Consider the following 72,089-nt stretch of genomic DNA (forward strand, 5'->3'; position numbering starts at 1 on the left):
ACCGACTCACTTAAGCACTCACTTCCACCCTATCCCCGTAACCCAATAACCCCTCCTAACCTTTTTGGTCACTAAGGACAATTTATCATGGCCAATCCACCTAACCTGCACGTCTTTGGACTGTGGGAAGAAACCGGAACACCCGGAGGAAACCCACACAGACACGGGAAGAATGTGCAGATTCCGCACAGACAGTGACCCAGCGGGGAATCGAACCTGGGACCCTGGCGCTGTGCTACCGCGCTGCCCTGCCTTAGGCTAATTGTTGACACCGGGGCAGGATTCGTGGACTTCTACGACAGCAAAACTGGCACTGCACCTGGACCAATTCAATGACCGTTGAGGGGCTAACACCGGCACCACATGGAATACAATCCCACACTGCTAGCACTGTGAAACATGCAGCTAAACGCGCTTGCTATGGGACTTTGTTCCAATTTAGTTCAATACGCCCTTGGTTAATTAGGTTTGACTGGAAACTTGAAGAGAATCAGATTGTTGAAAAGCGAGTTAATAATAGGACACTAGAGGGCAGCACGGTGGCGCAGTGGTTACCACTGCTGCCTCACGGTGCCAAGGTTCAATCCCAGCCCCGGTTCACTGTCCATGTGGAGTTTGCACATTCTCCCCGTGTTTGCGTGGGTTTCGCCCCCACCAGCCAAAGATGTGCAGGCTAGGTGGATTGGCCATACTAAATTGCCCCTTAATTGGAAAAAAAAAGACTGGGTACCCTGAAATTCAAAAAAAATAATAGGACATTATGCCAAATCTCTCAAAACCAGAAAATTCTCACAATAGCAATCCTTACATTCTATTCTTTATTGCTTTAATAACAGCTGTCACAATTAAATAGGATCAATTCTGCAGCTGTTGCAATTTAACTTGAAATGCACACATCCCATCTATCTAACCCGACAATCTGTTCCAACATAATCCAGTGAACCCCACAAACCTGTCCCACATGTAATCCGATGAAGCCCACGTCTAATCAATGCACAGTGAATGCATCATCTGTTCACATGCAACCTAGTGAACCCCTTCAACCGTTCCTTCAAGCTGTTGAATATGTAACCCAGTGAACCCCTTCAACCTTTGCTTCAAGCTGTCCAACAGGTAATCTGGTGAACCCCTCAACCTGCAGAGCAACTATTGAACTTCACAGGCCACGTGTAAGCAATTGAACCAAACAATCTCCCGTACGTGCAACACATTAAACTCCACAAGTTGTCAGTATGAGAAAAGATGAGTCTTTGAACATATTATAGCTTTTAGCCATGGATACCTACCAGTCTGTATTATACATTGCTGTGCAGAACCAAATTATATCTGCAGCCCAGTTTAAACTGCACAACGTATGTAGAGCTGCACTGCATCTTTAGCACATGCTGCCCTAGACTCGCAGTACACAATCAAATAATTCTGTAAACATATTGAAGGTGCTGATGTAAGTGGACAGTATCTAAGATATTGGCTTGAATTTTCCGTCCGTTCTCACCGGCGGGATCTTCCGGTCCTGCTGACGGCGAAACCCCGGTGCGGTTTTCCCAGCGGTGGGGGGTTCATAGACTGGAAAACCCCATTGACATCGACAGGATCTTCTGATCCCACTGCCAGCCAATGGCGGGTCGCCACCGCAAAACTCACTGCGGGGGGCACGGAAAATCCTGCCCACTGTGGCAATTAAAGAGTTTTGGGTGAACCTTACCACTGCAAAACCACACAGTTTTAACCAAACCCCAATATCTGCAAAATGCAGGTTGACTAGAAGTAAACAAATTGATCGTCACAGCAATTATATGTCGGAATATTGACCACATCATTTGTGATTAAGCACACAACAGATTTAGACTTGATAAAAATATGTTTCTTACAACAGACAACAAGAATTTCAGAACTGTATAATAAGTGGATTAATCAGTAAACAGATGTCTCAGGGTGACTGTGAAAGCTGGATATTAATTCAGTGCTAGCTGAATGTCAAGGGGAGTTTTGGCAGGGGCACATTAAAATCAGGCAATAAATACGAAGAGACAAACAGAATGAAAGAGAAAGAATGCTGGCCTGAAGCTTCGGAAACACTTTGCACTTGAGAAGGCTTGTGTACAGTTGGATTAGGTTATTGTTAGAGTCAGCCTTGCCTGTGGCATTCAACGACACCGAGAGATTTATTAAAAAAGGGAGGCTGACTGGACGGACCAGCCGCAGACAAGAGATTCCATGACCTGCTTGATTTTCCCAGGGTAGCCGACACAATGAAGTTGTACATCTTTCCCAGTATTCTCCTGCATGAGGAAATCTTCTGTGCTGCAAACTTAGGGGGAGGGGTGGAGATATACAACTCTATTACCCAACAAAGACATTTTCACTTGACGTCTTAGTCTGCATGCAATTTATAGTGCCTAGTTTTATAATGTTGAGCAATCATTACTCAGGAGAAATGAAAGAGTGGCCCAGCACATGATAATTATATTTTGTGCATAGAAAGCAAGAAAAGTATATATTTTGTGTGTGCCAGTGAGATGTATCTTCACAATTGCCCCAGACATAAAATTACAGGGGAAATTGTCTGATGGTGTGCGTCAATAATGCATGAGCACAACTGACTTGATGGGGGATATCAGAAAGGCTTATGAGGACGCTTCGTGTTTTCCTTACCACACCCCACCTTCCTAATTGTCCACTCCAGCAGACCTACTGCTATGTTGGGATGGTACTTTTTCTTAACGCCAGATCTATTTGGGTTTTACAGTGGGCTCAATCTGTGGGGCCTTATTTTAAAGCAACATTATGTTAATGAAGGTAAAGACATTCACATAAAACATAGTTGAACCCTCCCCCATAAGTCTCTGAATGCTGGAATATTTGGAGCTTTCATGACTGAAGTGGATAGAGTTTTGTGAGATAGCAGTAACAAGAGATATGGAGCAAAGATGGGAAAATGAGGGGCGGCACTGTGGCGCAGTGGTTAGCGCTGCTGCATCACAGCGCGGAGGACCCGGGTTCGATCCCGGCCCTGGGTCACTGTCCATGTGGAGTTTGCACATTCTCCCTGTGTCTGTATGGGTATCACCCCCACGACCCAAAGATGTGCAGGGTAGGTGGATTGGCCACGCTAAATTGCCGCTTAATTGAAAAAAAATAATTGGGTACTCTAAATCTAAAAAAAACAATGGAAAAGTGGAATTGAGAAGATCAGTCATAAGTAAAGAGAACAACAGAGGAGCTTGAGGGGCTGAATTGTCTACCCTTGTTCCTGATGCTCCTAAGTTATTCTTCCCAGAAAAACAATGTTTTACTGAAGGTCGGCATAAAACAAGTACATTTTCAAACTCACATCTCACTATTGAACTATTAATTTTTTGTTAGTTTGTGAATGGGTGCAAACACATACTTCAAAAAAAATGTTATGCGCTTTAAAATTATATATAACTCAATCAATTATTTTCCCATTTTTCACTTAATGTTTGTACATTTTTACTTTCCTTCTTCAACTCCTACGATTAAAATTTCTATTTAATCTGTCTGTAGATTATGGTCTGAAATTTTGGCTGGTCGAGCGAGTGTGGCCAGAAGCGAATGTTAAATCCACTCCCGTCTGCGATCGGTTCCTGGCATCAACTTCATGCTGACTTGCCAATGAATTGGCGGCCTGCGTCAAATGCGTGCTGAGACAGACTCAGCACGGTGGTAGGCGGGATGAGGGTGGGTGCCAGGACCTGTAAAGATACTGGCAAGGGGTTTAAATGGAGCTCCCTGAAAGCTGGATGTCTGCACTCAGGAGTCTCAGGTGTGGTATTATCATAACTGTCAGCATTATAAGGGTTAATGTAGTGTCAAGAGTAGCCACTGGAGGGAGCTACAGTTACAACTATATAAGGCAGTGATACTAGACCTTAGGGGAGGAGTGTATGCAGGAGTTAGCGAGTGAAGGTCAGAAGAGCAGATAGTGTAAGTGAGAGCAGATCATAGTTTAAACCAGTAGTGAGATTAGCTGTGATGAGCTAGTTTAGATGTTATTAATCAACTGTGTATTCTTAAGAATCCAAGTTAGTAGTGTTCATAAATTTATAGCTTTGTTTAAATTAAAGCTATTTTGTGGTCTTTGTGAAAACTACGCCAACCATCCTGAAATAAGCAATACAAAGAACACCACATCAGTGAGCTACTTTGAAAGTCAAGTCTTTGGACACACCACTTCAGTTCTGGTGCTGTCGCTGTCTCCAGAATGTCACTGGTACCCCGAGCCCATGCCAGGCGGGATAGAAATGCCCAGAGCCAGTCTGCCCTCTGTTGTTCCACTGAGTGCCTGAAGCTATTGCTGAAAGCAGTTAGCGACCGACACCACATCCTGTTGCTGTGGGACAGCAAGAGGACACCTCACGTGACAAAGAAGACCTGGGCGGAGGTGGCAGACCTGATCAGCGGGCATGGCATCATTCGCAGAACATAGATCCAGTGTAGGAAAAGATTCAATGACTTTCTGAGCTCTGCCAGGGTAAGTCCCGTTGGAACCTTGCATAGATGTCTTTGTGGGTGAAGCACATGTTGATGCTCACAAGTGTGAAATACAGAGTCTAATGTGGCACATAATCCTGTGCCTTGATAGAACCGTGGCTAGCATTTATGTCCAGATGACGTACGACAATGTGAAGGGCAACTGAACCTGTGACTTTGACGGTGGGTGGGGTTCAGGCGTGTAGAGGGGGATAAATGAAAGCACTTTTGTTCTTACAGGAGAAGAGGCATCACAATGTGTGGATAGACAGGCGGTGAGATTTGAAACCTTCTTCTAAGTCAGCCGGAGGAGCAAGCCCTGGAGATGTCCTGTAAATGTAGAGCCAAGTCCAATGGTCATAGAGAGGCAGGGGTCTCAGAAGAGAGTAAAAGTCCAGAGGACAGGGAATAGATTGTGAGAGGATATGAGAGATTTGGGACAGTGGTTGTAAGGCTGACATGTGAAATCCACGTATCCCCATTACTCGCCCTTTGCTCAGCCAGATGTCCATCCTGAGAAGCAGCAGGACTGCATGCACACTGACCTTGTTATGCTGTTCCATAATGACATTTTCTTTTCTTCCCTCAGAGGGAACATCAACACAGCCCTGTAAGGGACCCGAGGCCATCTCTTGACCTCCAAAGAAGAACGACACCCGCGTCACATCCTCTCGCCACACGAAAGACCAAAACAGATTCAGGCATGTTGGTGGGCATATGTGTATTAGAACAAGTGGTAGTGCACAGTGGTGAAGGCACGTCAAACTCACCTGAAGAGCACAAAGAGGTAGAGACCCCCAGTGCGCTGGCAGTCAGAGGATTGCTGTAAACCAAGATGCTGCTGAGCCTGAGCGAGCCTCTGGAATTGACCATCAGATAACAGGTGCTGGATTTCCAGAGTTTTGCGCATCAAGATCTGGAAAATATCACTGAAGGCCTGAGTACCATGGTCTCAGTGTTGGAGGAGATCATGCAGATTATGAGCACTGTGTTGGCCCAGAGTTCAGAATGCACATCCTTCGCCATTGAGAGAGTGGCAGCTCTCATGGAGTGGCAGCTCCAGGAACTCAATCAGGGGTTTCTGAGGGCACATCCTGACCTGCAAGCCCACACACTGGCAGTGGATGAGGCACTCAGTGACTCTGCTAGCTGCCGTCCATTCATGGTGAGTCCAAACCAAACTCACGTTGGCGGACAATCTGCAGCTTGCACCTGGAGGCTCAGTTCTTGATGATGGTTGTAGCTCCTCCGCCCTTCTGCAAGTGACCATGGCATCTAAGGAGACTGCGACACCTGAAGAGTTCCAAGATGGGAACTGCAAACAGAGGACAGCCACCAAGGTCAACAAGGCACAAAGGCCATCAGAGGCAGCAGTCAGCCTCCAGTCCAGCAGCCAGCGAAGGTAGAACACCAGGCATGGCACTCCCAACATAAAATGAAGTCACAATGATCACATAAGGGGGTTTTCATGGGTGATTAGTTTCTCCTTGGCATGTGTGTAATGGTAGATATATATATATATATATCTTTGCTTCAATCATTAAATTGTTAGGTAATGTATAATGCCCATGGTGTATTTCAAGCAATTGTTTGGCAAGAGGGCATGTGTCACAAATAATAAAGGGCAGCAAAGTTTATTTCAGAGGTCGGGATTTGAGTTAGGTGGGACAAGAACACCTCATTAGAACTGATCATTTAGGTGCCGTCTTCCTTGCCATCACCTTGACTCCTTGCTTTGGAGTCCTGACTGAAAGTCTCCTTTATCAAGGCCTCCCTGATCTCCCTGCCTTCCATGGTCATCCTCACATTGGAATCTTGCTCCTCACCCTGGGACTTTTCTGTCTCTGCCTCAGGTTCAGCATCCGAATTGTCCTCTGCGGCCTCTGCAATAGCATCCTCCAACAAGTTCCCTCTTGAGAGTACAAGACTGTGCAGTGCGCAGCAGCAACAATAAGGGAGATATGTTCAGGAGGATAATGCAATGATCCCACTGAGCAGTCAAGGCAGCGGAACCTCCTCTTAAGTAGGCCAATGGTCCTCTCAATTGTGGCCCTTCTGGAGGCGTGGCTGCAGTTGTATCTCTCTTCACTGGAGTCCTTGGGTGCCTCTGTGGCGTCATCAGCTACCTATGCAGTGGATAGCCCTTGTACTCCAGTAACCAACCATCTAAGCATGCCGGAGCAATGAAGAACAATGGCAACTGGGAATGATGGAGGATGGAGGCATCATGGCAGCTTCCTGTATATCTGGCCCAAACCTGCAATTTCTGACTCTTGTGCTCACAGATGATCAGGACAATTAGGGGGTGGTGTCCTTTCTATTTATGAAAGCACCCAGCTCCCCAGCTGATTCTTTAATGGGCACAATCATGCAGCCAATGGCTCCCTGAATTCAAGAATAACCTGCAGCAGCAGTGAAGCTTCCGTCTCATTCTGCCTGGCTGGCCTCATTGGTTCCGAAGTAAATGAAGCCTTTGGAACAGCACGTCTGTGACCAACGTGATGCAGCTGTGGACAGCAGATTGTGAGGCACCACAGATACCTCTCATTGACCCTGGAACAAACCTGAGGCAGAAAATCCAGGGCCACTGTCACCTTCAGAGTCACTGGCATAGGGTGGCTATTTGGGGCCAACCATGTCACAAGTAGAGGTGAAGGTGTCTCCGTGGAGGCGGAGTCTTCTTTGACACTGAACCTCTGACATGTCCAGCTGGCATGATCACTGTTGGTATACTGGGTAGTGGTGCCTCCTCCAGATCCTGATACCTTACAATTCCTGCCGGCCGACCAGCTGCTCTGGCTGTTCTTCTTGGTCCATCGGGCTGATTATGGGATGGTGCTTACAGGCAACTGTCCTTCTCTCTCTTCTGCCCCTCTCCTCTTCTGACGAGGTCCTTCCAACTGAGTACACAATCCCCATTTGCCCACACGTTTGCACAGGCTTCTGCACTGAAGGAGTCCTTCTGCAGAACCCTTCTGAAAATCCTTAAAACACAAAAATATTGCTGAAAATGATCATTTTTTAAAAAAAAATTTAGAGGACCCAATTCTTTTTTTTCCCAATTAAGGGGCAATTTAGTGTGGTCAATTCACCTACATCTTTTTGGGTTATGAGGGTGAGACCCACGCAGACATGGGGAGAATGTGCAAACTCCACACAGAAGTGACCCATGGCCGCGATCGAAACCAGGGGTGAAATTCTCCGGTATCGGCGCAATGTCCGCCGACCGGCACCCAAAACGGCGCAAATCAGTCGGGCATCGCGCCGCTCCAAAGGTGCGGAATCCTCCGCATCTTTGGGGGCCGAGCTCCAACCTTAAGGGGCTAGGCCCGCGCCGGACTAATTTCCGTCCCGCCATCTGGTGGAAAAGGCCTTTGGTGCCCCGCCAGCTGGCGCGGAAATGACATCTCCGGGTGGCACATGCGCGGGAGCGTTAGCAGCCGCTGACTGCATTCCCGCGCATGCGCTGTGGAGGGAGTCTCTTCTGCCTCTGCCATGGTGGAAACCGTGGCGAAGGAGGAAGGAAAAGTATGCCCCCACGGCACAGGCCCGCCTGCGGATCGATGGGCCCCGATCGCGGGCCAGGCCACCGTGGGGGCACCCCCCGGGGCCAGATCGCCCCGCGCCCCCCCCCCCAGGACCCCGGAGCCCGCCCGCGCCGCCTTGTCCCGCCGGTAAGGTAGGTGGTTTAATCTACTCCGGCGGGACAGGCATTCTAACAGCGGGACTTCGGCCCATCCGGGCCGGAGAATCGCGGGGGGGGCCCGCCAACTGGCGCGGCGCGATTCCCGCCCCCGCCGAATATCCGGTGCCGGAGAATTCACGCCAGCCCCCGGCGATTCTCCGACCCGGCAGGGGGTCGGAGAATCTCGCCCCAGGTCCCCAGTGCTGAGAGGCAGCAGTGCTAACCACTGCATCACCATGCTGCCCTGGAAATGATTTTTAACCAACTCCTAACAACTAACAGAAAACTCCCAATTCCTAAGATTGGCAACAATTTGTGGGCCTTTTATTTCGCCCTGAACGTTAAATGAATGAAAAGCGTGAAGGCCACCTGGCCAATTGGCCCATGCGCCGAGTGGAAAAGTGCACGACCCATTCAAAATTGCTGTGAATTGCTCTTTAAAGGGACTTAATTGGCCCCTTAACTGTCAGCAATCGTGGGTCAGACTTCCATGTGTGCCTGTCGACCAAAATATTGTAAGGTAGCGCGATGATGTTGGCTAGCCCTCCCTACATCATCACACCCCATTTTGGACCGTTCGTGTATACCACACACCCACTTGGGCAGTGCAAAATTCTGGACTATATTTAAACTAATTCAAATCGCAATTAAAACATACGCTAGGATGGGAATTTTTCTGACATGTCCTATAAATCTCAGAGAGCCAGATGATGAGGAGGAATGCCAAAGGAATGTCTGCCAGGTGATCAGTCTTTCTTTAAAAGTTTCTCTGAAACCCAATATACAGAAGTAATCGGTTTGGCAGAATCCATGAGCAAACAAGCAAATTTGCATTGCAGCCCTTCTGTACTCAATTTCTTGCAAACACCCGCGGTAAAATTCTCCGTTTCCTGAGACTAGGTGTTGACGCTGGGGCAGGATTCGTGGATTTCCATGACAGCAAAACTGGCGCCACACCTGGACCGATTCAGCGACCGTTAATGGGCTAGCACCGGCGCCACGTGGAACACAAGCAATTCCAATGAAAAATGATGCAGGTTTAGCCAGGTCTGTGATTGACACTCAGGAGGCTGACAAGCTGCAGCCGTATATACACATTACAATCCCCACACACACTCATCCCAGCCAACAAGATGGCACTGGGTGCGCTGGAGCGCACCCATACAGCTGATGGGTCAGCTGGCACCAAGGGAGATGGCCTGGGGGCACGCCTATACCACCCGTGGCCCTAAGTTCACAGTGGGCTGTTACCGGTGTGTGCAGCTGCATGGCTGCCTGGTTGGCTGCGGTAATGGTGTTCCATTCCGGCCACCCCGTCCATGCACGGTAGCATTGTGGATAGCATAATTGCTTCACAGCTCCAGTCTGTGCGGAGTCTGCACATTCTCCCCGTGTGTGCATGGGTTTCCTCCGGGTGATCCGGTTTCCTCCCACAGTCCAAAGATGTGCGGGTTAGGTGGATTGGCCATGATAAATTGCCCATAGTGTCCAAAATTGCCCTTAGTGTTGGGTGGGGTTACTGGGTTATGGGGATAGGGTGGAGGTGTGGACCTTGAGTAGGGTGCTCTTTCCAAGAGCCGGTGCAGGCTCAATGGGCCGAATGGCCTCCTTCTGCACTGTAAATTCTATGAAATTACAAAATAACAATTGACCTCACAGCCCACCTCCTGGCCACCCCCCGCTACTCCCCCCAGCCCTGGCAGAAGCCCCGCGGCCAGCGACAGAACTGTCAACAAACTATGGTGATGTTGGACATTTTCTGTTGCCCCCTCTCTCTCCCTCAGCAGCCACACCGCAGGTTTCACGATTTTTAAAAGCACAGGTGAACCGCGCCGTTGGGAATTCGGGCCATTGGAGGCGGAGAATCGCGGAGGCTCCGGAGAATACCGGGTCAGGCCCCCTAATGATATGCCGACGGCGTTTACTGTACGCTCAGTCTGGAACGCAATGGCAGCGCTGTTGAGGTGACGGAGAATTGTGATTTGCCGAGAATTCGGCGTATCTTGCGATTTTTGGAACCTACTCTCCCCTAATCGCATTTCTCGATTTTGCGTAAGCCAATGGAGAATCCTGCCCTAAGTGTTGACGTTGAGACAGAATTCTTGGACTTCAACGACCCCCCCCCCCCAGCCCTGGCAGAAGCCCCCCTGGCCAGCAGCACAACTGTCAGCACACGATAGTGAATTTGAACGGGGGGGGGGGGGGGGGGGGGGGGGGGGTGGGGGGGGGGGGGGGCAGAGTGGCGCAGTGGTTCGATCCTGGCCCGTGTGGAGTTTGCACATTCTCTCAGTGGGTCTCACCCCACAACCCAAAGATGTGCATGGTAGGTGGATTGGCCAGGCTAAATTGCCCCTTATTTGGAAAAAAAATAATTGGGTAGTCTAAATTTATTTTAAAAATAGTGATGTTGGACACTTTTCGTACTCCCTCTCTCTCCCTCAGCAGCCATGGTGCCTGTTTCTTGATTTTTTAAACTACAAGTGAAACCTGCCGTCGGTAATTCTCTCGGCAGAAGGGGAACATCTCGGAAGCCCCGGAGAATATCGAGTAATGCCCACTAAATTTGCGGAAGGCGTTCACTGCAGAGCAGAATGATTTAATGCCGCTATCGAAGCACCAGAGCTTGGCATTTTGGCGGACGCCTAGCACCAGCTACGATTCTGACCAATCGCCTTACCCGATTTCACCACCGGCCGACAGAGAATTCCTCCCCATCACTGGGGAGCTGAACTCAGAGATTGGGCCGCCATTTTGAAAAGATGTCCGGGTTAGATTCCCGGCTTTGGTCACTGCCTGTGCGGAGTCGGCACGTTCTCCCCGTGTTTGCGTGGGTTTTGTAGCCACCTAAAATGGCTGATTCCCTATTAATTTGGCCAAAACCCGATTTAAAATGGCTAACCGAAAAGGCTGATGGGAAAAGCAGCCAACAGGACACAAATGGACAGCTGCAGACAGAATAGTGTATTCAGCTCTGGGGAAGTCGGCCCAGATCGATACTCAAGACTATTAGCAGCACATCAACCCAGACATCTGCAGTTTAATCGGCTATCCCCGGGAACAATTGCAACATATTAGCAATTGAATGCCGGACCAGACCTATCGGTGCCTGCAGTGGCCGAAACAAAGACAGGTGAACGACCACCCCCCGATCGAGGAATCGCCCCATTATTGGAGCATATCGAACCCAGTGATTGGGAACAAGTCCAATCACTTGGGACTTAGGGTCAAGGGCCGCCCCGAGAGGCGGGAAGCCCCTGGGCCCTATAAAGTGAGGGGCCAAGTTCAGATCTCTCTCTCTCTCCCTTCTTCTCCTGCTCGAGACCTTCGCAAGAACATCGACCAGAAACAGTAAGTTTGACTCCAGCGATCGCTACCCGATAGAGATTCCTAGCCATCGACCCGTATCAGCCTTTTTGAATCCCGCGGGCCAGATCCGATTTGATAAGCCATTCATTTCCCTGACCTGGTGGGCCCTTCCTAAAGTTAAGTATTGGCCAGTAGTGATAGGTTTCTATATAGATAGTAGGATTATTGTGTAAGCATTAATTGTTGTATATAATAAATGACCGTTGATTTCAATCTTACTAAGCGGTGTGCTGACCTATTAATCATAACTCGAGCTTGAACCACGTGGCGGTATCAGAAAGATACCTGGCGACTCGTGAGCAAAGGTGACATAATCAGAGGTAATAAAACTAAGGCTAAAAAGAGCAACAGTTTCCTCCGGGTGCTCCGGTTTCCACCCAGAATTCCTGAAAGAGGTGCTCGTTAGGTGAATTGGACATCCTGAATTCTCCTTCAGTGTACCTGAACAGGCGCCGGAGTGTGGCGACTCGGGGATTTTCACAGTAACTTCATTGCAGCATTAATGAAGTCTACATGTGACACTCATAAAGATTATTATGATTATTATTATCTCTAAGTGAGCTTGTGCTCCTCCACAACCCCCACACACAACGGCATTCCCCACACCCTTCCAAGTGAGAACCCCGCTATGGGGTCCTAGGGGGCCCCCTTTTCAGTCCCCCCCCCCTACGGCCCCTTACTAGCTCCCCCTTCCAGGACCTCCACCTGTCAACCTCCCAGAGGTCAATTCTTACTGTCCTGCGCCCCCCACCCTCCAATCCCACTTCCACCCTCCTTTCATGGGCATGGCCTCCCTTTGGTCCTGACCCTTGGCAGTGCCACTCTGGCATTCTTGCACTGTCACCCTAGAATGCTTCTGCCAGCTTGGCAGTGCCACCCGGGCCACTTGGCAATGCCAGGGTACCAAGGGGCCAGCCATGCGGTGCCAAGGTACTCGCATTCAAGAGGGAGGGCCACGGTTCACCCTACCCTATCCTTGGCCACCCAGGCGCCTCCGATGGCCTGGGAGATTCCGTGGGTGCCGTTCCCAAAGGTCTACGGTTTTGAACCAGTACTGAACGGCACCCGGCTGGGGGCTTCTTTACAAGGCTGTTAGGTGCTGGGAGGCCAGTAGGTCCCAGTAAGTAGACCTTATAGGGTTTAAGGCCTACTTACGCGAGTGCGGTTTTGTCATGCCCATTATGGGCAGGTTCCTGATCTCGACACCTCGTGGGACTTGGGTAGGCCCCATGAGGCATAGTGGCTGCCAGGAAGCCCATGGGAGGCTTCACCCGGCATCCATCGGCCGTGTTGCGCTATCGCTCGAGTACGACGTGGGCAGTAGATCTTGCTCGGGGTCTAGGATTTGGGCCAAGTGACTTTGAAGGAATGGCAATATTTGTCAGGTCAGCTAGTCTACAGTAATTTGCCAGGGCTAATCACTTTATCACTTTTACAATGCAAAACTCCCAGTAGCAGCAGCTGCGTGCTCGATATTTCTGAATGTTAGCTGGGCTCCACAGAATATTCTTGTGGTGCTGGGTCCCTTCTACATAATGTGCTCATTTGGATTTGAGCAATGGAACTAAGTTTTTGGATAGAAAGACAGCCCAATGTATAAGTTGTATCTGAATAACAGCACAAAGCTTAAATGGAAGTTGGGCACCCCAGAATTCTAGCTCATGGAATATTTTGATTAGAATGGGTCCTGGAGGACCACAAATACTCTTTTGATCTGCGGTTCAGAAAATCCTGAATCACACTAAAATAAAATTTATCAAAGGACATGCCTCTATGAGGATACAAATAAAGCATGTCACATTCTCCCTTTCCGCGGCTATGTCCAGAGGATACATCTGGTCTTACGACCAAATAGTCGGCGCCGCCCCTTCATCGATGCTCCGCCGGTGTGGGGCTAGCCCCGGCTTTACCTGCCCATACGAATGCAGAATGGCCGGGTCCGTGGCCGCGCATGCGTATGGCGGCGGCATGTGGTGGCCACGCTGTACAACATGACGTCGGCCGCGCGCAGACCAGGCCTGCCAATAACTGCCCCCCCCTGTAACCCGCCTCGCCACCCTGGGCACCCCCCTCCCCCCACTAGTCCCCCGAGCCCCTGTTGAATCCCCCCCCCCTACCAGCGGAACGGTACCCCCCCTTCCCCGCCCCCCACACATCACCCCCCCCCCCCGGCTATGGCGGCGCTGGACACAGTCTACAGCCACCACGCAAGGTCCACGAAGGTTGAGAGGACACGTGCCCCATGCCGTCGGGAAGTCAGCCCATCGGGTGGAACATCGGGGGAGGGCCTCAGGTGAGGGCCTCAGCCGTTTTTGAGGGGGCGGAGCATCCGAAAAACGGCACCTCCCCCGATTCCGGCGTAAAAATCGTGAAAAGCGATTTCGGTGTCGCCGATCGGAGAATCCAGTCCAGGATTTCTGAAGCTAGATTGCTTCATCAGGTCTGGAGATATCCCATTTCACAATCCTGAGCAGGTATCCAAAATGGGAGTAAATTACTGGAATAATGTTTCCCAATTATGATCTCAGAATATAATAGTTTGTTCGACTTTGAGAAGGAAAATGAAAATCAGCTTGAGGCTGGAGCAGTGTTGCATAATGGAAGACAAACGTGGTAATGCTGAATAAAAGGATTCAACTAAAACTCCAGAATACCTTAGCGCAAAAACAATTTCCCAAATCACTGGATCACCCATTTTTATTTAGCGTGGCCAATCCACCTACCCTGCACATCGTTGGGTTGTGGGTGAGAACCCCACGCAAACACGGGGAGAATGTGTAAACTCCACACGGACAGTGACCTAGAGCTGGGAACGAACCTGGGACCTCGGTGCCATGAGGCAGCAGTATTAACCACGGCGCCACCCTGCTGTCCCATAACTGGATCACCCATATCCAACATTACACTTCTCTTGTCTTCAGTTCCTACATACGTCTACCCAGTCACCTGGTACAAATCTCACCCAGGACAAATAATCTCACCGGGCAAAGTGACAATGCAATTCAATCATTTAGGACCTAACCTGGTTGATGTTTTGTAAATCAATGTTTTTTCTCCTGATGCTTATCCTTTTTTGTACAGAGAAGATATCCTAAGAAAGAAACTTTCTAGATGCTACCCCAATGGGGGAAGGAAGTGGCTGGGTATAGGGTGCCATTGTCTAACTCTGTCACAGGAGGATATGAGAGATTGCAAGTTTTTGTTTTCTTATTTTAGAGAGATTGGGATTGCCTTCATTTAGTGAAGTGAGAAGGTGTTTCTGGTAATTTAGGCACGAATCTCTCTCGCAACAAGCAAACTTACAACACCAGGTTAAAGTCCAACAGGTTTCTTTGGAATCACTAGCTTTCGGAGCGCAGCTCCTTCATCTAGTGACTCACCTGATGATGGGGCTACCCTCCGAAAGCTAGAGAAATAAATAAATAAATAAAAATGGGTGATCCAGTGATTTGGGACAATGTTTTTGCGCTAAGGTATTCTGGGGCGAAATTCTCCGGTATCGGCGCGATGTCCGCCGACTGGCGCCCAAAGCGGCGCAAATCAGTCGGGCATCGCGCCGCCCCAAAGGTGCGGAATGCTCCGCATCTTTGGGGGCCGAGCCCCAAACTTAAGGGGCTAGGCCGGTAGCGGATGAATTTCCGTCCCGCGAACTGGCGGAAAAGGCCTTTGGTGCCCTGCCAGCTGGCACGGAAATGACATCTCCGGGCAGCGCATGCGCGGGAGCGTTAGCGGCCGCTGACGGCATTCCCGCGCATGTGCAGTGGGGGGAGTCTCTTCCGCCTCCGCCATGGTGGAGACCGTGGCGAAGGCTGAAGGGAAAGAGTGCCCCCACGGCACAGGCCCGCCCGTGGATCGGTGGGCCCCGATCGCGGGCCAGGCCACCGTGGGGGCCCCCCCGGGGCCAGATCGCCCCGCGCCCCCCCCAGGACCCCGGAGCCCGCCCGCGCCGCCTTGTCCCACCGGTAAGGTAGGGGGTTTAATCTACGCCGGCGGGACAGGCATTTTAGCAGCGGGACTTCGGCCCATCCGGGCCGGAGAATCGCGGGGGGGGCCCGCCAACCGGCACGGCGTGATTCCCGCTGCTGGGGGTCGGAGAATCTCACCCCTGGAATTTTAGTTGAATCCTTTTCTTCAGCATTACCACGTTTGTCTTCCATTATGCAACACTGCTCCAGCCTCAAGCTGATTTCATTTTCCTTCTCAAAGTCGAACAAACTATTATATTCTGAGATCATAATTGGGAAACATTATTCCAGTAATTTACTCCCATTTTGGATACCTGCTCAGGATTGTGAAATGGGATATCTCCAGACCTGATGAAGCAATCTAGCTTCAGAAATCCTGGACTGGATTCTCCGATCGGCGACACCGAAATCGCTTTTCACGATTTTTACGCCGGAATCGGGGGCGGTGCCGTTTTTCGGATGCTCCGCCCCCTCAAAAATGGCTGAGGCCCTCACCTGAAGCCCTCCCCCGATGTTCCACCCAATGGGCTGACTTCCTGACGGCATGGGGCGCGTGTCCTCTCAACCTTCGTGGACCTTCCAAAGAAACCTGTTGGACTTTAACCTGGGGTTGTAAGACTTCTTACTGTGCCCACCCCAGTCCAACGCCGCATCATGACAACAAGTAATGGTCACTTACTGTTGCTCCTTTAAAGAAGATGGTTTGCTTTCTTCCTCTTGCATCTCCATATGAGACCTTTTTACACAGCCAAAGCGTGCAACAGTCATCATCAAATCACAATCTGGGAGATGCTGATAGTGTACTGAAGAACCTGCCTGATGCAGACAGGTCAACCTACTGCAGTACTCCAATTATAATGTCTGTGGTTGACAGGTGTATTGGGGCTTATGTCATTAACCATGGTGGTTGTGGGTAAGCCTTGCACCCAGAAACCCGCCTGGAATAATTCTATCTGGCTGAAAGAATTCCAGGGATTCTTCATTCGTGCTAAAGAATGGAATCATAGCAACTGCGAGATGACTTAGCATTATGAGTAAAGAGTCAGCCTCAGACATATATATGATGAATGGATATGTTTATTTAGGTAATTTAAGGGATTTAGTGATGATGCCTGGATGCTCATGATTCCCAACAATAACGCTTGGATGTTAATTACATTGCACTGACCTGTTGCTCTGCTGCCAAGGAGACATCTGAAATTAATTAATTGTGCAGGCATCATGTATAATGCATCAGTTGCATGATGAATATGGGTATGCTCAGCAAATGGGCTTGTATTCCTGAGGTCCTCTGTTGCACCTTGAAAAGAGACAGTGGTGTAAAATGCTAGGGTTGACTTTTGCACAGATTGTAAATGCGATCTGAAAGGCAGAATTTAGTGGCAGGTCTGGTTGCAGCAGATGCTGCAGCTCTCCTAGTACTTATATAGGCAGACCTACCGATTCAGATCCTGCAAGGATTGTTGGAGTTCCATTTTGTTTATTTTCAGTATGTAGGCATTGCTATTAAAGTCAACATTGTCCCTTGTCATCCTGAAGCCGCCTTCTTTATCCTTTGCAGACCATGTAGTGAATTTGATACAACAGAATGGCGTGCTAGGTCACCGCAGAGTCAACCAAATGGTTGAACTGGAATAACATACCAACCAGACCTTGTAAGAACAGCAGGTTTCCTTCCCTAAACATATGATAGGAGCAGGAGCAGGCCATTCAATGGTGGCACGGCCGCACAGTGTTTAGCACTACTGTCTCATGGCGCCGAGGACCCGGGTTCAATGCCGGCACAGGTCACAGTCCGTGTGGAGTTTGCACATTCTCCCCGTGTCTGCGTGTTTCTCACACCCACAACTTAAAGATGTGCAGGGTAGGTATATTGGCCACGCTAAATTGCCCCTTAATTGGAAATTCTTTTTTTAAAGGACTAGGCCATTAAACCCTTGCTCTGCCATTTGATAAGAAAAAAGGACATTAGTCAAACAGATGGGGGTTTACAACAATTCAATAGTTTCATTGTCACCATTATTGAGACTAACTCTTTTTTTTCCAGATGTATTAATTACATTCAAACTCCAGCAGCTGCCAGCTTTGAACGCATGTTCAAATTATCCCAGGCCTCTGGGTTACTAGACCAATAACATGACTACTATGCCACCATTCCCCTGTCTCTGCTGGAGGTCCTACTGGATGAATGGGATAGATATTACGGAAGCTTTCTTTCCGCCCATTTTTGCTATTCTGTAAAATTTCACTGTAAGAAGAGAGAATGAGTTGGGTGTGAAAAATGCCCATCCACCTTCTGATGCACAGAAAGAATTGAGGAGATACTGAGGAACGATATAACCTGACGTTTCCAGCAGACTTGCACCTATTGGATGGAGGTGCACCTGTTTGCATGACTCAGCAAGGGGAGTCATCTGCTGGATGTTCATTATTTGATTGTCTAAATAGTCCAATTGGAAATTTATTCCAGTTGCAGCAACCTCAAAGCCCTTTAACCCAGTTTAAACCCAGTTCTTTAGAGCAAGAGGGATATTTAGAGATGATGTTTTTTATTATACTTCAGCCATTATTTCTCCATGCCACAAGTACCCACAGTCAGACTTTATGAAGGATATGGTAATGTGATGGTTATGTTACTAGACTTGTTGGGGCAGCATGGTGGCGCAGTGGGTTAGCCCTGTTGCCTCACGGCGCCGAGGTCCCAGGTTCGATCCCGGCTCTGGGTCACTGTTCGTGTGGAGTTTGCATATTCTCCCTGTGTTTGCGTGGGTTTCGCCCCCACAACCCAAAGATCATAGAATCATAGAATCATAGAATTTACAGTGCAGAAGGAGGCCATTCGGCCCATCGAGTCTGCACCGGCTCTTGGAAAGAGCACCCTACCCAAGGTCAACACCGCCACCCTATCCCCATAACCCAGTCACCCCACCCAACACTAAGGGCAATTTTGGACACTAAGGGCAATTTATCATGGCCAATCCACCTAACCTGCACATCTTTGGACTGTGGGAGGAAACCGGAGCACCCGGAGGAAACCCACGCACACACGGGGAGGATGTGCAGACTCCGCACAGACAGTGACCCAAGCTGGAATCGAACCTGGGACCCTGGAGCTGTGAAGCAATTGTGCTATCCACAAGGCTACCATACAGGATAGGTGGATTGAACGTGCTAAAATTGCCCTTAATTGGAAAAAAATGAATTGGGTACACTAAATTTATTTAAAAAAAATAAAAACATGTTACTAGACTTGTAATCCAGAGACTGGGGGTGGGGCCGGGGGGGGTTGGGGGTGCGGGGATGAAGGAGATTTTCCCTGCCCCCAAAGCATGTTTCTTGGTGGCGGGAGGCAGCGTGCCAGTGGCGGGATCTTCTGGTCCCGTTGCTGTCAATGGATTTCCCATTGAATCCACTCCATGCTTCCAGGAAACCCATGGCGGGGATGCGCTGTTGGTGGGACCAACAAATCCCACTGGTGAGACAGGACGAAATATCCCTCCTCCCTTGGTCTAATAATGTAGAGAACAGACGTTTAAGCCATGCCCTGTCAGTTAAAATGGCCATGAATCTATTTAATTGTCTCAAGAACTGAACAGGTTCACCAATGGCCTAAACCCTCGTAAATGTGTAAGCAAGCCATTCACTGTCCACATATACTGCAGCAGCTCATCAAAGCAGCTCACCATATAGCATTGGGCAACAAATGGTGACGCTCTCATCCCATAAACAAATTAGAAATTGTCCTGACGTGGGATTCAGAGGCTTTGGCCGCAATTTAATGGCCATGCTGAGCCAGAAAAGCAGCTCGCCAAAGTGCAGAGTGGCCGATAGAGACGGGTTACCCTCCCCTGGGATCTACCTGGCTTGCAATGCCTCGCGAGATCTCACGCGATCTCGCAAGGCGTTGCAATGTGAATCCCTTCTGTTGTGGGCGGGATCATTCCTCAGCAAATCTGCATATTAAAGCGAGACACCTAGTCTCACCTTAATGTGCAAATTCCCGAGTTACCGGAGTTGTGGGATCCATCTCCTTTGCCTTGGAGACCTCAGGCAAGCCTTGTTCAATATTGGTCTCCAGAAATGGGGACCAGCCAGAAGGGCACTCATGGGAGTCTCCATTGGGATCAGAGGCCCCCAGGTACATGCCTTTTGGGCAGGGTGTTACCCTGGCACTGCTGGTGCCATCTGGGCACCATGGCACTGGCACCCTGGCAGTGCCAATGTGCATCAGTGGCACTGGCAAGGAGCCAGGATAGCCTTTTAGTGTGGGTTTGATTGGGCCAGGGTGCCCTGTGTGGGTGTTGAAGGGGTGGGAGCTGGAGACCCTTCCATTGTGTGTTGGGGCGAGGGTGGGGTTGGGTGTCACTTCAGGGACCTTGGATATTGAGATGCCATTTAAAAATGATGTCCCGAGCTCTCACTACATTGAGGAACTCTGGCAAGCGGGGCTCCTCAGTTTACAAAATAGGGCTGTGTGCGTCCTTGGCCATGCATTCCCGTTGAGGCCCCTTATCAAACGCAAGTCGTGTTTAATAGCCTTGTGTTTCGTGACACAGCAACTGCAAGGAAACACGTGGCTAAACATGCTCGCTATGGGGCTTTCTTCCCATTTAGTTAAATCGCGCTCGGTCCATCTCGTGTATTCATCACAGCTAGGCATTGGTTTAACTGAACATGTACCTTCTCTGGGCAGCCACTATCAGCTTCTGTATTTTCAGCCAGAAATCAGTGACAATCCTGGGTACTCCAAGTAAACAAGGGGCGGGATTCTCCAACCCCACGCCTGGTCGGAGAATCGCCGAGGGCTGGCGTGAATCCCGCCCCCGCCGTGTCCCGAAGTCTCCGCCACCAGAAATTCAGCGGGGACGGGAATCGTGCCGCGCCAGCCCACCCCCGCCGATTCTCCGGTCCGCGATGGGCCGAAGTCCTGCTGCTGGAATGCCTGTCCCGCCAGCATGGATTAAACCACCTTTTGAACGGCAGGACAAGGCGGCGTGGGCAGGTTCCGGGGTCCTGGGGGGGGCGCGGGGTGATCTGGCCCCGGGGGGTGCCCCCACGGTGGCCTGGCCAGTGATCAGGGCCCACCGATCCGCGGGCAGGCCTGTGCCGTGGGGGCACTCTTGTTCTTCCGCCTTCGCCATGGTCTTCACTGTGGCAGAGGCGGAAGAGACCCCCTCCCCTGCGCATGCGCAGGGATGATGTCAGCAGTCGTCGATGCTCCCGCGCATGCGCCGACCGCGTCGCCCGGCGTAGACCTTTCGGCCCCAGCTGGTGTGGCGCCAAAGGCCTTTCCCGCCAGCCGGTGGAGCGCAAACCACTCCGGCGCGGGCCTAGCCCCTCAAGGTGAGGGCTTGGCCCCTAAAGGTGCGGCCCGATGCCGGAGTGGTTCCTGCCACTCCATCCCGCCGGGACCCCCCGCCCCGCCGGGTAGGGGAGAATCCCACCCCCAGGTTTCTGCCAATTTTCCACTAAATTTACAGCAGCTGAATTGGAAAGATCCACAAGGAAATTCCTGGCAGTATTGCAGTTTAAGAGTTTTAATGTGTAATGTCCTATTTCAGGACTGTATCTCCATTATCAAGCGAAGAAGTGAGAGAGAGTGAAATTCAGAAAGACAGAGAAACAAGAAAATGAGATATGCAAAATATGTATTAACTACCCAAAATCCGGGGCTAGGTTGCTCAACTATCTTATTGTTACTCATTTAATGCACAGAGTTTGTGTGTGAGAAGAAACGAGCATACCACAACTTTTTGGTGTTCGGATCTGCATTCTAACTTGTTCTGAAGTGAAGAGCGTACTGCTTAAGCTAATCAACATAATCTTTTCTTGACTCAGTTGAATGGCAAGTTTACTCAGTCATGGCTCAGCAGACTGAGAATGGGGGAACACTGTCTCACATGTAGGATAAACAACAAATCAAAGTGAGAATGCTGAGACCTCTGACTGCTCAGGAGATTCTGCTCCTCTCATTCTTCACCTCCCTTGCAAAGGAATGCTCATTAATTCCCCACTGAAAACCTGTGAGGTCTCAACTGGCAGCATCTCAAGAACATTCCAGGCTTAAAGAGCACAAAGCTGTGGTGTGCTGCAGAAAGGAATGTGTTAATACCCAGCATCGACCAGGTCTGTCAGCGAGGTGATGGATAAACAGCTCAATCCATTAAATGAGACACTGTACTTGACAGGTAAATACAGCCTCCACATATCAGGCCTGAGCTGAATAGTTATATCGTAAATGTTGTCATCAGGTGAGGAGGGCTTGAATGACTCTCTCTTTTCCCTTTCCTCGTTTGACCGTAACAGGATTTTAAAAAAAGATAGATTTGCCAATTCCGTAAATGTTTAACTGTTTATGTGCATTGCCCATATAAAACATGATCTGGCAGGTTTTCTTTAGCTTTTGGAAAGAAAAGAGTATAGCTTTTATTGTACTTAACCTGGTCTAAAGAAAAATAATAAAAGCACTCCGACTTTCACACACATATTAAGCAATCTGAACTCTCTGTGCAGCGCAGCTCCATGTTAAGAGGATAAAGTATGGGCAGCACGGTGGCGCAGTGGTTAGAACTGCTGCCTCACGGCGCCGAGGTCCCAGGTTCGATCCCGGCTCTGGGTCACTGTCCGTGTGGAGTTTGCACATTCCCCCCGTGTTTGCGTGGGTTTCGCCGCCACAACCCAAAGATATGCAAGCTAGGTGGATTGGCCACGCTAAATTGCCCCTTAATTGGAAAAAAATGAATTGGATACTCTAAATATATTTAAAAAGAGGATAAAGTAAACTGTGGCACAAAGGAAATCCCACACTCCAGTTAGTTAAACATCCCAGAAACATGGACAATATAGACCAAGGAAAGCAATACCTAACCAGTCAGGACAGTGACCATTCCCACACTGTGGAGCAAAGTGCTCCCATAGGCAAGAGGAATGTCCTGAATTTTCAGTCAAATGCTTTCAATGAAACAGAATTGGACACTTTGGCAAACCGTGTAAGGCCAAAACATCTAAATGAACAGAAGATCCAAAGATGAGTCATGAGGTTGACACTACAAACTAAGAAGAAACACGGCCGTACCTCTTGGGTTAGGTTAAAGATCCTGGATTTTTGTATTAGAATGTGAACAGTTTGGTTAACAGCCATCTCACAAACTTTAAATTGGACATGGGCATCAGTGTTATAGTCCTATCAGACAAAGTAATGTGGCTGAGGGAACTCTGGCTTCGAATAACTGACGAACCACTTTATGGGCCCGGAAGAATCCTACTTCTGGTTATCGGTATGATTCTGGAGCATTAAGGAATGGGAACAAAAAACTCTTTGAGCTGATGTACATCATCTGTAACTCTTGTAGCTCTGAATCTCCTCAAAATGGCGGATGACTGCCGCAAATTATGTACAAGTTCCCCAGAGCCCAAAGGAGAAAGGGTATCCTGACTGGGACTTCAGCTTTGAATTAATTGTCTTCTCCCTTTCCAGAGCAGTTTTGTCCATTTCCATTACAGGTCAGAACAACCAACCACTCTAATGGTTACCACGATGCTTCAAGTTGAAGATAGACAAGAGAGAAACCAACAACCAAAAGAGACTCAACCTCCGGACCTGACAACTGTTGATGAGGTCAACACTGTGGTCACAGAACAAATGCCGTAGCTCCCAGCTAGCATGACAGTGTCACAGGCGATGCTGAAACCAAACAGCAGCCACCCATTGCTGACAACACACCAAGCAGCCAAATGCAAAGGTGAGCTTAGAATAAATCACATCCCCATAACAGGAAAAGCCATCTTCTGTCACAGAGGACATTGCAATACCCACATGAGGAAACAAGAGGAGAAAAATGACATGGAGAATAACAAAATGTTTGTCCACCCCACAAAAAACGGAATGGGGAAGCACCCAACCATTACCTTGACTGTCAAATCCACAAAGAGGTCAATGCTAATGAATGGAAAAATAGAATGAAAAGATACCCAGACACCAGAACAACCTCCAAATCAACAGAGTTTGCAATGACAGAACCGATCATTCCTCCAACAGTCATGCAAATGAGATATGGAAAGGTTATATGTTTCCAGACTACCTGAACTTATGAACTCAGAGATTTGAAGGGGGGAGATGGGGTAGTAATAATGATGTGAATAATGAGATGACTAGAATAATTTGAAATACAACTTGGTGGGAGACATAGTATAAGTATAAGATCTGGCACATATAGCTTAACGTAGCACTAAGTACAGTACTGTCCACACAGTGATGTAACAGAACACATGACTAACATCTCGTGATCAGTCTAACCTTGGACAGAGTTGTGTTCAACAGCAAGCATGGAGGCAGCTTCCAGCTTGAACCTTCTACTGTATATGTGTACATACTTCTTAGAGTAATAACTACATACAGTTAACCTACTTAAGGTTTTGAGGACTTCATTAAAGCCTACCAAACGGCATCCAACACCCTACAACAGTTAGAACTTAGAACATAGAACAATACAGCGCAGTACAGGCCCTTCGGCCCACGATGTTGCACCGAAACAAAAGCCATCTAACCTACACTATGCCATTGTCATCCATATGTTTATCCAATAAACTTTTAAATGCCCTCAATGTTGGCGAGTTCACTACTGTAGCAGGTAGGGCATTCCACGGCCTCACTACTCTTTGCGTAAAGAACCTACCTCTGACCTCTGTCCTATATCTATTACCCCTCAGTTTAAAGTTATGTCCCCTCGTGCCAGCCATACCCATCCGCGGGAGAAGGCTCTCACTGTCCACCCTATCCAACCCCCTGATCATTTTGTATGCCTCTATTAAGTCTCCTCTTAACCTTCTTCTCTCCAACGAAAACAACCTCAAGTCCATCAGCCTTTCCTCATAAGATTTTCCCTCCATACCAGGCAACATCCTGGTAAATCTCCTCTGCACCCGCTCCAAAGCCTCCACGTCCTTCCTATAATGCGGTGACCAGAACTGTACGCAATACTCCAAATGTGGCCGTACCAGAGTTCTGTACAGCTGCAACATGACCTCCTGACTCCGGAACTCAATCCCTCTACCAATAAAGGCCAACACTCCATAGGCCTTCTTCACAACCCTATCAACCTGGGTGGCAACTTTCAGGGATCTATGTACATGGACACCTAGATCCCTCTGCTCATCCACACTTTCAAGAACTTTACCATTAGCCAAATATTCTGCATTCCTGTTATTCCTTCCAAAGTGAATCACCTCACACTTCTCTACATTAAACTCCATTTGCCACCTCTCAGCCCAGCTCTGCAGCTTATCTATATCCCTCTGTAACCTGCTACATCCTTCCACACTATCGACAACACCACCGACTTTAGTATCGTCTGCAAATTTACTCACCCACCCTTCTGCGCCTTCCTCTAGGTCATTGATAAAAATGACAAACAGCAACGGCCCCAGAACAGATCCTTGTGGTACTCCACTTGTGACTGTACTCCATTCTGAACATTTCCCATCAACCACCACCCTCTGTCTTCTTTCAGCTAGCCAATTTCTGATCCACATCTCTAAATCACCCTCAATCCCCAGCCTCCGTATTTTTTGCAATAGCCTACCGTGGGCAACCTTATCAAACGCTTTGCTGAAATCCATATACACCACATCAACTGCTCTACCCTCGTCTACCTGTTCAGTCACCTTCTCAAAGAACTCAATAAGGTTTGTGAGGCATGACCTACCCTTCACAAAGCCATGCTGACTATCCCTGATCATATTATTCCTATCTAGATGATTATAAATCTTGTCTCTTATAATCCCCTCCAAGACTTTACCCACTACAGACGTGAGGCTCACCGGTCTATAGTTGCCGGGGTTGTCTCTGCTCCCCTTTTTGAACAAAGGGACCACATTTGCTGTCCTCCAGTCCTCTGGCCCTATTCCTGTAGCCAATGATGACATAAAAATCAAAGCCAAAGGTCCAGCAATCTCTTCCCTGGCCTCCCATAGAATCCTAGGATAAATCCCATCAGGTCCCGGGGACTTATCTATTTTCAGCCTGTCCAGAATTGCCAACACCTCTTCCCTACGTACCTCAATGCCATCTATTCTATTAGCCTGGGGCTCAGCATTCTCCTCCACAACATTATCATTTCCTGAGTGAATACTGACGAAAAATATTCATTTAGTATCTCGCCTATCTCTTCAGACTCCACACACAATTTCCCATCCCTGTCCTTGACTGGTCCTACTCTTTCCCTAGTCATTCGCTTATTCCTGACATACCTATAGAAAGCTTTTGGGTTTTCCTTGATCCTTCCTGCCAAATACTTCTCATGTCCCCTCCTTGCTCGTCTTAGCTCTCTCTTTAGATCCTTCCTCGCTACCTTGTAACTATCCATCGCCCCAACCGAAACTTCACACTTCATCTTCACATAGGCCTCCTTCTTCCTCTTAACAAGAGATTCCACTTCCTTGGTAAACCACGGTTCCCTCGCTCGACGCCTTCCTCCCTGTCTGACCGGTACATACTTATCAAGAACACGCAGTAGCTGATCCTTGAACAAGCCCCACTTATCCAGTGTGCCCAACACTTGCAGCCTACTTCTCCACCTTATCCCCCCCAAGTCACGTCTAATGGCATCATAATTGCCCTTCCCCCAGCTATAACTCTTGCCCTGCGGTGTATACTTATCCCTTTCCATCATTAACGTAAACGTCACCGAATTGTGGTCACTGTCCCCAAAGTGCTCTCCTACCTCCAAATCCAACACCTGGCCTGGTTCATTACCCAAAACCAAATCCAACGTGGCCTCGCCTCTTGTTGGCCTGTCAACATATTGTTTCAGGAAACCCTCCTGCACACACTGTACAAAAAACGACCCATCTATTGTACTCGAACTATATCTTTTCCAGTCAATATTTGGAAAGTTAAAGTCTCCCATAATAACTACCCTGTTACTTTCGCTCATATCCAGAATCATCTTCGCCATCCTTTCCTCTACATCCCTAGAACTATTAGGAGGCCTATAAAAAACTCCCAACAGGGTGACCTCTCCTTTCCTGTTTCTAACTTCAGCCAATACTACCTCGGAAGAAGAGTCCCCATCTAGCATCCTCTCCGCCACCGTAATACTGCTCTTGACTAGCAGCGCCGCACCTTGTTGACCCTGCTGCTTCCACTTGGTGATCGTGCTGCTTTCGGCATTGAGGCAATTGATAGTTTTAGATGGACAATTTATCTGTTCTTCTGGAAACTGCAGCACCGGGTTAAATGTGATCTCAAATATCTGTCTGCAGCACCTGTGCAGTCACAATTTGCAGACAAGGTTCAAAACTTGCCAATTGTATAAGGAGAGAGAGTAAGAGGGGTAAAGAACCTCTTTATGGTCTTATTCCTTCAGCATCTCAGTTGCTTGCCCTGTTCTGCAGAGAACACAGGTGCTTAAAACATATAACAGGTTGGTTTGTCACATGATGTTCTCTCTGCAACTGCCCAATGACCCAAATATAGTGATGGCTAGTGTATTCCAGTTATTTTGATTTGATAATGGCTGTGAATCCCTCTCTCAGTCAAGGTACAATGATCCACTTGATTATGTCTAATGGTTTGCCTCGATCCAGTTGAGTCCCCAGACAATTGTACAGATGTTTTGCTAATGGGATTGGGGGGATGGCCCTCATTTATCTTTCAATGCAATTGCAACATTTCAAACATGTTGGGCGGGATTCTCCGACCCCCCCGCCGGGTGGGAAAATCGCCGGGTGTCAGCATGAATCCTATCCTCGCCATCCTCCGAATTCTCCCGCCCCCCAAAAAAAATTGCCCCGGTGTGAATCGCGCCACCCACCTCGGAGAATGGCGGGGTCCGGCGCGACTCAATGGGCCCCGGGGCTGACCGAATTCTCCGGCCCGTGATGGGCTGAAGTCCCACCTGTTCTTTGCCAGTCCCGCCGGTGTATATTAGAGTAGGTCCCTTACCGGCGGGACCTGGCGACGCAGGCGGGCTCCGGGGTTCCTGGGGGGTCGCGGAGGGATCTGGCCCCGGGAGGAGCCCCCACAGTGGCCTGGCCCGCGGACGGGGCCCACCGATCCTCGGGCGGGCCTGTGCTGTGGGGGCACTCTATTGTTCCGCACCGGAGACCGTGGTTCTCCACAATCCCTCTGCGCATGCGCGGGGAAGACGCCAGCACGTGCTGGTGCTCCCACGCATGCACTGACTCGCGCCGGCCGGCGGAGGCCCTTCGGCGCCAGTTGGCATGGTGCCAAGCCCCTTTCCCACCAGCCGGCGGGGCGCCAACCACACTGGGGCGGGCCTAGCCCCTGAAGGTGCGGAGGATTCCGCACCTTTGGGACGGCCCGACGCCGGAGTGTTCACGCCACTCCGTCCCGCCGGGGCCCCCCCGTCCCGCCGGGTAGGGGAGAATCACGCCCGCTGTCTCCATTTCACTTGTGTTGGAATGGTGACGGTTGTGATGCAAATGTGCAGCCATCTTTGAGTATGATCCCAAGTCACTGGAATGTTGCTTTCATCTTTAAAAAATCCGTCCAAATTTCCAGCCAGTAAATTCAAAAATAATTTTTTGATATAAAGCATGTTTTAACAACTTAATTCATCCCACTCCTATATTATGCAAACATAAACCTCTCATCCTGCAATCGAGTTCTAAGAGTTTATATTTGTCTTGGATGTAATGTATTATGCAAAAAAACTGGCAGTTTATTCCCATTGACTGAAAAATGGATATTTTCACTCCCTCTTGTCAATTCACAATTACCCATTTTGCTCTAATGCTTAGAACAAATATACTTCTCATTGTGTTTAAAACCTGAAATGTTCTCTGGCGGCAGTCTTCTGTTTCATAAGACAATGGTTTGCGCATGGTGGTTAACTCTGTGCTAAGCATTGCCTGGTGTGAGGAGCCACACTCTGGCATGGATGTCTCTTTCACATTGGCTGCAGAGGAAGACATTGTACAAAGGTGGTGCACAATTCATTGATTTTCTCTCCTTGGCTGTTCACGTCTTTCCATTTCCATATTGTTTTGTTGCATGCAATAGTATTCCCCAGCTCACAATCCCTGCCTGCTGCGCATTCTCTTTTCCATTATTGACATAAACATTCTACTCTGAATGGTCAACCAGACAGGCGTCGGGAACTATGGCCACACTATGGCTGTTGGGGGCTTGCGCAGTTTCTCTTGGTCTTGGTTACAACTGCCCTTTTCATTTGATACATTTCCTTGAAAGTAGATAACATTTGACTTGAATTCCAATTATAACCAGATGATTATGGATAATAGCAAGACAAACTGGGTCGGCTCCAATGCAAAGCGTGAGCCGGATAAACATTGCACACACCACATGCCCCTGCTGCCTGAATAATCTCCCTACCCCTTGAATCATGTAAATGAAATCTCAACTGCCAGGCTTTAAGCAACTTTTTTCTTCTGCTTTATTGGGTATTCTAAGTGAAAATTGGTTCTCCCCACCTGAACAGCACATGGTTCACTAAATTACGAAGTTATACTATATAAATGCAACTCAACTACATGACCATTTCATCTCTGAAGTTTACTGAGCAGACATTTATCTTATTGTGAAATGTACAAAGCTAGGGCAGCACGGTAGCCTTGTGGATAGCACAATTGCTTCACAGCTCCAGGGTCCCAGGTTCGATTCCGGCTTGGGTCACTGTCTGTGCGGAGTCTGTACGTTCTCCCCGTGTGTGCGTGGGTTTCCTCCGAGTGCTCCGGTTTCCTCCCACAGTCCAAAGATGTGCAGGTTAGGTGGATTGGCCATGATAAATTGCCCTTAGTGTCCAAAATTGCCCTTAGTGTTGGGTGGGGTTACTGGGTTATGGGGATAGGGTGGAGGTGTTGACCTTGGGTAGGGTGCTCTTTCCAAGAGCCGGTGCAGACTCGATGGGCCGAATGGCCTCCTTCTGCACTGTAAATTCTATGCCTATGTTATAAAGTCGGTGAACAAGTTGGAACGGTGGTGTGGCAGCAGTTCTTACTCAGTCTGGATAGCTTAGTTGGTAAATAATGAGACTCTTAATCCCAGGAGGGTTGGCTTATGATAAAGCTTTCCTTAACAATTATTTTATGCAAAATACATTTTTTATCGATTTTTTTTAAAGGATTATAAATTAAAAGTCTGAGGCAAATTTGAGATCTCTCTTGCCGGTACCAGCCAGCATCCTCTTTGCTCAAATCCAAGGTTGATGTGGATTTGTTCCAAGATTTGTTTGTTATTGATTTTTAAATAACTTTCTTCCTTCAATATTTATGTTTAAATGCATTTTCATTGCACTCTTATTCTTCCTACTTTTTATTGTGTCTTTAAAGAGTTTGGAAATCAATTCCTTTATCGAGCTTGGCAGGATGCCGCTGACTATGATATCATTGGCTACATCTGCACATGGGCAGGAAGTGCTCCACAGTATTTTAGAATCAATAGATGCAACCTTGATGTTCCTGCTTTGGCTCTATTTTGAACTGCTAAATGTTAAGATATGTTACAGCAATAAATAACCACCTAATTTTCAACTCTATATGAAATTGTAGCCACAGTAAGTTTCTGGACTCTGGGCTGTACAATTTTCCATTGCTTCCCATTAACCTCTTTGCTGGGCAGGTATTCATTAAGCATTGAATAGGAACATTGGCCCTGAGTCTCCTGATCAGAGACTAACTGCTCCAGCCAGTGGGAAGACTGGCCAATCAATGGCACTTAGAATTTTTTTTACCCTCAATCACAGTTTTTTTAAGTGCTTAGAACAAAGAGACAACCTCTTGAAAAAAACTGCTATTGAAAAACAACTGCTCCCGAGTTAACGGATCCCTGCAGATCTATATAAATAAACAATCTTAATTCTCTCTTTGAAACTGCCTGGATCTGACAATCAGAAAGCTTGTCAAAGGCAATCGTCTGTGAAATTGAATGTAAACAATGCAGTTCAATGCTTTCAGGCTTCTAGGAATACAAACGGGCTTCAGTACTTTGAAAGGCAATGAAAGTGACTGAAAAAACTACTTCAAAGATTTCTGCCACATTACTTTCATCTGCCACATTACCTTTTTCTGCCATTTTACCTTCATCAGTCACAGATATTTGAATTTGTCTTGCTGACAGATTCTTTAAAGATTTAGGGGTGCAGATTGTAACAGTTTCACTTTATTATCACATCTGTATTTTTGTGATACTGACAGACTGTTAAAAAGGTTTAAAGGTTATAGGTTGAAGAGCAGCGAAACAAATCACATCCCAGGAAAGATCCCTATCTGAGTCCGTCCAGCCCAGCACACACACCTGACCTCACCTCCCATGAAGGACCCTCTTTGGCACCCTGTTGGCATTTGTAGTGAGGGTTTTCACTCCCTTTCCACACCTCAGACTGCAAACTACTAGGTACCCGTTTCCCAAGTTTTGCACCAAGTCACACAAGTGGGTCTATCGGCTGGGGAGGCTGGAGCATCCCAGGAGGCTGGTGAATTGGGTGTCCTGCCTGTAAATTATATTCAAAACAGCTCAAATGGGCTATTTGCTATTCTGCCCAACAGGCTGGGCCCGTGTCCTCGTACCACTATCAATGGCAAATGGACAAACTGCTGCCCATAGGTAACCGGAGTCACCATCGTGCCTCCGATAGAATATCGGTTCTCCCATGTATGTTGCCATACGCACTCATTATCCCTCAGATCCAGGTGTTGGATTCCTGTCTGGAATGTCTGGTGTTTCTGCCATCCTATGACCGAGACAGCAGCCCCAGTCTCAATTTCCATTTCAGATGGCAGCATGGTGGCGCAGTGGATAACACTGCTGCCTCACAGCGGCCGAGGTCCCAGGTTCGATCCCGGCTCTGGGTCACTTCCGTGTGGAGTTTGCAAATTCTCCCCCTGTTTGCAAGGGCTTTGCCCCCACAACCCAAGAATGTGCAGGGTAGGTGGATTGGCCACGTTAAATTGCCCATTTATTGGATAGATTTAATTGGGTACTCAAAATTTTGAAAAAAATAATAACATTTCCATTTCAGACGGGTGGCCATTAACCTGGAAGGTGATTTTGATGGGGGCTATTCTTGGTGTGGCGATGCAGTTTAGCTGCATGTACTCATCTCATCAGGCTATGCCAGGAGTAAAGCCTTGTCTCTAGGTGGACACGTCCTCGGACCAGGGTGGCACGCTTGTTGGCGGTTGGCTTGTTGCTTTCCTGGTCCTCACGGGTCCACCAACCAGAGATGCAGTGCCGTTGTGAGTCCTCATCCTGGGAGTTCAGGGGAGACGTATCGCCGGGCTGTAAAGGCCCTTGTCCAAAGGGTCTGGCCCCGATGTTGCTCGGGCGGTAGCTGGGTCCGACAGCTTAGGGGCATTGTTTGCCGGAATGGGAGCTGTTGAACCTTATTCACCTCCATCTCTAGAGAGCCCTGCAGCTCCTGGACTCCCTTCTCTGCGTTTTCAAGCAAGAGAGATATCTCTATGGCTCTTTTCAGATCCAAAGATGGTTCAGCCAGAAACTTATGATGGGTCGCCATATTGTTGATTCCACACAAAAATCGATCCCTCAGCATCTCCGGAAGAGGTGGCCCATAATCACAGCGCTCAGCCAGCTTGCATGGGCGTGCCAAACATTCTGTGACTGACACCCCAGGGTTCTTCTAGCTGTATTGAACCTGTATCTTTGGATAATTACTGATGGTTTGGAGTCATAATGGTCCACCACGGGTACCACCAGCTCGTCAAAGGTTTTGGAATCTGGGGCTACAGCGTAGGTCAGGCTTTTGATGATGCTAATGATAGGGGGCCCATAGGTGGTCAGGAATATCATCTTCTGGTGGTCATCCCCTATAATGGTTTTTGTCCTAAATCAGTAACCCATTCATTCAGCGTACTGGGCCCAGTCTTCTATGTTTGTATCAAAAGCATGTAGTTGTCTGAAGAACGGTATTTTGAAACGTATTGTGACCTTGATCCTCGGTAGGACAACGCCGTGGTCTGGCGTCCAGAATCGCCGTCTGTTTTTCCATTTTTCTTCGTTGCCAGATTACAATCACAAGAACCCTAAGAAGGATTCAAAGAGAAAGGTTTATTCAACAAGCCAAAGCAAAGCCGCAAAGCGGCCAGGAGTACATAGTCCCAGCCAGGTCCACCTGAAGATGCCGCTTCCCTTTTCGGCTGGCTTTTATTGGTGGGTTTAACGAGTCCTGCTGTTAGACCTCCACCCCTCAGTGTGAGAGCTTGTATTCCACGATCCCCACAGGGAGATCAATCAGGTCATCCCCATGGGTTATCATAGAATCATGGAATTTACAGTGCAGAAGGAGGCCATTCGGCCCATCGAGTCTGCACCGGCCCTTGGAAAGAGATTATTACAGGAAGAAAATTGAAATCACAAAGTGTGGGGCGCTGTTTGATGGAAAGGCTGAGAAGATTAAAAATGGAACAGTAAAACAGCAGACGGTGCCCGAAGGAGGAGAAGGTGCCAGCTGAGATGGGAAAGAGGCCAAATTTGATGAGGACGCCAATGTCATTGAGGAGACTTGGGTGGGTCAGATGGTGGAACGCATAATGAGGTATGGAGGTTTTTAAAACAAAGTAGTTGGAACTCACAGCAGGTTCAAAAGGATCAAAAAGATGGAAAGACAAACCAATGTGACAGTTCGCCAGAACTAGCTTTTAATGATTCCCCACCTGAAGCTCTTTGGAATTAAAAATTATTTACTTAAAATAGTTTAATTAGCATGCTTGCAGTTGAATAATCTTCCCCTTGAACTCTGGCTACCTTGGGGCTGAGCACAGGGACCAGTGTGACATTGAACAAGCTTTGTCCTGTCAATGTAACAAGCATTTCCAATTGGGATAATAGCAGCTCCATGAAGGTTTCTGATTAACATGGTGAATCTGGGCTTAAATTTCTCCTATCAGCTGATAATCAATGCCAACCCTAAGGTCCTGTTAAAGGAGGCCCAATGAACGGCCATAAAGTCATAAAGTTGCATTGATGTCTGTTAGATGACTATTACTTTTATGTACCCTGAAAGGACCGCAGATATTTAAATATTACTTTTGGCTTGAAAGGCAGGATTGTGTCAGTTGCCTCTAAAATGATGGATAATTAAAGCATCAACATTTTCTGCTGAGACATGTAGATAATAATTCTGTTGCTTTCAGCATCCCTATTACCTCTTCAACAATTTTTAAATTCCTCACTGTTGAAAATGGTGTTTTTATCCATTTCAGATATTTTCGTTTGCAATAAAAATGTTGAAACTTTGGATATGCGAAGATTGCAATGTTGTACATATCTGCAGATTAAGTCGTTAAAAGTCCATGTGCCGTTGCGATTGCCTGGATGATAATTTGGTCAATGGATTGCTTGCGTGTAATACAGCCCACCAGAATTTAGTTCCATTAAAATCAATACAATGAGAATTAGGCAGGTTCTATAAAAGGCAGAAGACCCACTTAGCCAGATTATTGCCCAGGCAGTGAAGTCAAAACATTTATCACATTGTCAGGATGTCTATATTCAGGGTTATTCTTTTGATATGTCAGCTCTTTTGTAGCCTGTGCAGCAGTTGGTCAACTCATGTGAGCTTCTCAACTTGGCATGTCTGTAAGAGAGTACAAGCTTTGGAGCACATACATTGCACAAAGTTTATACAATCACTGCACAAAACTGTCACCAACAATAATCTGAAAGGGGTATCAAAGAGAGAAGTTAACTACACTGTAGTGAATATTCCTGTTTAAACTTCCAATTATTGTACGTAACCTCCTTTTTAACCATTTAATTGCAGAGAATATTCCTGATTATCAGTGCAAGAAAGTGTGAAGGATCACAATCCCTTAGTGTCTGTTACCTCCTTTCACTGAGTGTGAAGAGCTGCTGCTATTTATTGTTTGCACACTTCTTTGTTTTTGAAATGCCTCATTTGCTGACATTCCTACTCATGGTGAGAGAGAATTGCCAGTCCAAATCTTTGTTCGACTCTGGCCACAAAACAAGATGTAATGGTATCTCTTTGAGTTTGGTTTTAAATAGTCATCAGGAATTTTGCAGCTCGGTAACATGAAGAGTTTTTTTTTTAATTTAAAGTTCTCGACAACTTTCTGCTCCCCAGGTGGTATTGGCTCCTCATTGGAATATGCTTCCGTGGGTACCAGACTTCCAAATGGCAATATTCATGTGTGAACCTCAATAGCTATTGTGAAATGGCTATTCCGCCAGGAGGAAGATCACAGCTAAGTCTATCAGTTAATGTCATTCGTGCAGTTCTGTCAGGAAGCACCCAAAACAAGGATCTTGCTTTATTTAGCCCTGAACCCTCGGGTCCTGAGACCAATTGTAGCACATTCCTGCACAGACTGGGTATTAACTGGGAGACCTCCCTCGATTTTCATTTTATACAAGCTGTATAGTTTGATATTGTTTACTTTTCATCACTCCTTTCCCGCTGAATATTTGCAATCTGTTGCAACTCTTTAAACTTCCATGTGGGCCTGTATCACGTATCATGTCGAAGGTACCAGGCCATCAGCAGCAGGCTGTGATTCAAGTTTAGTCCGACAATAACAGCAACTAGGTCCCAACCTAACACAAACCTCAGAAGCCAAGGAAAATGTGTTTGAATGGTTTTGAAACATTGGTTGTTTTCATCATGACAATTCTCACTTTAATCACACTAATTCAGAGATTAGGAAGCTGTATGAATGGTGATAGCTACAAGCTTGGTGCTTGCAACTGTGTCTGAGAGATCTCAGGTTAGAGGGCCCTGTGTGAGCTGGTGTGTATGTACGAGATTTAAATTTCCAGCTGCACTTCTAGAAAGGGTCTCCTTTCACGCAGGATCAGTTGTGCCATATTTCTGTAGATGGAATGTAGTAACTAACAATAATCCCTGCTCTACTCAGTAGAGAATTGGATATATAATTGAAAAGGAAAAGTTGTCAGGGCTGGTGGGAAAGAGGAGGGGAGTGGATAGATCATTCAAAAATCCAGCACAGAGTGCAGCACGATGGTGCAGTGGATAGCACTGCTGCCTCACGGAGCCGAGGTCCCAAGTTCGATCCCAACTCTGAGTCACTGTCCATGTGGAGTTTGCACATTCTCCCCGTGTTTGCATGGGTTTTGCCCGCACAACCCATAGATGTACAGGATAGGTGAATTGGCCATGCTAAATTGCCCCTTAATTGGAAAAATAAATTGGATACTCTAAATTATTAATTTTTAAAATCCAGCACAGTCACAATAGCCCGAGTTGATTTTAACCCACAAAATGGGGCGGTTTGGGTTGGGTTAAAATTTTCAAAATCTCAAAACCAGCTCCAATTTGCCACTCACCAATTTCCAATTGTAAAGAAAGCAGAACAGGTGGTGGGCATCCAACCTTTTTAAAAAATACCTTTTTTTCCAATTAAGGACTATTTAGCGTGGCCATTCCACCTATCCTGCACATCTTTTTGGCTTGTGGGGGTGAGACTCACGCAGACACGGGGAGAATGTGCAAACTTCACACGGACAGTGGCCTGGGGCCGGGATCGATCGCGGGTACTTGGCGCCGTCAGGCAAGCGGGTATCCAACCTGTTTCCAAGGGATGGTTTGACAATTAAAATATTTTAATGAGGTTTGCAGCTAGTTATTTAATTTACTTTGCCAGTTTAACTGTGGTTTTCCAGTTTTCCCAGAACTCAGGAGACCCAGCAGCTGAAAGGAGTTGGGGATAAGCTTCAGGGAGAAGGTAAATGCATTTACAGAGTTGCTCATGGGCCAAAAGGAGCAGAAGTGCTTCCCTCTTCCCTAGGCACCCCACCAAGCTCCCTTAACTCCCATCATATCCATCCCAGAATCAAACTTCTCTCCCCACCATCCTGGGTGCGTTGGAAATGGTGCCTGTCTGCTCCAGTGGCCTGCTCTGGAGGCGGCCCTGTCCAACAGGGAAACCTGCCTGACAATGAGGCTGACAAATCTATGATGGAGAAAAGACATCTGCTGTAGACTTAAAACTCCACAGCATGCAGGGAAATCCAGATGTCTGCAACACAACCCCCTCCCCCCCTCATCCCCACCTGACTAAGTAACCCACACCTGTTAATCTTCAAGCTTGTGAATAAAATTCATGTGTACACTATAGCATTGTTCATTGTTTTACAAAGTGTACTGTTCGTTTTCTTTGTTCTCGGGATGTGGGCATGGCTGAAAAATACATTAATTGTCTATCCTTATAGTTGCCCTGAAAATGCAATGTTGCAGATATTCCTGAAACAACTTGCATTAATAATGTTCTCATGATGGAGGGAAGTATGGAATGGCAGGATTTCAACCCACTGACACTGAAGAAGTAATGGTAGCTTCCAAATCAGGTCGATGAATGACTTGGAGGGAAACTTAAAATATTTTAATAAGGTTGGCAGCTAGTTATTTAATTTGCTTTGCCAGTTTAACTGTGGTTTTCCAGTTTCCCCATAACTCAGGAAACCCAGCAGCAGTTGGGGATAAGCTTCCGGGAGAAGGTAAATGCATTTACAGAGTTACTCCTGGGCCAAAAGGAGTGTTCCCATGATCTTGTTACTCATGTCCTATTCAGCATAGAGGTCGCAGGATTGGGAGTGCTGTCAAAATAAGTTTAGCAAGTTGCCACAATGCATTTTGTAGTTACAGTGCACCAGTGGTGAAGGGATGTATTTCTGTGTTCAATGACAGGGATAGCAATCATGTGTTATAACCTGCCTGCTTACCATTGGCTGGGGTCTAATGTCAATCCCACAATCCTGTGGGAGTATGAGCTTCCCCAATGAGGGGGGCAGAGAAACCATTAGTAAACTCCATGTATAAATGATGTGGAGATGCCGGCGTTGGACTGGGGTGAGCACAGTACGAAGTCTTACAACACCAGGTTAAAGTCCAACAGGTTTGTTTCAATGTCACTAGCTTTCAGAGCGCTGCTCCTTCCTCGGGTGAATGAAGAGGTATGTTCCAGAAACACATATATAGACAAATTCAAAGATGCCAAACATCCGTATTGGCATTGTTTGGCATCTTTGAATTTGTCTATATATGTGTTTCTGGAACATACCTCTTCATTCACCTGAGGAAGGAGCAGCGCTCTGAAAGCTAGTGACATCGAAACAAACCTGTTGGACTTTAACCTGGTGTTGTAAGACTTTGTTCCATGTATAAATAAAGCTGGCCAGTTTGGAACCAACTGCTGCTGCTGTTATATATATATATGTTATTGTAAATAAATGTTATTACTTTGTATCCTTGAAACTCGTGCTGGATTCTTCGTGGCCCTCACAAAACTGGCGACGAGGGTTAAAGTGAATAGCTGTCTACACTGCTGAAGCCACCTCCCTGGATTTTCGTTGGATACAGGTTGGAAGTTGTTTTCTATTATACCATGCCTCTATACGGACGTTTGGATGTTTTTGATGCTGCGCTGGAAAGCTGGAACCAGTACGCACAACGGATGCGTTACTATTTCCGGGCAAACAATATCACCGAAAACGAGCGCCAGGTGGTCATATTGCTCACCGCCTGCGGCCCGCATACGTTTGGGGTGATTAGGAGTCTTACGTGCCCAGCTGCGCCGGACACCAAAACGTTTGATGAACTTGTGAAGAGAGTGGGGCAACATTTTAACCCAACCCCGTCCACGATAGTCCAGCGTTACCAGTTTAATACCGCTGAGAGGACCCCTGGAGAATCCCTTGCCGACTTTCTATCCAGGCTACGCAGGATTGCGGAGTACTGTGACTATGGTGAGACCTTGTCAGAAATGTTACGCGACCGTTTGGTTTGCGGTATTAACAATGCGGCCACCCAGAGAAAGTTGTTAGCTGAGCCAACATTGACTTTTCAACAGGCCATTCAAATAGTTTTGTCCCGAGAGAGTGCAGAACGAGGAGTGCAGGAGCTACAGGGAATGGAAGTGCATGCCTTGGGGCGCAGCTCCTTCCGTCCGGAAATGTCCCCCTGCACTCCTACGGTACCTTGGGCGAGGCGACGTCCGGACTGATGCCAGTGGCCGTCGGACATTCCTCCCCGAAGGGAGCCTTCTCCAGAACCAATGGATCAGGAGCCATGTCCGTGTCAGACTTGTAGACGCCGACCCCGTCGCAGACGCCGGTCCTGGGGGCGCCAGAGGCGCCGTCGTTCCGACCGAAACTGGGACCAGCCCAGGGGCCGTAACTGGGACCAGCCCAGGGGCCGTACCTTCCATGTGGATGAACCTGCGGTGACTACTCCTGAGGACGTGGAGACGGAGGACGACTGCCTGCAGCTGCATTGTGTGGCAGCTCCCCGTGTGGCCCCTATTAAGGTGACAGTACGGGTCAATGGTCACCCGCTTGAGATGGAGTTGGACACTGGCACAGCGGTCTCCGTGATCGCCCAGAGGACATTCGACCGCATCAAGCAGGGTATACAGACCGGTATTACATTAACCGACTCACAGGCCAGGTTGGCCACCTACACAGGGGAACCACTGGACATTGCAGGAACTACGATGACCCCTGTTGTTTATGGACGCCAGGAGGGGCGTTTCCCACTTATCGTGGTGCGCGGCCATGGGCCCACCCTGTTGGGTCGAAACTGGTTGCGCCATTTGCGGTTGCAATGGCAGCACATCCTCCAAACAGTTTCTGGAGGGTTGACTGAGGTGCTAGGACGATACCCAGATGTATTCCAGCCTGGTTTGGGGAAAATAAAAGGGGCCGTAGCCCGTATCCAAGTCGAACCAGGAGCCACGCCGCGTATTTCCGGGCGCGCCCGGTGCCTTACGCCTTGATCGAGAAGGTAGAAGGGGAGCTCACTCGTTTGGAGAGTTTGGGTATTATCAGGCCTGTCCGTTTTGCTGACTGGGCAGCACCAATTGTACCTGTAATGAAGCCAGATGCCACAGTTCGCTTGTGTGGCGACTATACACTTACAGTGAATACGGCTTCCCGACTCGACCGATATTCAATGCCTCGCATAGAGGATTTCTACGCGAAGCTTGCAGGCGGACTCTCGTTCGCAAAATTAGATATGAGTCACGCCTACCTACAGTTGGAGCTGGACCTTGCCTCCCGACCGTATGTAACGATTAATACACACCGGGGCCTGTATGAATATACACGGTTGCCCTTTGGAGTATCCTCTGCCTGCGCTATTTTTCAACGTGTTATGGAGGGCATTTTGAGAGGTTTACCACGTGTCGCTGTCTACTTAGATGACGTTTTGATTACAGGGACGTCGGAGCGGGACATTTGGAAAATCTGGAGGTTGTCCTTAGACGCTTTTCGGAGGCTGGAGTCCGTTTACGTCGCACAAAGTGCGTATTTCAGGCAAAGGAAGTAGTCTACCTAGGTTATCGGGTGGACCGCGAAGGTTTGCACCCCGCCGCAGAGAAGGTGCGTGCGATTCAACAGGCTCCCGCCCTGACTGACACTTTGCATCTTCGTTCTTTTCTCGGTCTCGTAAACTATTACGGGAAGTTCCTCCCCAACCTGGCAACTGCGCTGGCCCCGTTGCACCTTTTGCGAAAGAAAAATCACACCTGGGTTTGGGGTCAGCCACAAGAAACCGCTTTCCGGCGGGTAAAGCAACAATTGTCGTCGTCAGGGTTACTCACCCACTATGATCCTGGAAAGCCTTTGCTCGTCACATGTGAGGCATCCCCGAATGGTATTGGAGCCGTCCTGTCCCACAAGATGGAGAACGGGGCTGAGCGACTGATAGCTTTCGCGCCCCTACATCACTGGAAATGGCCAGGGCGGCCTTGGGCACTTCTTGCATGCAGATTTCGCAGGCCCTTTTCAAGGATCCATGTTCCTTCTATAATGAACGTCCAGTCTAAATGGCTAGAGGTGCATAATATGCAGGGGACAACGTCCTGCACCACAATAGAAACGATGCGCTTGTCTTTTAGTACGCATGGCCTCCCCGAGGTGCTGGTCACGGATAACGGCACTCCATTCACGAGTGAGGAGTTTGCGAGGTTCATAAAGATGAACGGCATACGCCATATCCGCACTGCCCCTTACCACCCGGCTTCAAATGGGTTGGCAGAGCGCGCAGTGCAGACATTCAAAAGAGGCCTAAAGAAGCAGTCTTCCGGATCAATGGACACGAGACTGGCTCGCTTTTTGTTTACGTATAGGACCACCCCCCATGCGATGACTGGGGTAGCTCCCGCAGAACTCCTAATGGGCCGGAGACTTCGCACCCACCTTAGTATGGTTTTCCCAGACATTGGCGCAAAAGTACGCCACACACAAGAACGGCAGGGACAGGGATTTTCTCGGCATCGGCCGATTCGGCAGTTTGCGCCCGGTGACCCAGTGTTCGTTCGGAACTTTACTGGTGGTGCCCAGTGGGTTCCTGGCATAATCTTTCGCCAAACGGGCCCTATATCTTACCAGGTGCAAGCCCAGGGTCGTCTCCAGCACAAACATGTAGACCACATCCGGTCCAGAAGACTATCCCCTCCAAAGATTCCCCGCCCCCGGAGCTCATTTCTACAGCCGCAGAGACCAGAGACAATGGAAGGTAGTCCTCACAATCTTCCTCTGGTGCCTCACTCAAAGCCTGCGCAGGTCATTACAGAACCGAATGGAGATAGAGACGCTGACATGACGGAGGCAGCAGACTCTGACTCCAAGATGGAGACACAGGACGCATCAGAGGGGGAATCCTCGGGTCCACGGACCGTGGATGTACAACCATTACGCCGTTCATCACGGAAGCGCCGGTCTCCGTCTCGTTACACGCCGCCTGATCCAGCACCGCGTGCAAATGGTGTCCGGCCTGTGGCAAAACGAGTCCGACGCCCTCCTTTGCCAGTGTCTTCGGTGGATTCCTTGGACTTTGGGGGGGAGGGATGTTATAACCTGCCTGCTTACCATTGGCTGGGGACTAACGACAATCCCACAATCCTGTGGGAGTATGAGCTTCCCCAATGAGGGGGGGCGGAGAAACGATTAGTAAACTCCATGTATAAATAAAGCTGGCCATTTTGGAACCAGCAGGCAGCAAGGGAAGTTGCTGCTGCTGTTATATATATATATATGTTACTGTAAATAAATGTTATTACTTTGTATCCTTAAAACTCGTGCTGGATTCTTCATGGCCCTCACAAAATCATGCAAGCTGCTTTATCCTGATGCTGTCATGCTTCTTGAGTGTTGTTACAGCTGCACCCACCCATGTAAGGGATGAATATTCCATCACACTCCTGACTTGAGCATGTTCCTTTTAAGCCTGAATGTTCATTTAATTTACCACATGTGCACAATCATGCAAAATAAAATTAAAGTGGTTGCGCTCTTAAACAATTGTCCACATTCTTGAAAACATGACGGGGAACATTGATAAAGAGGCTCTGTGAAGTTAGGTTGGGCAACTCATCTTGCCCGAGTACTGCCTTGTTCTGATAGTCAAGGTATTGAACATGGAGTTTCTGGTCATTATTTGTGTTGGATCTTTTCTTGCTGGAGGTGATTATTGCCAACCACTTAGGTGGTATGATATTTCCTGGATATTGAAATACCGCTTATATTAGATGTAACAATCCCAGGAATTGCACTGTATGATAATATTGTCCAAATGTTTAACATGTCCATTTGGCATAATCATGAAAGGTTTAGAATGAAATTCTCTTTGCTTTTGCCAGTCCCTATTATATTCTCACCTTGATCAGTTTCCATATACATCAATATCCTAAGCATAATCCTCTTACACGTGCTCTATTATAAACGTCAATATATCAGCCAAATGTGTCATAAATACATCACACGTTCATTGTCAAATTCACATAAGTAATTTTGGTTCAATACATGACATCCGATGAGCACATAAATAATCAAATAACTATTGATAAATCTCGCCTATGACCAAGGTTTGTCGGTCAGTTTAGTGACTAGTTTCTGTTAATTGATGACGGAGGTGGTTTGTATTTTGGTTAACAATGTTTCTTGATTTTTTTTTGACAAATGAAACTAACTGAGGGAAAAAAAACTTGTCCCAGTACTGTTATCGGACTCATTGACCTACTGCATTGTAAGTGAAGATTAAAGATTACTTCATGTGCTGGTCACATGGAAAGGTCACACAGGAGGTCACATGGGGAGGTCACTCAGAATGATACTGGTATAATCTGGCCTGGAAGCACAATGGAATAAGTAATCCTGCCAGAAATTGTAGGAATGTGTAGCTAAGGCATTTAATTGAAAGAAAAACTTCAATTTATAACAAGACCCCAAATCAGAGAGAAAGAGCCAGCTCAAAATATTCTCAAAACACATTAAATAATGGCCAATATTCACATAATTGTCTTTTTTTCCCCGATAATGAGATTCTCATCTTTATGCTCCTTCCTTGACACTTCAATTGAAAAGAGATGCCACCTTCAACGGTTCCACACCTCAAGCCCTCCAACGCTTCTCCAACTCTGATTTCTTGTGTCCTCCACTTCCTTCACTCCACTTTTAGTGATCTTGACTTCTCCACCTCTCTACACCCCTTTTTAAAAATCAGAAAAGACTTTTGCACCTTTCTGAACTTCAGCATGTACCAAAGTGCTTGCCAGCAGGTTAGGTATTGTTTGAAGTGCAGTTACTGCTCCAAAGCAGGAAACGCAGCAAGTAATTTGGACACAGCCAACCCCAACAAACAACAATGTGATAAAGGCCACATAACCCACTTTCACGTGTTTGTTCAGCGATAAATATTGGCCAAGGCACCAATGAAAACCCACTCTTCTTCAAATAGTGCCATGGGACCTTTAACATTCATCGAAGAGGAGAGATGGGACATTGGTAAAATGCCTCATTTGAAAGACAGTACCTCTAGCACTGCAGCAATTTCTTTTCCAAATGGGCTGATCCAATGACCACCCTGCGCCTAAAAAGCAGCTCACCGTGGAGCAGTGTTACCCATAAATGCCTGGAGACCCCGCTCCCAGGATCTATTCGGCTCGCAATGCCTCGCGCTTTAAAAATTATGGCCGCGACCCACTTTCAGAATGCGGGCGTGCTGTGCATGTGTGCCCGCTCATCAGTGCGCATGCCGGAGCCCAGCGAGAAACACCGCCTCCTCCTGTCGTCAGTGCGCTGACCCAGGGGAAGATTTTTATTTAATTCAATGCAGTTTTCCTGCCTGAAGCAATGCAGAGAACAGGTCACGCGCCCCGAACACTAACATCACGTGTTCTGGGCGCAATTACGATTCCTCCATTTTGTCAGCAGCAAACAAGCAGCAGGACTGTAAAATTTAAAACGGATCGTTTTGTAATAAGAAAGATAGGGCTAGAGACACAAACAGGCCAGGATCGCACAACTAAACCTCCTGGGGAGTGTAGCTCAGGAGAATCCACAGTAGGACAAAGCAGTGGTGGTGTGAGCGGTTCAGGAGAGTCCACAACAGGGCAAAGCAATGCTGGTTGGTGTGAGCTCCAGGACCTCTGATGAGCAACCCATACGGAAATGTAACATTGAACAACAAAGCAAGTGAGATTGTGAGGACCAAGCAGGCTCACCTGTCGCATTAAAGCTAAGTGAATATAGTGGGTCACAAAAGTTGGCCGGCGTAGGTCGCGACGGTCGGTCGGCATGCATCCCGAAGGTTGGCCGGTTGATAAAAATGGATCCCCGGAATAAAGTTTGGAAAACACTGATCTAATGTGCAGATTGCCAAGGTACCTGAGGCTTTGGGATTCATCCGCTTGGCCTTGGACGAGCGCCATTCAGCATTGGTCCCCACAAACCCCTGACTGTCACCATGTTATTAAAGTCCAGACGGAATGGCACTTGTGGGGGTCTCCCAAGGGATTGGAGGCCCCCAGGTGCCTGCCATTTCAGCAGGGTGGTAGCCTGGCATTGCTGGTGCTGGTGGGGTTGCTTCGGGGGCCTTGGAGATTGAGGGGCCATTTAGAATTGGTGTCCTGATCTCTCGCTAGACTGGGGCGATCCAGCGAGCAGAGCTCCCCAGTGTACAAAACAGGGCTATGTGCGGCCTTGGCTGCATATTCCCCGCTGAGGCCCCCTTACACAACGTGCATCGTGTTGCTTTGCCATGTGTTTTTTGGAACTGCGAGGGCCTAAGTGCGCTCGCTATTGGACTTTGTCCCCAATTAGTTGAATCATGCCCAATGTTCCTTTCTCAGAGTTACAAAACCAGTGGGCAGGGCAAGCCCTTAATCCATCTCCTTGCTTGCTATAAAAAGCAATACAAATTCGCATTGAACCTAATTCATGGTCGTTCTCAGAATCAGAGTAAGTTTTGCTTGATATCTTTAACATGTTCCATAAAACCTAGCTGTCTTCCATGTTTTATGGCTACCTGACTTATTGACTCTTTGACTCAATGCCAATATTTGTTTGATTGTGCTCCTATGAAGCAACTTGGGGCATTTTACTATGATAAAAGTGTTATATTAGTACAAGTTGTTGTTGAAAGCAGAGTATTGGGAGGTGAACTCCATGGCAAAACGAAACTGTGCTCCCACATGTAGTGCTTTACAGATTAAAAGTCATGTCCTACTGCAATGATAGTGGTTTGTATTAGGACACTTTGTGTTTTATCAATTGCAGATTGATGTTGAAGTGTGTCGATATTGAGTCACTGTGAACTTCTTGGTTGAAAGCAAGAACAGACCTGTTATGAAGGAACATAGCACTATTTAAAAATGGGAATTATTAATTGTTTACGTCCAGACCCAGCTCTCTGCTGAGGGCTTGGATCCATATAATACTCCCCAGAATAAGAAGCAAAGAAGCATAAAGCATCAAGCATTGATGCTGCTATGGTTACAGTACCAAATAAGGTATATATTGCCCCTTTTTCATCAATAACATAATAAAGGAAAAAGGTATATTATCCCTTTATTAATACAGAATATAAGGTATTTTTATCCTTTACCCCAGAAAGTTATTAATCTGAGTATAGTATAGAAATAAGCAGGCATATTACCGGTTCGATTCCCGGCTTGGACCACTGTGCGGAGTCTACACATTTTCCCCCTGTCAGTGTGGATTTCCTCCGGGTGCTCCGGTTTCTTCCCACAAATCCTGAAAGACGTGCTTGTTAGGTGAATTGGACATTCTGAATTCTCCGTTTGTGTACCCAAACAGGTGGCAAAGTGTAGCAACGAGCGGATTTTCACAGTAACCTCATTGCAGTGTTAATGTCAGCCTACTTGTGACATTCATAAAGATTATTATTAACCTGGAAATGGTATATGTTGTTTCAAAACTGATAAGGGGAGAAAATAAATAATTGAATTGTTCAACACACATGGCATCAATTAACATAACTGTAGTATCCTGCACGGGCACACGGGACAGGGTTGATTATAGTGCCTGTATGGCACGAGGAGTATGCACTTCCCCGTTAAATACGGGGCAGAGACTGTTGTATATAAGGTTGGTCTAAAAGTGGGAAGCCTGCCTCATGCATTCCTTCATTAGCCCAGAGCAATGTGGAATCCTATTAATGCCCCAGCCAAGCTTTGCGATCTCAGAGCAAACCTCGACCAAACCAGGGACTAAACTAATCTTTGTGCACACTGGAAAATGTATTTAACAATTCAGCAATTAAACAAAAACACTGCACTTATTAGTCTTAGTGTATTTTCAAAGTGCTAGATGTCGCCAATTTGGGTAATTTTCTGAATAATGTTTGCCAGCAGGTAACTTTGCATGCCAACAGTACATATTGGGAAATTAAGGACAGAACACCCCATCATCAACGCTAACTCAGAAAACTATCCCCATAGTTTTTGTGGAAGCATAGGTTCGCTGTTTATGTGGTAGGGTAATATGGTTTTGTCTTGTTTCTTAACTGCAATTGACAATCTTTTGATAATATCTCACCTTCTGTGACTGGTGTTCGGTTGTGAAGGGCATTACTCGGCTCTCCAGTGCATCTCTGGCTAATGGACTGTGTCCCACACAATGGTGTTATTGACTGTAACATCTCAATGAGTGAGAGCAGTGAAGCCCATTTGAGGGACAGACTAAAGGTTGATGTCTTTGTTGCAGAGGTGTATAGGAACGTTCTTGAGTTGTCGGATCTCTCGCAGACAGTGCGCACAGATATTAGTTGCGGATTATTGCACCTCAATCAGTGTATACATTACTTGCTCGATTCGCCTCATTTGCATCTGAATGGCCTTTTGTGCTGGAAGAATGTGGATTAAAGCTGTCTGCGGCAGAGGCTGGTAAAAGGAAGGAAATATATTTATTGAATTAATCACTGCTGTCCTCAATGGAAAAAAAAAATCACAAACAATACATTCAATGAAGACAGATGGAGCACTGGAGTCTGAGAATCACACAACCTCTAATATGGAGAGGCCAAGCACCAGTCATCCTGAGGTTTTTTTTGTCCATTTCTCTGCTGGTTTTATTCCTTTCTGTCCTTTGCAGGGCCATTGCCTCATTGCTGAGAAGCATATCTACTGGTGCCACACTCATCCTCTGGTAACTTGGCCAGGTGAGATGTATTTGTTTTTGAAGCTTGACAACAAAGCTGTGTAGGCTATTCAATTGCAGACAGGCTTTACAGCTGTACATGATCCTGTCCTTCCCCAACTAGCTGGCAAATGCTAATTACCGAGAACGATAGCTGTACGTTATGGTTGAGACTCATTATTTAAGGGCATGGACGTCTTGAACCACTCCACACCTATCCCACATCCTCCACACTACAAAATGTTGACACTTGCTGCATTTTACAATTTTATTTTGAAGTGGTCTCTCATGTCCATGTATATATTTTCTGAAGTGTCTACTACTTCATGGTATCCAAAAATAAAACACCCCACCGCACATGTTCCACCTGATAACCAAGGAAATTTATTCATGAGGATCGTGAGAATATTTATGTTATATGACTTTTTAGATTTTTTTTTCCAAGATGGCGCCGGAGCGAGGTGACTCTCTGCGAGCTCTCCCCAACAGATGCACTTTTTACTTAACTTATACTCGTTCTAATCTTTTAAAAATTCATTCTAAAACTAACATTATTACTAACCTCTCTCTTTTATCTTCTCTTGCAGGCTTGAACATCCTCCGAGGCCCTTGGAGACCTTTTGCATCCGATGCCAGTGCTTATGTAGTTACACAGTATATGTTATGTTTCCCTATTATGTATTTTCTTTTCTTCCCTTTTCTTCCCATGTACTTAATGATCTGTTGAGCTGCTCGCAGAAAAATACTTTTCACTGTACCTCGGTACACGTGACAATAAACAGATCCAATCCAATCCAATCCAATGGGTGGGATTCTCCATCCAAGCCGGCGGAATCGCGATTGGGCAGAGAATCGGGCGCCAACCAAAAATCGAGGTTGGCACCAGGCGCTCAACAGAACGCCATGCTCTGGTGCTTTGATGGCGGCGTGGATGCGTTCCATGCCCCGCACCAGTATGAGCATGCAAATTGTACAGTAACCATTAGCATATCATCAACGGGCCCGACCGGTAGTCTACGGCCACCCGTGATGCTCCGCCTCCACCAGGTGGAAGTGACGCCAACGCATTCTCTTGCGGTATTTAGGAGCCGCAGAGCGTACGCTGGCAGGGATGGGTGGCAGGGCAGGAGCCCCCCCCCCCGGTGACAGGCACCGGCGGGGCTAGGGACGCGGTGCGGAGGGAAGAGTGTCGGGGGAATGGCTGGGGGAGGGGCTAGAACCGGGAATGGGAGGGGGACATGTTGGGGCACGGGTTGCAGTGCCGGCCAGGGCCACCATGTAGCCTGTTGGACATGGTGTGGCATCGGAGTACTCACCATGCTAACATGACTGCCCTTTTACCTCATGCAGAAAATGGATTTTCGTTTATAGCTGGGTATGGTTGACATCTACCTCGCCACTGCAGGCGTGGTGGATGCACTGATACTGCATGGGCAGGAACTGCTCAGGGAACACCCTGCAGACCAGGAACTTGCTCCAGAGGAGCAGGAGCCAACCGGCGATAATGGAGAGCTGACCGGTGAGCAGACAGAGGAGGTGAGAAGGAGGCGTAACTTCAGGCCTCGTGTATACTGGCATCACCTGTCATACAAGGACCTACAGGACCACCGAATGGGCCACCAACGGCTAAGCAGAGAGACCATGCAACATCTGTGCCGGATCATGGCGCATCTGGAACCGTGGGGGAGGTATGTTGCAGGCTCCCCGGGGCCATCAAGGTGACAGTCTCCCTGAACTTTTATGCCTTGGGAACCTGTCTGCAATCTCCCAGAGCATTGTGCACAGGAGCATCCACGCCATAACAGATACCCTGTATGCCCCGGCGGCAAAATACATTACCTTCGACGTGAACCGAGTCCACCAGGTTGCCCAGGCAGCGGGACTCACAGTGATCCCTGCGATGCCCCAGATTCAGGGGGTGATCAATGGGACACATGTCTCCCTATGAGCACCGGCACATGAGGGGGCACCCTTCAGCAATCAGAAAGGATTCCACTCCCTAAATGTGCAATTGGTGTGTGACGACCAGTGCACATCGTGCACGTCTGCGTCCAGTACCCAGGCAGCGTGCACAACGCCTATGTCCTGGCACACTCGTCGGTGCCTGACATCTTCGAGACGCTCCCCTGGGTGAGAGGTTTGCTGCTGGGTTACAGGATGTCCACTGCACTCATGGCTCAAGCCCCAGACCGAAGCGGAGAACCGCTATAACGAATCCCATGCACCCACCAGGGGCATCATCAATCTGTGCACGGCTTCCTGAAGGCATGGTTCAGGTGCCTGGACCGCTCTGGTGGGACCCCCCAGTATAGCCCTGGGAGGGTCCCCCACATCATGGTGACCTGCAGCGTCCTTCACAACATCGCGCAGCAGAGCGGCAACATGCTGGAGGAGGAGGGGGTGGAATGCCATGCCTCATCTGACCCCCCCTCCCCTGTAGGCCATCCTCTCCATCCCAGTACCCCCATCCCCCTCTGAGCCCCCCACCAACTGCACCACATAGTGGTGTCCCTATGGTTGGCAGCATCAGCGAGTCTGGTCCATGAGGTGGAGGATGATGACGACCTACTCAGTGATGAGCTCTGGTGCTCCGCAACATCCGACAACATCTCATTCCTGCCCTGGTTTCATATTCCACTGTTTCCCCCCAGGTGATCCCTGCAAAAGTGCTGGCCATTCCACCATCACAAGGGCCCACAAAGCTTCTGGGGGGATGGGATGGGGCTGGGGTCTGGCAGACGTCTGGTGAGCGGTGATTGGTCACACACCGGGTAGGCCCTACCTCACGGTGCCCCTGCTTCTCCAGCCCGGGTCCCTGCTGCCTCCCAAGGTGGTCACTGGGAGTACCAACATCTGCCCTGGGGCCCCTGGCCCATGCGTCCTCCAATATCCACACCGCACACCACCAGCCTGCCGCCACCCACCCCCCCCTGCCCCCAACACACACACACCACACACCCACACCCAACCAGCACACTCTCTGCACCCTGCCCAGTCCATCTCGCACACCTTGGGGACAAAGGGCAGAGGCAGGTTGGAACATTGGTGAACATGTTTTGTATTGGTGACAGTGCTATGTACAACAACTGTGCCCTAGCCCCTAACGCTATCCTATGTGGCATCTAACTTTCCAGCCTTACATGTCCTAACGTGGAGGCAGCCTGATGCGTAGCCCACGCTGATCTGGGTCCCCTTTGACAGCAGTTCTCTGGAGCAATGGGGCCCATCTCCTGGTTTGCCCGCTGCCAATCCGATGTGCCAGGGACAGGTGGGGGAATTCAGAGGTGCTGCGGTGTTCCGGCACCTCCCCTGCAAGTCTCCGGAACAGGCTCCATCACCTCCTCCTCCCTCAGGGTGCCCAACGGCCCAAGGCTGATGTGTTGGGTAAGCTGGGTCTATGTGGACTGTGTTTGATGCAGTGTGGGAGAGACAGGCTTCCAACACTTGAAAAGATGCAACATGATTTTATTGAACAACTAACTATAATAGATGCTTAACTGTGGGTTGACACTATGCTGACTTGACTGGAGACCTGAGGCTAACCTGACCAGACTAACTGACTACCACATGGTGCTTGTTCTAGCTACTGCTCACGAGCTCTGACTGTCTCAGAGGTTGGATCCTGAGAGAGCGGGAAAACTGGTGCCCTCTGGCTTTATAGAGGCCGTGTCCTATCTGGTCATCCTGTGTGTCAATCACTCCTGTGCCTGTCTGCACTCCATCATATACCTTGATGTATATTATGGCAAAGGCTACTCCTTGGGGTGGGGGAGCAGCCAGTGCGAGCTCCGGGGCTCCACCATCACCTGGTGTGGTCAGTCCTGTACGCCCGCTCTCGTCCCGACCAGGGTCTCCGTGCTCACGGCCGTGGAGCACAGGGACTGTGCCCTGTTGCTCTGGGACTGTGCTACATCATTCAAGGACCATGCCAGTCCCCTCTGGCTCAAGTCAGCCAGTGCCAGGCCAATGCTCCCGACACTCATAGCCATAGTTGTGATTGGGCCACGATCTGGAGCGCCACAGCAATGTCCATGTGGCCCTGGTAAATGGCTGCCTGTGACATGGCTGCCATGTTCTGTGCGTCAGCACCACCCATACAGAGGGCACCGAGCCTGGGACATCCTGACCCAAGGTCGAACTCTTTGCACCCAAGAACTCCACCGGGGACCCCAACCGTGTTGGTCTGGGTGGCACACATGGTCAGCACCGCCTCCTGCTTCTGCAGGGGGTTGGACTCCTCCAACTGCACCTCGAGGCACTGGATCATTGCTGACATCCCCTCATGTAGTTGCTGACTCTGCGCCTGCATCTGCAACATCGATGGGACAGCCCTTTCCAGAAGCTAGACCTGTCTGGACAGCAGCTAGTCCCTGGGGTTGGGCTGCCCTCCGACTATCTGCCCCATTAGGAGTTCCTACCTCCACCTGATGTACCGCTGCATGTGTGTGCTGCGCACTAGATAATGCCCCCAGAACCTCTTCATTGAAGTGCTCAACCGAGGTGAGTCTCTCTGGGATGGTGGAGGGTGCCAGTGAGAGCAGCGACGGGAAGTCGGTGTCGTTCGCGGACATGTGCTCCGAGGTGCTGCAGGGTTGCGGCGGGGGGCGTTGGACCCCGATGGTCCCGTCTTGTCATCAGGTGAGTCGCAGGGCTGCGGCGGGGGAGCGATGGATTCAGGACGGTTTTGCCTCATTTAATGCTGATCCTGCAAGACACAATACAAGACGCGTGGTGAGATCGAGGGTAGGCATGGTGTGTGATGGAGGAAAGGGGGTGGTGAATGGTGGCTTACGTGCCAAAGGGACATCGCAACACATTGTGGATCACTTGGTGTCCCATGCCAAACTCTGCCTTTGTGACTGCCCACTCTCCCACCCCAACGACCAGGTCCAACACCTTCTGCTTGGTGGCAGTGAGAGGCCACAGGTCCAATGGGCCCCCTCCAGTCTTTTCTCTCTCATGGCGGTTGTGGGCTGATTTCTCCTCGGGGGACAGATAATGCACAGTGTGAGACACTCGGAAACGGGCAGCGCAGGGGTCCGCAGCCGGTGGTCTGTGCGTGCGGGGCACCTAGCCATGGCGTGCGGTATAGGTGTTAGGGTGGGGTGCGAGGGGGCTGCCGGCAGGTAGGGGTACATTCGCCCTCTGGGGAGGGGAGGGGGGCGAGGAGTGTGAGGTGTGGATGCGTGGTACAGGGGTTGTGTCAGAGGAACGGAGGTGGTGACTCATCATGTCTGGCTTGGGGGTCTGCCCATCCTAACCCAACGCTGCCTACTGATCTGTCTGGTGGGGGCCGCGTGGGGGTTGGGGGGATGGACACCAACATCCAGTAGCATAGAATATACTACATTCTCAAACGAAAGGCAGCCTTGAAAAAAAACAGGAACTCGCATCTACATCACCTCAATAAAACTTTGATAAATTGTAAAATACCACAATCTAACAATGCATAATCTTAAGGATGACGCTAAATAACTTGTCAATTAAATTCAGGAAACTGAGTGGAGCGACAACTTTCTACACCTTTCAGTATCCTGTTTGCATGAAGGATGTTGACTAAAATGAAAGCTGTTGACGAAAGCAAAGGATGTTGTCCAGTGCGAGTGCTCAACAAGCTTCCTGCTGGTTCAATTCTTTATGGTATAAATATCAGAACTGGAGTAAGATTTCTAAAGGTGTTGGCCATAACAGTAGAGCGGCTACAGAGTTGTGATGATAACTCTCCCTTTAATTGGGACAGAGCTATCTTGCTGAACTCGGTAGCTTTCTGTGCAGGGATTTAAGGTAAATACCACTTTAAGTATCGATGGATATCTTAAATATCTCTTTGTAATATTAAAAAGATTAGAATTCTCCAATAGAAAGAAGATTATACTCACTTTTCCTAAAACTACCAATGTTGCAATTACAATCAAAAGTGTGTTTGGATTTTAATAAACAGTTTAGAAAATATATGGGACGGGATTTACCGGCCATTCACGGCGACAGGAAAATCTGCCCCCACGGTGGGGATGAGGTGGGGAGCCACCTAAGCGTAACGTTAGGGCCCCGAAGGCCAGAAAGGTAGACACCTGTTAAATTGGCACGGGTGCAGGGCTTAGTACAGCGTTAGGGGCTAGGATTCAAACCTGTACATATTTTTTCACATTGAACACCTGTGTGCAATGTTACAAACTACCTCGGTGTTCTGTCAGAAGGATGTTAGGGATGGGGTTGTCTGGACTGGCCGCAGAGGGAGCGCAGGGAATGGTGGGACGTAGGTGTGGGTGGGCTTTGGGGGTAGGCTTGGCCCAGGGATCGCAGTTTAACCAGCGCTCATTGTTCTGGTGTCCCATCCCACTCCCCGCCCCCTTCACCACCCGTCACCCCACCCCCACCCCACCCCACCGTCCCCACTTCTGTAATTGATGTGACCATCAATTCACACGAGACAGAGAGTTGAAGTGAACAGTGGCTTTAATCAACTAGAACAGTGCTTGCCTGTGACTGCTCTGCACTGAGAGCCGCCTACAGGGCAGCTGCTCTACATACCTCCCCTCAAGGGAGTGGAGCCCACAAGGGCACCAACATGATACAAGCGGTGTAATGCAGTACAATGGTCCATAGGTGGAGCCCACAAGGGCACAACATAGTACAATGCGATGCAGTGGTGAATGGTTACCATAATACGTTCACCACATTCCCCCCCTGTTAAAAAATTGAAGTCCGGCGGAGGTGAAGGGCTCACAAGTTGAGTCTGTCTGGCGCCCTGATTGTACGCTGCGATCGCCTGAGCTCTGGTTTCGTAGCAGGCACGGGTGTCGAACTCGTCGGTGCGGGCATGGATTGGATTGGATTGGATTGGATTGGATTGGATTTGTTTATTGTCACGTGTACCGAGGTACAGTGAAAAGTATTTTTCTGCGAGCAGCTCAACAGATCATTTAGTACATGAGAAGAAAAGGGAATAGAAGAAAATACATAATAGGGCAACACAACATATACAATGTAACTACATAAGCACTGGCATCGGATGAAGCATACAGGGTGTAGTGTCAATGAAATCAGTCCATAAGAGGGTCATTTGGGTGTGGACTCCGGGAGCATGTCTTCTGGAGCTTTGTCCCTGTAGGCCGGCGATGGGGGAAGGGGGTATAGGAGGTGGTGTGGAGTCCATGTAGGGGCGGGGGCGCTGTTCGGTGTAGGTTGGGGCGGGGGGGGGGAGGTGGTGGTCGCAGGGGATCCTGCGGGTGCCAGGACCCGGAGGGAGACCGTATCTTGTTAGCCGTCAGGGTGCGCCACGTATGCATACTGGGGATTGGTGTGAAGGAGCTGGACCTTCTCGACCAGGGGGTCTGACTTATGGCTCCTCACATGTTTCCGGAGGAGTACGGTCCCGGTGCCTTCAGCCAGGCGGGAAGCGAGACCCCAGAGGTGGATTTCCTTGGGAAAACAAATAGACGGTCATGAGGGGTCTCGTTCGTGACCGTGCAAAGAAGTGACCTAATTGAGTGGAGCGCATCGGGGAGGACCTCCTGCCAATGGGAAACTGGGAGATTCCTACACCACAGGCCAGGAGGACGGCCTTCCATACCGTCGCGTTCTCCCTCTCCACCTGCCCGTTTCCCCGGGGGTTGTAACTGGTAGTCCTGCTCGAGGCGATGCCCTTCCCGAGCAAGTACTGACATAGTTCGCCGCTCATAAACGAGGAGCCCGGTCACTGTGGACGTAAGTGGGGAAACCGAACAAGGTGAAGATACTATGCAGGGCCTTAATGACAGTGGCCGCGGTCATGTCGGGTCAAGGGATTGCAAAGGGGAAGCGGGAGTACTCGTCAACGACGTTGAGGAAATATGCGTCACGGTTGGTAGAGGGGAGGGGCCCTTTGAAGTCGATGCTGAGGCGCTCGAAGGGCCGGGATGCCTTCACCAGGTGGGCCATATCTGGTCGATAGAAGTGCGGCTTACACTCCGCGCAGATTTGGCAGTCCCTGGTCATGGCCCTGACCTCCTCGGTGGAGTAGGGCAGGTTGCGGGCCTTGATGTAGTGGGTAAGCTTTGTCCCTGGATGGCAGAGGTCATTGTGGATGGCCCGGAGTTGGTCACCTTGCGCGCTGGCGCATGTGCGCGGGACAGGGCATCTGGGGCTCGTTGAGCTTCCCAGGATGATACACAATATCGTAATTATAGGTGGAGGGTTCGATCCTCCACCTCAAAATTTTAGCGTTCTTGATCTTGCCCCGCTGCGTATTGTTGAACATGAAGGCTACCGATCGTTGGTCGGTGACGAGGGTGAACCTCCTACCAGCGATGTAGTGCCTCCAGTGCCGTACAGCTTCCACGATGGCTTGAACTTCTTTTTTGACTGACGAGTGTCGAATCTCGGAGGCGTTGAGGGTACGGGAGAAAAATGCTACAGGCCTGCCTGCCTGGTTAAGGGTAGCGGCGAGGGTGACCCCTGACGCGTCGCTCTCCAGGTGGAAGGGGATGGACTAGTCCACCGCGTGCATCGCGGCTTTGGCAATATCTGCCTTGATGCGGCTGAAGGCCTGGCAGGCCTCAGCCACCAGCGGGAAGATGGTAGCTTTGATCAGTGGACGGGCTTTGTCCGCATAGCTGGGAACCCACTGGGCATAATAGGAAAAGAACCCGAGGCATCTTTTCAGGGCTTTGGGTCAGTGGGGAAGGGGGAGTTGCAGGAGGGGGCACATGCAGTCGGGGTCGGGGCCTAGGAATCCATTTTCCACAACATAGCCGAGAATGGCTAGTCTGGTTGTGCGGAAAATGCATTTCTCCTTGTAAGTGAGGTTGAGGGCTTGGGCGGTTTGGGAAAACTTCTGAAGGTTGGCGTCGTAGTCCTGCTGGTCGTGGCCGCAGATGGTGACGTTGTCCAAGTACGGAAATGTGGCCCGCAGCCCGTACTGGTCCACCATTCGGTCCATAGTTCTTTGGAAGACCGAGACTCCATTGGTGACGCCGAAGGGGACCCAGAGGAAGTGGAAGAGGTGGCCGTCTGCCTCAACGGCCGTGTAGTGGCGATCCTCCGGGCGGATTGGGAGTTGGTGATATGCGGACTTCAGATCTATCATGGAGAACACCCAGTAGTGTGCAATCTGATTAACCATGTCCGCTATCCGAGGGAGGGTGTACGCATCGAGGTGCGTATACCGGTTTATGATTTGGTCTTTTCCCCAGTCCTGACGACCACCACCTGAGCTCTCCAGGGGCTATTACTGGCCTCAATGATCCCTTCCGGCAAGAGCCGCTGGACCTCGGAATTGATAAAAGTCCTGTCCTGGATACTGTACCGCCTGCTGTGGTGGCGACGGGTTTACAGTCGGCGGTGAGGTTCGCGAAGAGCGGGGGAGGGTCGACCTTCAGGGTCGCGAGGATACAAATGGTGAGGGGGGTAGGGGCCCGCCGAACTTTAGAGTCAGGCTCCTGAGGTTGCACTGGAAGTCCAGTCCTAACAGAAGAGGAGCGTAGAGATCGGGGAGTACATATAGTTTAAAGTTTGTGTATTCGCCGCCCTGTATCGCGAGGTTCGCGACAGTGTACCCCCGGATCTGCACTGAGTGCGATCCGGAAGCAAGGGAGATTGTTTGGAATGCAGGGGAGATTTGGAGAGAACAGCGCCTTACCGTGTCTGAGTGCACGAAGCACTCTGTGCTCCCGGAGTCAAACAGGCAGGGCATTTCGTGCCCATTGACCCGGGCGGTCATCATGGAGTTCCCTAGGTGCTTTGGGTGTGACTGGTCGAGGGTGACCGCGCCGAGTTGCGGGTAGCCGGCGTGGTCAGAGGTGGTGGGGTGATCCCAAGATGGCTGCCCCCGTCGGTCGCACGTGTCGGGCGGCGTTGAAGATGGCGGCCAAGATGGCAGCCCCCATGAGTCGCACATGGCGGGCCGCATGGGGGACGGCACCCAAGATGGCGACCCCCGTGAGTCGCACGTGTTGTGTAGAGTAGAAGATGGTTGCCCCCACGGACAACACGAGGCGGGTGACGCGTCCGGAGGGGGCGGAGATGTCAGGCACGCAGCCACGCTGCGGGGTCTGTGGGCCTATGAGTCTGAGAGTCGGGCCTGTGATTTGGAGGACTTGGACTTAGCCAGGCAAGCTTTGGCAAAGTGCCCTTTCTTGTCGCAGTCACTACAGTTTGCATTCCGACCGGGCAACGCTGCCTGGGGTGCTGGATCTGGCCGCAAAAGGAGCAGGGCAGCCCCCCGGGTTGGGTGGGCAGCCGCGCGGCACAGGCCCGGGGTACTCTCTGGTCGGGTGTCGAAGAGGGGGTCGCGTGGTCAGAGGGGAAGGCGTTGAGGCTTTGAAATGCTACTTCTAGGGAGGTGGCTAGTTTTGGCGTCGCTTCTAGGTCATGGGCGCCCTTCTCAAGCAAACGTGGTCTGACGTAGTTCGACCGGACTCCAGCCATGTAGGCGTCCCGAATAGCGAGTTGTGAGGCCATGACGGCCTTGTAGTTGTAACTTCGCGCGAGGACTTTCAGGTCACGTAGGTACTCCTCCAGCGATTCCCCGGGGCGTTGGCGACAAGTGGTGAGGAGATGCCGCGCGAACACTTCGTTCACTGGCCTCACGTATTGCCCCTTCAGGGTTGCGAGCGCGTCTGCGTATGTGGGCGCTTCCTCGATTTGCACGGAGATTCGATGGCTCACCCGGGCATGGAGGAGGCTCAGCTTCTGTTCGTCGGTGACGGAGGGCAAAGAGGCAGTGGCAAGGTAGGCCTCGAAACATCGGAGCCAGTGTGAAAAGATCCCTTTGGCTTCCGCGGCCTGTGGGTCGAGTTTCAGCCGGTCAGGTTTGAGGTTTGCTTCCATCACGATGTCGTAGTTGATTAAATTGATGCAACCATCAATTCACATGAGACAGAGAGTTGAAGTGAACAGTGGCTTTAATTCAACTAGAACAGTACCTGCCTGCGACTGCTCTGCACTGAGAGCCGCCTACAGGGCAGCTGCTCTATATACCTCCCCTAAAGGGGGCGGAGCCAGGGGCAGAGCCCACAAGGACAACAACATGATACAAGCGGTGTAATACAGTACAATGGTCTATAGGTGGAGCCCACAAGGACACAACATAGTACAATGCGATACAGTGGTGAACAGTTACCATAATATGTTCATCACAGTAATCCCAGCGATTTGATGGGATCATATGATGGCTTGGCAAGCTCGCATGCAGGCATCACCCAGGTGGATGATAGAAAGTGCTACCATGGGCAGGAGTCAGACGTTGTCTAACAATGCAGAGCACCAGACCTCACCCCAGAGAGGCTTGTCATCATTCTCCATCCCGTGGGCCTGAGCCGCTGTGATTGCAACCCAGGACATTCACCCTACAGTGATGCAAGGAGCGGTGGGGGGACATGAGGATGCAGTGAGGGTGTTCATGGGAGGTGGTGGCTGGGCGGAGAAAGGGGTGGGTGGGATGGGATGTCCTTGCCTCTGTTCAGGCCCCTTCGTTGGTGAACTTGGAGGCAATTAGAGTGTCCTGGGCATGTCGGCCCTGGCGCACACGGTGTAACAGCCTCCCATGCCTGCCTGGGCCCCATGTCCTGCCCATCTTTGTCCACCCCCCCCCCATCCTCCTCATCGGACGAGGACTGGCGTTCATCTCCCTCCACCAGCACGTTGCCCCTCTGCTGTGCAACGTTGTGGAGCACGCAGCAGGCCCCAACGATGTGGGAGACCCTCTTCGAGCTATACTGGAGGGCCCCTCCAGAGAGGTTCAAGCACCTGAACTACATCTTCAGGATGCCGAAGCACCGCTCGATCACGTCCCTGGTCGCATGAAGGGAGTCTTGCAGCGGGTCGCTGCGTCAATCTGTGGCGTCCGGATAAGCATCAGCAGTCACGACTGCAATGGAGTGAACCCCTCAGACTCAAACATGTCAGGAATCGTCGAGTGTGCCAGGATGAAGATGTTGTGCACACTGCCAGGGTATCGGGCACAGGTGTGCATGATGCGCCCCTCATGGTCACACAACAGCTGCATGTTCATCGAATAGAAACCCTTCCAGTTTGTGAAGACCGGCCTGTGATGAGCCAGTGCCTGTAGGGGGACATGCATCCCATCAATCAGCTCCTGGACCTGGGTATCCCAGCGATGCATCCCGGGCATCCTGATGGGCTTGGTTCACTTTGAATTTGATGTATTGCGGTGACCGGGCATGTGGGGCCTCCGTGACGGTGTGGATGCACCTGCGCACCGAGCTCTGACATTCCAGACAGGTCCCCACCCAGCACCTGGAAGGACTCGTTACGAAAAGGTTCTTGATTACCACCGGGAGCGGGTGTCCTACCCCATTCCCCCAAGGTGACAGGTGCGCCATAGTCCGGCGGATATGTCACACGGTCTCCCTGATAAGCTCGGTCCGGCAAGTCCTGGAATGACAGGCGCTGCTGGTACACACAAAGCATTATGCAGCACCTCCTTTGCACCTCCTCCTCCTCTGCCTGTTGGGCAGCCAGCTCCTCGCCTTCACCAGCTGCCTCCTGTTTCTCTGGGGCAGGCTCCGCTGCTGCAACATCCTCCTCGAGCAGCGCCAGCTCGTACAGCCTCAGTGCATACCCCAGGGCTGCGGCAATTAGGATGAAGAAACAGAGAAGGCCATCACTCCTGGTTGTATTCCGAAGCCCATTGTCTTGCAGGGGGTGAAAGGCAGACATGTTAGCTGCACCGTGGCCCTGGTCTACATTGCAGCCTCTGCCCCTGCAGGTCCCCCTCCATTCCTCTCCCACCCCCAGCAGTTCCCCCTGGCACTCTACCCACTGCACCCCTCGTTCCGTCGGTGGCCAGCACCATGGGGGCCTCTGGCCCTGGCGCCCGTCTCTGCTGCAAGGGGACTTTTGGCTGGTGCTACTCATGCCAGCAGTGCGCTCTGTGGCCCCCATCGGTAGCCTTCTACAGGGGCTACTGAGGGCATTGCCCTTGGGTGGGACGCGTACTGCCCCGTCGGCGGGTGGCTGCTGGTTTGGAGGTGGTAGGTTGGTGGAGGTTGGGGTGTGGGGATGGTGGGTGGGGGCACCCATATGGCCAGTGTCACTCTGCATGACCAGGGGCCACGGAAAATGGTCAGTGGGATGCGCAGCAACATGGTTGTGTTGCAGGCCACAGCAATGGCAGTCATGCCTGGACACCCTGGTCCCGTAGGCGGGTCACCCCGATCCCACGGCCCATCCCCTAGTCACCCCCGTCCAACCTGCTACTCCCCCTGACTTGGCAGGGCCTCCCCCCGCCCGCCCTGCCAGCAGCAGGACCAGCAGCCTCTGCGTGTCCTGCCTCCTCTCTCTCCCTCACCAGTCATGGCGCCTGTTTCCCCATTTTTAAAAGCGCAAATTACTTTCGCCATCAGGAATTCCCCCCGGCGGTGGCTGAACATCGTGGAGATCCCGGAGAATACTGGGCCAGGCCTGCTAATAATATGCAAACGGCGTTTACTGTGTGTGCGGAGTAGAATGCATTTAGGCCGCTGTCGAGGCGCTGGAGCATTGAAAGTTGGCATGCGGACGCCATGATTTTGGCTTCACGATCGATTCTCCGCCCAATCGCATTTTGCGATTCCTGCGTCGCTGGACGGAGAATCCCGTCCATGGCCTTTCTTTCATTATTGCTGGTTCAAAATCCTGGAACTCCCTTCACAATAGCCCCGTAGGCTTACCTGCCGCAAATGGGCTGCAGCGGTTAGAGAACGCGGCCCATAAACCCCTTCTCAAAGACAATGGATGGCCAAAGGCAACAAAGTCCATGTCCCATGAAGGAAAAAAAAGTTGCCAGTGAGATGTACATAAACCACAGAAAGTCAAGCATATATGACGTATATTATTCAGGTTTGATGGACCAAGTCACCTGCTCCTGCTCCTTTTTTAAAAATGTATTTACAGGATGTGGGCATTTCTGGTTAGGCCAGCATTTATTGCCCATTCTGTTACCCTTCAGAAGGTAGTGTTGAGCTTCCTTTTTGAACCATTGCAGTCCCTGAGATGTAGCTAAACCCACAGTGCTATTAGAGAGAGAATTGCAGGATTTTGACCAGAGACAATGAAGGAACGACAATATATTTCTAAGTCGGGTTGGTGAACTTGGAGGAGAACTTCCAGGTGGTGGGGTTCCCAAGTATCTGCTGCTCTTGTCCTTCTAGGTAGTAGTGGTCGTGGGTTTGGATGGTGCCGCCTAAGGAACCTTGGCAAGTTCCTGCAGTGTATCATGTAGATGGTATACATGGTTGCCACTGTTCATCGGTGATGGATACATTGAATATTTGTGGAACAGGTAGCAATCAAGTGGGCTGCTTTGTCCTGGATTGTGTCGAGCTTCTTGAGTGCTGTTGAAACTTCTCTCATCCAGGCAAGTGGACAGTATTTCATTAGACTACTGACTTGTACTCTGTAGATGGTGGACAGGCTTGAGGGAGTCAGGAGGTGAGTTCATCACTGTGGGATTCCTAGCCTTTGACCTGCCCTGCTAGCCACAGTATTAATATGGCTAGTCCAGTTCAGGGGCGAGATTCTCCGACCCCCCGCCGGGTCGGAGAATCGCCGGGGGCTGGCGTGAATCCCGCCCCCACCGGTTGCCGAAGTCTCCACCACCGGATATTCGGCAACGGCGGGTATCGCGCCGCACCGGTTGGCGGGCCCCCCCCGCTCGATTCTCCGGCCCGAATGGGCCGAAGTCCCGCCGCTAAAATGCCTGTCCCGCCGGCGCAAATTAAACCACCTACCTTACCGGCGGGACAAGGCGGCGGGGCGGGCGCCGGGGTCCTGGGGGGGGGCGCGGGCCGATCTGGCCCCGGGGGTGCCCCCACGGTGGCCTGGCCCGCGATAGGGGCCCACCGATCCGTGGGCGGGCTTGTGCTGTGGGGGCACTCTTTCCCTTCCGCCTCCGCCACGGTCTCCACCATGGCGGAGGTGGAAGAGACTCCCTCCACTGCGCATGCGTGGGAAACTGTCAGCGGCTGCTGACGCTCCCGCGCATGCGCCGCCCGGTGATGTCATTTCCGCGCCAGCTGGCGGGGCAACAAAGGCCATTTCCTCCAGCTGGCGGGGCGGAAATTCCTCCAGCGTCGGCCTAGCCCCTCAATGTTAGGGCTCGGCCCCCAAAGATGCGGAGCATTCCGCACCTTTGGGGCGGAGCGATGCCCGTCTGATTGGCACCGTTTTGGGCGCCAGTCGGCGGACATCGCGCCGTTTCCGGAGAATTTCGCCCCAGTTTTTGATCAATAGTAACCCCCAGGATGTATATGGGGGGGAATTCAGCAATGGTAATGTCACTGAATGCCAAGGGTGATATTTAGATCCTCTCTTGTAGGAGATGGTCATTGCCTGGCACTTGTGTGGCGCTAATGTAACTTGCCACTTGTCAGCCCAAGCCTGGATATTGTCCAGGTCTTGCTGTATTTGGACATGTATTGCTTCAGTATCTGAGGAGTCGCGAATAGTGCTGAACATTGTGCCGTTATCTGTGAACATCCCCACTTCTGACCTTATGATGGAAGGGAGAAGCAGCTGAAGATGGTTGGGCTGAGGACACTACCCTGAGGAATACCGGCAGTGACGTCCTGGAGCTGAGATGATTGACCTCCAACCACCACAACCATCTTCCTTTGTGCCAGGTATGACTCCAACCAGTGGAGAGGTTTCCCCCCATTCCCATTGAGTTCAATTTTGCTACGGCTCCTTGATGCCATACATGGTCAAATGCTGCATTGATGTAAAGGACCTTCACTCTCATCTCACCTCTGGCATTCAGCTCTTCTGTCCATTTTTGAATCAATAGGGCAGTAGAACTGATAGGGCAGGAATTGGCTGGGTTGGATTTGTCCTTTTTCTTGTGTACAGGACCCACCTGGGCAATATTTCACATTGACGGGTAAATGCCACTGTTGTAGCTGTAGTGGAACAGCTTGGTTAAGGATGCAGCAAGTTCTGGAGCACAAGTCTTCAGTACTATTGCTGGAATATTGTCAGGGCCCATAGCCTTTGGGGTATCCACTTCATTCAGCCATTCCTTGATATCACGTGGAGTGAACCGTATTGGCTGAAGGTTGACATCTGTGATGCTGGGAACCTCCAGAGGAGATCGAGATAGTGTTGGCACTTCAGGCTGAAGTTTGTTGTGAATGTCTTGTCTTTTGCACATATGTGCAAGGCTCCTCCATTCATGAGGATGGGGATATTTTTGGAGCCTCCTCCTCCAGTGAGTTGTTTAATTGTCCACCTCCATTTTCGGCTGAATGTGGCAGGACTGCAGAGCATAGATCTAATGCGTTTGTTGTGGAATCGCTTAGCCCTGTCTAATATTTGTTGCTTATGCTGTTTGGCACACAAGTAGTCCTGTGTTGAGCTTGACCAGGTTGGCACCTCATTTTCCTGTATGCCTGATGTTGCTCCTAGCATGCTTTCCTGCACTTTTCATTGAACCAGGGTTGATCCCCTGGCTTCGTGGTAATGATAGAGTGGGGGATATGTCGGACCATGAGGTTGCAGAATGTGGTTGAATACAATTCTGTTGATGGCCATCAGCGCCTTATGGATGCCCAGTTTTGAGTTGCTAGATGTGTTTGAATTTTATCCCATTTAGCACAGTGAAAGTGCCACACACACGATGGAGGTTATCCTCAATGTGAACATGGGACTTTATCTCCGCAAGGAATGTGTGGTCACTTCTACTGATACCGTCATGGACAGATGCATCTGCAGCAGGCAGATTGGTGAGGATGAGGTCAAGTATGTTTTTCTCTCTTGTTGGTTCCCTCACCACCTCCTGCAGGCCCAGTCTAGCAGCTATGTCCTTTAGGACCCGGCCAGCTTGGTCTATAGTGGTACGTCTGAGCCACTCTTGGGGATGGACTTTGAAGTCCCCCACGCAGAGTATATTCTGTTTCCTTGCTACCCTCAGTACTTCCTCCAAGTGGTGTTCAACATGGAAGAGTACTGATTAATCAGCTGATGGGGTATGCTGCGTTGTAATCAGCAGGAGGTTTCCTTGCCCATGTTTAACCTGAAGCCATGAAACCTCATGGGGTCCAGAGTTGATGTTGAGGACTCCCAGGGCAACACTCTCCTGACTGTATACCACTACCTCTGCTATGTTTGTCCTGCCAGTGAAGCAGGGCAGACCCAGGAATGGTGATAGTGGTCTGTAGGACATTGTGTATCAGGTATGATTCTGTGAGTATGACTATCTCAAGTTGTTGCTTGACTAGTCTGTGATACAGCTCTCCCAACTTTGGCACAAGCACCCAGATGGCTTGGTTTGCCATTATCATTTCCAGTGCCTAAGTCAATGCTGTGTGGTCCGGTTTCATTCATTTTTTTGTGTTCTTGAAGTGGTTCAATATAACTGAGTGGCTTGCTCATTTAAGAGTCAACCATATTGCTGTGGGTCTGGAGTCACATGAAGGCCAGACCAGATAATGACAGCAGGTTTCCTTCCCTAAAATTAGTGAACCAGATGGGTTTTTACAACAATTGACAATTGGTCATCATTTTAATTCCATATATTTTTGGTTGCATGGTCATTATTTTAATTCCATATATTTTATTATACCTGCGGTAGTGGTATTCGAACCAGGTTCCCCAGATCACTACCTTGACCTCTGGCTACTAGTCCTGCGACAATACCACTATGCCACCGCCTCCTAATACGTGCAATTTGCAGTCCCAGTCATTACGTTCCACTTGCTGTGTTTTGCATGTGTACAGAGGTTGACACTAAGACACAGATAAGGTAGTTTTCTGTACTTCATAATAAATCTCTATGCACAATGCCAATCTTAACATACACCTGCACACTCCAACATGTTAGCTCAGTTGTCTAAATATTTAGCTGAAATATTTCCTTGTGTACAATGAACATAAATGTGTTGTGTTTTTCCAGTCTCAGTGAAAGGTATGTGGTTAAACTCTTCCTCCTGCTGCCTGAGGAATCCCTGATAAAATCAGTAGGTTAACGTCCTTTTTAACTGTCTGTCAGGGAGATTTATTGGAAAATAACTGATACAAATGAGTTGACATTTTCTGCTGACATGTGTTAAAAGATGAGACCGGTTACGCCACACCCTGCGTGGGTGGGTCACTGCAGACCGTGAAAATAACTACATAGAGGGTGATGGTTTTATTGTGATAAAAAGGGAAAGGCAAACCACCTGGATCTCTGGCAGATTACTTGCACATCACTGCAGCCACAGCCTCGCACAATCCTGAGGGGAACGATATATGATAGCGGTACTCATTCACTTTAGACTATCAGTTGCAGATTCGGTTTTACAAGGTCCCATACAGAGTCTGCAGTCTCGCTGACGGCCTGGTTAAATCATAAAATGGGGTCAGAGGTCTAAGAACTGGAAGAGGTCTAAGAACTGGAGCATATTTGGCACTGAAGCTCCTTCTAAGATCTGAAGAAGGTTAACTATAACAGCATGGTAAAGCTTCATTGGAGACCTGAAAGTTCTCCGAAAGATGGCTGGTCGGATTTATGGAGCGGATTTTCATCTTAATTATCATCTTAATTTTTATCTTAGAGCCATAACGTGACAGAGCAGATTCCCTCTTTGTTATAGGATCTGCCTGATTTTTATTCTTACCCTCAGTTTTCCAAGGGCATTTACGGTTCCTTTGGTGTTCAACTTTTCCCTAAATGCCTGCTTGCCATTGCGGTGGTGGAGCAGTTTTACTCTTAGCTTCAGCTGCTGTGCCTTTTCTGAGTTTCTCATTTGACCCTGTCATCACCATTTTAACAAGTTTCTTCCTTTCCTAATGTTTATCCCAGATGGCCCCTTTACCTTTTTTTCCTCCTTATACCACTTTTAATTTGTTTGTTAATCCACTTAAGCTCATATTTGCTTTATCGGAGCTTGTTGGCTTTGGGAATGTCGGTATTCTGCTTGAGCAGCTTTGAAGATGGTCCTTGAGATCTCTACATCAATGTTGTTGAAAATCCTCCCTCAATTTTTTAATTGAATTTAGACCGTTTCAAGTTGTAAACCCGTCTCCGAGTTTTGAAGACTACCCAGATCATCTTAAACATTATCATTTTGTGATTTAGTTCCCCAGGGTTTTACCACTCCCACTTTTTTGTACATTTTCCAAGTTATAATGAAATGCCTGATCGTGATGAGCATTGTGGCTTCCCTGACACAGTTTTTGAATTTCCTTGCCAATACTTTGCTTCTTTATTTAGATGATGAGAATGGGAATTCCATTTTTGGGTTCCAATAATACCAACAACAGTTAAAATTGCATTTACAGACGCCTCTAAGGTAGTAAAGCATTGACCTGAAATGTTGCAATAAATGAAGTTATGGACTGAGTGCACATGATCTGATGGAAGAGTGAACTATCCACAAAAGAGGGAATAACTTTGGGATGTTGGATCATAGATAGAGCTATTAATGAAAACACACATGGAGCTATTTGGGAGTTAACAGATAGACATAAATGTCCCATTAATAGAAACCATTTAATGATAAAACTGCATCATAATAACTTCTTTGGAAATATGTTACACCTGCTGTCAGAAACTTTCAAAATGTCCAAAGTGTTGAAATGTACAGATGACCATTGGTTCAAATGACCACATCATACATTTTGGGCTCACCTCTTCTTGGTATGCTTCCTGAGCACCTGGCCACTGAATTGCGGCTGTGCCAGCACTCTTCATCTTCTGAATATGCTGCTTTATATAATGGTGCTGATCAACATCTGGCGCTTCTTTTCTTACCTGACATAGCAAATTGTTGCAGGTTACTTGACCATATATAGTGGCACATTTGACCCTGAGCCTATCCTTAGCCATGGACATTTTGCTGCAAGTATTACTGGTTAAGACTAAAACCAACTGTAGCTTCCCTATTGCCACCCTGATCAAGGATCAAATCTGAACCTCTCTAGTTCATACCTAGTGAACCTTCAGAGTGCCTTCACAGCCATTTTTAGTTATAAGTACTGCATTGTAGTGCATTTTTGCTTTGCAGCAACATAAAGGTGGCACTGTAACTTCAAGTTAATGAAAATCTTGTACTGAAAAAAAATCCACCGTCACATTGATAATTTGATTCCTGAACACATAAAATCAGGAGTTAAACAATAAATAAATTTGGGGATTTAACACCTATTTCTTCACACGTTGCCTTGATGAAAAAGGGTGGAAATGTGAAGAATGCTTATTAGTTACGTTAATTTGTTACATGAAAAATGAAATCAAAATACTTCGAAACTGTCATAAAAAGTTCCTATTTAAAATGTCCACACTGACAGAAAAATTGCTTATAGAAAGCAATTAACGGTGGGCCTTAAGGCATGCTTGTTGTCAGAATAAGTACAGGATGCCAAATGCTTCCGCTCTGGCTCATACATTTGGCTGGAGGTGAATGCTATTTACTATAATATTAAATTGGAACCAAATTCACATTCCATTGCACAGATCGTTCAATAATTAAGACCCTGTTCTAAAGTTCTTGGTGACAAATGTGGATAGGCACACCCAATGCAAATGACTGCTGAATGCATTCTTGTTGATAAAGTTGTTTTATTTTTCTTTCTTTGAGGTGCTGAGGAGTGGAAGCCAATGAACTGCTATCTACTGGCAGCGTGTTTCACAGGATGAATGGGGCAGACTGCAGCTGTTAAAGGACAGTACAAGCATCTAGTACTGTAGGAGTTTATTGGAGCACCAGAAAGTGACTTATGTAATGAAGTTCAGGAAATCTAACTTTTTTAATGTCAAAAACTATTGACAGGTGCAAGAAGTCTTATAACTGATATTGTAAATTAGAAACAAACATAGGAACATGTATGTCATTTAGTCCCTTCGAACACTATAACATCTTGTGGAAGTTTTTTGTTGTCAGTTCGCATTCCCAGGCTTTTTCTCAATATCTTTTATAATGGCAAGATCCCAAACTTTATGAACACAGGATTGTTTGCACCATGTACCTAATAGTTGAATATGCATCGTAACATTCACAAACCTCATAGCTTAAATCATTCCATATCACGAATAGCTTTTCATTTGTTCACAGAATGTAAGCATCATGAATAAGGCCGGCATTTATTGCCCATCTTTAACTGCCCGTGAGAAGTGGATGGTGAACCACCATCTTGTACCACTCAGTCCATGTGGTGCAGATACAACCACAGCACTGTTAGGGAAGGAGTTCTAGGATTTTAACTCAGCAAGATTAAAGGAACAGTGATATCATCCCAAATCAGGATAGTGTGTGACTTGGAAGGGAACATTCAGGTGATGATGTTTCCATGTCTCTTGTCACTGTTCTTCTAGGTGTTCTTCTGAGGCCAGAGAAGATGCTGTCAAAAAGCTTCAGTTGCTGCACTACATCTTGAGTTGCTACTGTGCACCAGTGGTGTAGAGAGTGAATGTTTAAGATATTGGATCGGGTGCCGATCAACAGAGGGTGTGACCTACCGGCAGCGTCCCACCGGAAATGGGGCAAGATCCGGCCAGTAGATCCTAGGAGAGGCCTCCCCTGGCATTCCTAATAGCCCTTACACCTCATGGGATTTAACCAGATCTCGTGAGATGTTGCAATCTGGGTCCCGCCCAGAATGGGGCTGGCTGGGGCACTGCCAGGGTGCCAGGCTGGCAGTGCCAAGGTGTAAGGCTGACATTTTGCCCGCACCAGGGATCAGGCCCAGGGGTGCCCTACCCATGTGAGGTGCTGTCCGGGAGGCCCCGAAGACCTCTTATAGGTGAGTTGGGGTTTTGGGGGGGAGGGTCCGGGATCGCGTCGGGGGGGGTCAGGAGATCGGGATTTTAAAATTTGTTCATGAGACATGGGTGTCGCAGGCTGTCCCAGCATTTATTGCCCATTCCTAATTGCCCTTCAGGGGGCAGTTAAGAGTCAACCACATTGCTGTGGGTCTGGAGTCACATGTAGGCCTGACCAAGTAAGGATGATTGATTTCCTTCCCGAAAGGACACTAGTGAACCTGATGGTTTTTTACAATAATCGACAATGGTTTCATAGTCATCATTAGACTTCTAATTCCAAATTTTTATTGAATTCAAATTTCACCATCTGCAGTGGCGGGTCCCCAGTGCATTACTCTAGGTCTCTGGCTTACTAGTCCAGTGACAATACTGCCACCACCTCCCCATTGCTGGAACTCCTCAGTGTACGAAATGATGCTAAGTGCGGCCTCGGGGGTGTTCCCCGCCAGGGCACTAAAACATAAGAGTGCCGTTAGATAGCGGGGTCGTCCCAAGCACTACAATCGCCGGGAATAACCTCGCCAGAACGGACTCTATTTTTTTTGGTTAGATTGCGTCCATACTCCTTTGTTCTTGATGATGTTGATCTTCTCAAGCATTATTGGAGTTATGGTCATTCAGGCAAATAAACAGTGTTCCATCACATTCTTGACTTGAACCTTGTAGATGGTGGACAGGCTTTGGAGAGTCAGACGATGAGTTGCTCACAGCAGAATTCCCAGCCCCTGGGTTACTCTTATAGTCACAGTATTTATATGGCTGGGCCAGTAAGATTTCTTGCCTAATTCCCAGCATGTTAATAGTGGGGATTCAGTGATGGCAATGCCAATGAAAGTCAGGGGAGGTGATTGGATTCTCTCTTGTTGGAGATTTCTTGGTACTTGTGTGGCACAAAAGATCCTTGCCACTTAACAGCGCAAGCCTGAAGGTTGTCCAAATCTCGTTGCAGCAGGCACAGATTGCTTCAGCATCTGAAGAGTGGGCAAGTGGTGTTGAACACTATGCAATCATAAGTGAACATTCATATTTGACCCTATAATGAAGGGAAGGTCATTAATGAAGCTGCTGAAGATGATTGGGTCCAGGACACTTCCCTGGGACATCCTGCAGAGATGTCCTATTTGATTTTATTTGATTTATTATTGTCACTTGTATTAGTATACAGTGAAAAGTATTATTTCATGCATGCTATGCAGATAATGCATACCCTCCATAAGAAAGGAAGGAGAGACTGCAGAATATGATGTTACAGTCATAACAAGGTGTAGAGAAAAGGTCAACTTAATACGAGGTAGGTCCATTCAAAAGTCTGATGGCAGCAGGGAAGAAGCTGTTCTTGAGTCGGTTGGTAGGTGACCTCAAACTTTTGTATCTTTTTCCTGATGGAAGAAGGTGGAAGAGAGTATGTCCGGGGTGCGTGGGGTCCTTTATTATGCTGGCTGCCTTTCCGAGGCAGCGGGAATTGTAGACAGAGTCAATGGACGGGAGGCTGGTTTGCGTGATGGACTGGGCTACATTTACGACCTTTTGTAGTTTCCTGCAGCCTTGGGCAGAGCAGGAACCATACCAAGCTGTGATACAACCAGAAAGAATGCTTTCAATGGTACATCTGTGAACGTTGGTGTGAGTCGTAACTGACATGCCACATTTCCTTTGTCTTCTGAGAAAATAGAGTCGTTGGTGGGCTATCTTAACTATAGTGTCAAGATGGGGGGACCAGGACTGGTTGTTGGTGATCTGGACACCTAAAAACTTGAAGCTTTCGACCCTTTGTACTTAGTTCCCATTGATGTAGACGGGGCATGTTCTCCACCACGCTTCCTGAAGTTGATGTTAATCTCCTTCGTTTTGTTGACATTGAGGGAAAGAATATTGTCGTCGCACCAGTTCACCAGATTCCCTATCTCATTCCTGTACTCTGTCTCGCCATTGTTTGAGATCCGACCCACTATGGTGGTGTCATCGCTGGGACAATTGGCCTCCAACAACCACAACCATCTTATTTTGTGCTAGGTATAGCTCAAACTATTGGAGACTGTTCCCCTAATTTCCACTGACTTCAATTTTACTCCGGTTCCTTGTTGCCGCATTCAGTCACATATTGCCTTCACATCAAGGGCAGCCACTCCCACCTCACCGCTGGAATTCAGCTCTTTGTTCATGTTTGGACACAATCTGTAATGAGGCTTCAGCCAAGTTGTCAAACCCAAATTGAGCATTAGCAAGCAAGATATGCTTTGTCAGTGTTGTTTGCTAGCATTCAACATGATGATTGAGAGTAGATGAATGGGAGACTGGATTTGCTTTGCTTTTTGTGGGCAGGACATACCTGCCCTGAAAACATTCTTGGCTCATAATCATTTGCCTTTAATTTAATGCTGAACACAGCCATGTGTAACCTTTGAAAGTCTTGCAAAGTCTTATACTGATACCCTATTCAGTAAAAGTTCAATGTGACTTCAGAAAAATCTTGTTCTCTTATCTCCACAGTGAGCTCTTCAGTGCCCATTTCTGGTAACACACAGTAGAACTTAATCCAGCCCTTGGTGGCAGGAAACATGGTGATCAAGCTCCCTAAATTGGGTGGGAGTGTGCCAGCGGCAGGAAAACCTCCTGCGATTAAGTCAGAGGTGTGAGGGGGCTGATGCACCCAACATGCCTGCTCAAGATTGGATGTCAATTAGGCTCATTAATGAGCCACTTGGTACTAATTTGTTTTTAAAGTTTAAATTAAAGGGCAATTTAGCATGGCCAATCCATGTACCGTGCACATCTTTGGGCTGTGGAGGTGAGACCCACGCAGTTATGGGAAGAATGTGCAAGCTATAGTGACCCAGGGCCGGGATCAAACCTGGGTCCTCGGCGCCGTGATTGACACTAATTTTTAATGTGCCCATCGGGAGTTAGTGGTGGCTCAGCAATTATATGGGTGTGCCCGTGGAGTCATAGCACATGCACTCAGTGCTTGATCAAGGGAACTGGTGGCAGGAAGGTGAGAGCCACTGAAAGCAGTTCCCATACCCTCTCCTGTGACCCATGACCTCATCCTCTTGACATGCATGCGATCCCAAACCTCTGCATTCTGAGATGGGTGAAGTCGTTAGAGCATTACTAGCAGTATCCATCACTCCCAGTGGCACTGCCAGCAATGGAGAACTGCGAGACTCTGATTGATTGGCAGCATTCGGGGAGGGATTTCTGTTCCTGGGATCCTAAATCCTGTGATAAGTGCTAGATAAGTGCAATTTTGTTGGAACTTCCACCACAAATGTAAAGCGGGGTTTGCACCCATTCTCCAAGCAGTGGGCAAGACCACTATTGCCCAGATAAAATCCTGTCCACAATCACTTCATCCTACCACCACTTCAGAACTCACTAACAAAATAACCTACTCGTTGTATCTTGGGCTAGATATACTTGAAACCCGTGGAACCACATTCA

The sequence above is a fragment of the Scyliorhinus torazame genome, chromosome 7, assembly GCF_047496885.1.
Source record: "Scyliorhinus torazame isolate Kashiwa2021f chromosome 7, sScyTor2.1, whole genome shotgun sequence".
Lineage (NCBI taxonomy): Eukaryota > Metazoa > Chordata > Chondrichthyes > Carcharhiniformes > Scyliorhinidae > Scyliorhinus > Scyliorhinus torazame.